Source organism: Oryza glaberrima, chromosome 5 (genome assembly GCF_000147395.1).
Source record: "Oryza glaberrima chromosome 5, OglaRS2, whole genome shotgun sequence".
In the NCBI taxonomy this organism is placed as follows: domain Eukaryota; kingdom Viridiplantae; phylum Streptophyta; class Magnoliopsida; order Poales; family Poaceae; genus Oryza; species Oryza glaberrima.
Genome location: NC_068330.1, coordinates 4,861,732 through 4,922,299, shown reverse-complemented (window position 1 = coordinate 4,922,299; position 60,568 = coordinate 4,861,732). Strand labels below are relative to the sequence as shown.

The window sequence follows — 60,568 nt, the reverse complement described above, 5'->3', positions numbered from 1 at the left end:
GAGTGTTGTCGTAATTAACCTACTGGTCAATTTTGGGGGAAAAAAAGAGAAAGAAACGAAAACAAGTGACATTTTCTGCACGAGAAAAATGTGAAATAAGGTGTGGCTATAGCTAATTATGGTATGACTACCCTGCAGCTAAACTATTACTTACTCCGTTTCAATATAAGTTATGAGTTATATCTAGACTTGATGTAAAAATACAAATTCTTTTCGGATGGATGTACTACTATGTACTACTCCCGTGTCAAAATAGTCATCATTATAGATTGTTTATAATATACGAAGGTTTGAAAAAGAAAGATTAAAGTGTCCGTTATTAAGTTATTAAATGATGCATGGTTAAGAGGGAGAGGATGGGTTAGGGCGATAAATAAATAAATATGAGGTAATTAATGGGACAAGTATAGTAATACAGAGTGACAACTATTTTTTTAAAACAAATTTTAAATCTAAAAAGATAATTTTTTAAGTATGGAGGAAGTAAATGTTAGTGTGTTCCCATATTGTGGCTCGAAGTACTACTCGTAAAGAGCTAATGAACTCTTCTATAATATTTGCAAGGTGACAGAAAATCTAGACAACGGTATTCCGTTGGAACGGAATATCCTTCTATGAGACAGTACCTGATATACCTGTGATACCTGTTACTCGGTACCTATGATACCTAGAACTTGATATCTGTGATACTCGTGCAAGAGAATAATTAATATATCTATCCCGTTGCAACATGATCCCATTTTATAGCAGCCCTCAGGTGATAAATACCACTATTTTTTTATCACATGAAAGATATATATGTATGTAAACCACTACAAATGTACACCATACTCACACACCCGAAAACACCCACTATTAACACATGTTAAAAAGACAGACAAACGGCGCATCCTTATTCTCACTAAGATCCTATTAAAAGTGCACCCTATGCATGAGTAATATTAGTGGAGACTAAAATTCGAACTCTAATGAATAAAGTCAATGACATAACTTTACCACCATGCACACCGGTGCTTCTCTAATACCGCTCATTTATTCCCGTCCAATTCCTATTAAGCCGCAACTTGGAATCATTGGCAAGTTTGAAGACATGTTAAGCCAAAATATAAAAATCTATCTGGAACAATCATATCAAGCATATGCTTTAATTGGATCCTCGCGTAGAATCTACTCTCGAGTTTGGACACAAGACGTACAACCTTCCCTAATTGAACCCTACACTTATTTGGAGCTATATATATTCAATTCCCATGGCTTGTGTTTGCATCTTTAGTATTCCCTTGGGCATGCCCATTGGATACCAAATTCCAAAGAACCCTAGAATGGGAGAACCGGTTTATTTGACTTGCAAGAATCTCCGTTCCTTGATACCATTGTGTCGTATATATTAGTTTCATTGACAAAACCAAGAAGGGGAAAAAACAATGGACGCCAAATTTGTTGGAGCTATGCTGTTCATAGTTTCACTAGGAAGGAGAATATGCACATCTTCTGTGTATTTTCCGAAGTATATACTCCAATTCATAGAAATTTAGACTTCCTTTAAAATTTTTGTCTCCAACCAAAAAGACAGTTTATGAAATTAACATAGTTTTTTTTCTGCAAAGAGAATAAAAATATATACCCCTGACACGTTGACAAGATCGAATCCATGTTTGGTTTGTATCAAGAAAAAGAATTAGCAACTTGTAGTTTTTAGTTAATCAATTAAGTTCATGATATGTCTCTGGCTGTGTTTATAAGCTATCAATCACTCGAATAGAACTTATCAAGTCGGCAAGTTGATCCAGTCGACTGCCCTAGCCAGATTACATGTCAACCTATGACAGTTTGGATAAGTGAGCTTTTTCTAGATTCCCACTAAGACTTCTTTTTCAATAAAATTATTTTGTAGAAAAGCAGAGGAATTAGTTCCAAAGAAAAAAAAATTACGTGAGGCCTTAATTTGGATCGGAGGGTTTATAATGAAGGAATTTTAATCAACAGATCATAAACTTTTTGCATGTTTGAAAGAATTTTAGTCTAAGGTTTAACAATAAGTTAATTTGTTTGAATGTCCAAAATGCATCTTCTCTCTTTCTCTCTTAATTTATTTGAAAGAATTCTAGCACAAAAGGTTTATGATTTCAATGTTCAAAATGCATTTATCTGTACATCAAATTCTTTTGTCTTTTTCATGTACATCGAAACACCTGTTTCAAGCAATACTATGTCTTTTTTTTTGTGGCAAAACATCTATACCCATCTTTCAACGCTTATAACTAAGTTTAGTTTTCACTCAATTACAAAAGTGAGCGAAACCTGTCATTGGTGTGGTTGGCCTACTTGTAATAGAGAAGAACAATTAATATGACGTAGGGGCCATATCTAATATTGTTTTATAGATGGTATAGAGAAGTAACCTTCGTACTCAAATTGATGTGTATGACGTGCAAGAATACGTTCAATCAAATATCGAAAACTTAAATAATTACTTGATCATTAGAATTTAATATGAGAAAATGTTATTGGTAGGTTTATCATGAAAAAAACACTTCTATACGATTACATTTTTATAAATATATAGTTAGAAAAATTAATCATGAGGCTTTGCATGGGAGAGGTGTCGAAGACTAAAACGTGAGAACATAATTAAGTAAATATTGATATAGTTATAAGGCACTAAGAATACTCTTAAATTAAATATTACTAGCTAGCCAGTGCATACTACAACTTTACACACATTAATTTATAAAGCATGTCTTAATTAATTTTGATTTTTTACTCACCTTATAGTTTTCATAAATACTTTGTTTTCTGCGAAAAAAACTAATAATGCGCGAAACCGTCCGGGCACACAGATAGCTACTCTCAGCCTCCTCAAACAGTGCATGCATCCACCTTTTTCGGTGCCTGCATTTCGACGCGACCAAACAATTTGCGTAATGTGTACATCTGAATTTCTGATGCTTCGTCTCCTGTTCTCCTGTTTCAAAATACAGTAGTAGCATTAGATCAACTTGGCCTGGACTCCTGGTTTGCAAAACACCATTTTTAAATAGATGGCATTCGTCTTATTAAAAAACTACAAAAAGACACTATGTGTTTTTTATTTATTTTGTTATGAACTGTTTTAGTAATAAGTTGCTTTAAGCATGACTAATATTTTTTTATATTTACACTAAAATTTTAATAAGAGGAATGATCAGACGTCATATTAAAAATCAATAACGTCATATATTAAAAAATAGAGAGTATTATATATTTTTCTTAATGAACGGCGGAAACCCTCACAAAGATAATAGAGTTTAACAAGCTATCATTATTATTAGCATGATATGGTCATTATGTTGTACCAATTTTCTCATGGCCATTGGTCAACCGTACCGAATCCAACTTCCCTGTGATAGTTACTCATTTGATGTACGCCTCTGCTTCCTTGCTAGAAAGAAATGCTCCGTTTAGAACTCACCAAAACAAGTTCTACTTGTTGTTCATGGAAAAAGGGTTTACTTTTGTATTGTACTACAAAGAAATTAAGAGGACACCAAATAGTTCAACCTTTAGTAAAAAATGCACCGATAATACCATAATCAGTGAGAGGTTGTATACATTTTTGTAAATCATTTTATAAACTGGTCAGCTTAAACAGAGTAAATAGAAAATGATTGAAGTTTTTGAATCCAGTCCAAGGCAAGCTACATAATGATATCTCAGATTTATCTGGATAAAATATTTAACCGGTTATATATCTATGTACGTTTGGGTCCCTGAAATAAAACATTTGCAACAAAGATAGTAAATATGAAAGGGCCACTGGATACCACTAGGAACAAAACTATGCTGTTTTGAGGATTTTATTTTACTTGGTTCAAGTTTTAGTGAACTGTTACGTATGATGGGACCGATTATTCTAAGTTGTATTGACGATTAGGATGAAAATTAATTTTTTTTAGACTGAAAATTTAATTGCGAGTTGCAGAAGTATCGAGTATGACTTTCTCTTTTGAGAATTGAATTTCTACTGCCATCAATTAGAATGACGCTCCTAACGTATATTTTTCTAAGATCTAGTATGTTTTTTCTAGAATATTTATCTAGAAGGAGTGATGCAACCGTTTTGGTTTAATTTGCTATTTTAATTTCTCATGCTGTCCTGCTGCGGCTAAACGAAGCCGTTTCCGTGAGAATGCAAAGTTGGAGTACAATTATTCCATTTCGTAGACCAAGTAAAATACTACTGTAGATGTCAACTTTAAATTCTTGTTCGTTACATGTCTTCCTATGAATTGTTCCTGCTTGCAACAAACGCCATTACTTGGAGTATATGTGAGGGTTAGAAATTAATTAATCGGATCAAGTTGCGTTTTAAAAAAGAGTTACAGAGTTTCTTGTGTTAGTCGAGGTCTAGAAAGAAGCAAACCTTGCCTTGTTGAAGGTGTGCTCCTATTTGCTTGCTGATTGGAAGAAACATAAAAACGTCAGCGATGTTTCCCATCTCAAAAGTCAGATAAGTGACCTAATATTTACTATTTGTGGTGAAAGTGAAATGTTAGTTAAGTACTCGAGGAGAAAAAAAAATCAGAATTGTACTTGTGTCATGGTAGCCTTTTTATAGTGTAGAGAATTAATAAACATTTATAAGGCCTGTTCGACAGGCGGGCAGCTGCGGCTACGGCTACGGCTACGTTGCCGCTGTGTGCGCGCAACACTATTGGTACTAGCTGCGGTGCAACCACGGACACATCAGCTGAATATGCAATATATTTAATAGATAAGTTAGTGAAAAATAAATCGTTATAGTTTATTATTGCTCAAATTTCATATGTTTAAGAAAACAAAAATACACCATAAATCTAGAAATAAATCCGTGGCACATAATCTATAAGAACAGCTAATTCTTGCGACAATTAGCTATAATCTAGAATATGCATGACCATAATCTATTTCCAAGAGACCACAGTGCCATTTTCACATTTATTAATTGTCCATGGTCCTTTCTTGGGGTACAGCTTAAACCATAATCCACATAGTTTTGTGATAATTTCCTTTAAAAATAGTTTTTTTTACAAAAGCATACTCGGAAATATGAATATAATTTTTTTTCTTTTTCTTTTTTAAATTTAGGACTACTTTGGGTTACACAAGGAAATAATCATGTCAAGTTTCATTTTTAAAAAGTACTCCTCTGATTTATAATTCCTGACGTTTTGAATTAGTTTGAAATCAAATTTTATAACTTTGACTATCGATAACTTTAAAAATATTTATTCTAAAGCCACTAGAATGATATATATATATCTTACAAAGTAATATAATGAAAGTTAATATATATATATATATATTTATTATATATTATAATAAAAAAATATAGTGGAAAATATATTTTAAAAACTATATCATTGCTTAAAACATCAATAATTATGAAACTAGGTAGAGACTTTGTTTCATTCGTCAAGGCCTTGAAAGAAGCAAACCTTGCCTTGTTCAAGGTTTATTTGATTCCTGATTGGAAGATGCATTAAAAAATCAGCGATGTTTCAGGCAACTGAAATCTAGATACGCCATAGTGAAAGCGAGATGTTAATTAAGTATACTTAAAAAAAAGCAGAATCGTACTCGTGGTGCGAAAAATAGTGTATTTTTCATTCTTTGTTGATATTTCATAAACAGTGTGTAAAAAATAAAATCATATTTATTGTTGTGCCCAAATTTCATCTATTTAAGAGAACAAAATCTATTTTTATATGTGACACGAGGAAAAACAAACACGTAAACATACATTTCAGCACACATGCCTGAATATACATAATAGCTCTCCAAAAGAAAAACATAGTGGCTTATTCTTTCAGCCATTATTAATTAACTGCCTATATATATAATCTAGATCTGCATGACCGATGGACCATATGTACTCTATTCCAAGAAGACCATTGTTCCACTTTCGCATTATTAATTAACCGTCCATATTTCGTCAACTATCTTAACTCAAAATTCTTAATGTCCTCAAGTAGGAACCGTATTATATGACATTACACAATAATGTCACGGTGTGACATTCTTTCAATCCACACCATCCATTCTAAATCAACGGTCATAGATTATTTGGCATGTAATTAATCAAACTAATTAGTGGATTGTGTAGTTATAAATTGTCCCTAGATCAAATATTGCATTTTCAAGAGGCAAACATCGTTGTTGACTGGTGGAAGAATCCGCAAGTTACTAGCACATGATGATAATTAGGTTTCACTTGTTAGATGGAGCGATTAGAACATTATCCTGGAGGAAGTGAATCATGTGCATCAATTTTGTGCTGCCATCCTCCGTTAGAACAGCGCAATTCTGAATATACAAGCCGATGGGTTAATGTTTAATGAAGATGAGGAGACTGCTTTAGTGCTAACAAAAAAAATTCCTTCCCACCTATTAAGTACACACCTACACAATCTGTTAATTAGTTTGATTAGTTAGATAGCAATTAATCTGTGGCCGTTGATTTAGAATGGATGGAGCGGATTAAGGAATATCACGCTGTGACATTACTCTATAATGTCAGAGGATACAGTTCCCCTCAAGTAGGCACGGTCCTCTTTCAGGTACAACTTAAACCGCAGTCTACATCACAATTACCTCCAAAAATAATTTTCACAAAAAAATATACTCGAGACCATTAATACTATAAAATGATATTTTTATTGCCACAAAATCATTTCTCTCTTTTGTTTGAATTTAGAAGTACTGGAGAATTGGTCATCAGAGCAAAACAACCAACTTTTGATTCCCCCACATGTCTGGCGATAAGCGTGCTCATGTATCAAATTTCCTTGTGATACTTTGACCCGGAAGGAAGCAAACAAAATCTTTTTTCTGAACGAAAGAAAGAAAAGCAAACAAAATCATGAACACCACATTTTAATAGAAGTAACAGAAGAGATCTAAAACCATGGGTCTCTTTCTCTAAACAAAGCAGCTGCAGAAAAACGCCGGCGCCTCTCACTACCAACCAACCGTCCAACCATTCAGTTTTATTATTGCAGATGCAAAGACCAGCTTTTGCAATTGCAGTTGTCATCTTGACACAAAATGGGCAGCAGCCTCATGTTGCTTCCCATGTTGCTTCCTTTTCCTCCCCTTTTATTTTATGTATAAAAAAAATCCTCTTCCTCCTTGATGTTTCTTCTGTCACAATCACAGATTCATAGGGTCAAAGCTCTGGACACATGACATGTAGGAGGAAGGAGAATTTGCATGGCTTGTTGTCTCTGCTTTTTTTTTTTCTGAAGGAAGATGGCATGTTTCTGCTGTCACAGTCTAGATGTTCCATGGTCCATAACAATGGGCCGGCTTCACCAGGTTAGGGAATCCAGAAGAGTTTGGTATGCGTGTGAAGAACTCTTTGGAATTTGGATATTCTAGATGTGTTGCGGTGATATATTTTAAATTCTCCATAACTTTTTCAATATACTTTTAAAAATGATTTCTGCCGTAACTTGTTATTTTGATCTGAACCTTTTAACTACGAAAGACTATGTTGCTACACCGGCTTAAAACCGTTCTTAGGCAAATCATTGTTCTCATGAATATTGGCACTCAGAATACTTGGGTTTATTCAAGAAATTAGTTTCTTTTTTAAAATTTAAGTATATGATTATTTTAAAAAAATCGTATGTTTTGCGGTAAAGAAATTCATATTAAGTATAAAGTTTGAATACTGCTTGATCAGCTACAAGACAGCAGCAAGTAATTCTTTTTACACGATGCAATGGTCAGCCTCTGCTTGATCCCACCTGGACATACATTCCCAATTGGAAGAGTAGCTAAGATACAAAAACCACAGAAGAGGAGCTAATTTGTCACTTTGCCATGCTAATCATATTCAGTGTCTTCTCTTCTACTTCTACATTCCAGGGGTGAAAAACCAGATACTGTCAATGATCAAGGTTCAGGTCAATAATGATGGGAAAGCGGATCAAGGACCGTGGTCAAACCGTGCAAATTTCTAGTCTTGTGCAACAGAACGGAACATTCGTTTTAGTTTCAGAAACAGAACATTTGTTCATTTCTTTTCAGCTTTCTACCCTATCTACTTCAGAGGATCAACGGGAAGAGGTGGTGTTTTCTAGAGAATCACAACAGGTTTTCGACTGACAAAAGTGATCATTTGAAAAAAATACCATAGCAAATGTTCAAGATTACCATATAGCCGAAAACAAGCCGAAAAGAACCTTGATACTTACAGTACTTTCTAGTGTTGCAATAGTTTTATTTGTTGACATAATCATAAAAAAAAGTGATGCTTTCTATCACTAATGTAAGCACTGAACATAACAGATTAACATATAAAGTCATGCAAGAACTGGACCTTCAGAAGAAATGCTAAAATATGAATGCATGCTCTTGATGATCAGCTATTTTTTTTTTCTGAGATACTATAAAGGTTATTCCTGCTCTGTTGAAAAAAAAAAATCTATTACATCATCAGTCCATCATAGTCGGAAACTACGTAGCAGAATTTTCCAAATATGAAATTTTCTGCAGAATAAATGAATATATAAAATAACTGTAAGCACCGGAGAAGCTCGAAAACTCAAGAGGCACAATCCAGATGCATGGATGGAACACAATCAGGAGAAATCAAACCTCAAACTTACACGACAGGTTTGCTGACATGAAGCTCTGCCCTGAAGGTAAGCATCAGGCACAATATTTATCCAAAGAGGATTTTTTTGGCAACATTCAGAAGTCAAGTGATTTTACTTTTCCTAGTTTCTACATTACCATTACCAGGGTAATACTAATACTAATAAACTTCTTGAGACACATAATACGAATATATGATCAAGACGATACATTTGACTGTCCACAATTTAAACAGCATCAAAAGTCACCCAATCATCAGCATGCATTGCTTCTTATAGAGGATCTCAGTAGCAGCATTCAGAACTCGAGCCTCGACATTGTCACTGCAAAGAATAAATTAAAACAAAACAGCCCTTCAGTAGCATGATTATAGTACAGGAATCAAAGTTTTTTCGATTGGGTCAATTATGGAGATATTATGTTCAAATCAAGGAACTGAAGCTATCTACATTTACAAACATGACAAAATAAAAAGGAAAATGAAGCATCAACGCAAGGTCCCAATGCCCCATATCTTTAGAGGATACACAACAGAGCTGAGTATCTTTGCACCAAGAGAGAATAGATTTTCAACAACAAATGAAACACAGAAGGAAGCAAAGAGGAAGGAAAAAAGGAAAAAGAAAAGGGATGGACAAAAACATAGGGAACTACTCAAGACATGATTTGTGTGACCAAAATTCGAACCAGACTTGCGCTTCAGCTCTTTCCATGCTATTGACTCATCGATCATCGCGATACTGCCAATTTAGCCATGGACATGATACTGCTTGAGATAGCATTAAGACTATCCAGACACCAGATAGATGCAGAAGTTGGGGAACAATATTTTGTTTTGAGGAACATTTCATAGCTTGTGTTTTAATATCCTAATGGTGAGTTTGGTTTGATCTTTCGGGCTGCCTTAAACCAAATGGTTTAGGAGGCAAATCAGGTGAGGATAGGTATTAGGTAACAAACATGCCAAGTCATGTGACAAGGGGTACATCAGCAAATCGATAGAACTGGTAACAGTCAACTTCGCATTTGGTTAAAAACTGGAGGATTGAGGAACTAGACATCATTGATCAATGAATCATAAGTTCTACAAGATGGGAGTAGACCATATAACAAAGCAATGCTCTAACTTCCAAGGATCCAAAGCCGCCTCTTTATGTGTACTTAGATAATCCCAAAGGTTCACAAGTGCATATGATGAATATTCATAGTGCTGACCGATCTAAGCTTTGGAAAGGACTGAAGAAACAAGATTTCAGCCGACTGGACCCTAGCTTTAGGGAGGAAGGCAGTTGAGGGCTACCTCATTGCAGTTAAATGAAAACTTTTTTTTAATAAAAAGAACAATTGCAGTTAAGGAATGATTACAGTTGTATGATATTGCAGTTCAAGCAGCTGTGCAATTAATTTTTATAAGAAATCTCCTCCCAGACCAAGTCACTTGATAATCGTTGCCACTGCATCACAGTTCAGCTTACCGAGAAGATGGTAATTTGACATGCAATTAGTGTGAACGGTTCATTACTGTGGATTGCATGCGAAACTCTTAATGGAAAAAACAGTGTATATACGCACGTCATCATGACCCACCTTCACCATCTTGAAGAAAAGCCAAATGCCCAAAAGCAACCTACATGGCAATAAACCATATAGATTTAGCACTATTGGATAATAAGAACACACAACAGTTTGATTCACATCGTAAAGCATACCACTAAGATGGCTTAATTTCTTTTGCTCCTCGTTCTTTCAAAATGCTGTAAAATATTTTCATTTTTAATCCCTGCCAAAATCTGTCTCAACACAACATAACATCGTGTTACTCAACCAGTCACCACTTCTGTTATCACCAAAGTCTTCCTCAAAGATGTTCCTTGCTGAGAAGGCTCTTTTAGTTGTTGGTGTTGCTACTGGCAAAACCAATAACAATTCAATGAGTCGATAAACCAGTGGAAATGCTACATGCGTTTCAGTTTGGACCATCTTCAGGGCCAGAGTTGCAAGATCATTGCAGCTTGAAAAATCAGCAGTATTTCTGACATGGATAATGAACATGTGAAGTTGTTCTCTGAGAATTTCACGATCAGTCATTGAGAAATCAGCAGAGTAAATATCAGCAAGACTGAGAAGCATGTCCACATCAAATTGGGAGAAAGAGCCATCTGGATCAAAGCAAGCAAAACATCTCAATAGATCCATAAAAGTCTTACTGAACCTATTGTTCATATCAGAAGTTACCAAATCAATCAAAGCAATGAAAGTCTCAACGTAATACTGCTGATGACAAGTAACAACTAGCCCCCTATGCCTCGAGCGTCCCCTAACTGGTATGCTATCATCCATACTTGGCACCGGAATAGACTTCAGAATACAAAATCTCTTGACTTCTTCTAAAAGGTCAACCCACTGATTCTCCTTTAAGTCTTGCAAAATATTTTTCACAGAAGTGATCAACTCCAATGGGTTCACAATGTATTTACCTTTACGTTCCAGCAGACATGACAAATCATCAGTCCAGATCAATACACGTATCATTAGATGCAAGACAAACACAAATTCAAAGCTCTCCATTTGTTCTATCATATCTGATGGTATACTTCCTGGTTCAGGATAAATACCCTTGTCGCACATAGTCACTAGTGTATCCAACACTACATCCCACATTGTAAGTAGATTGAGTAAAGTTGTACTGTACGAGCCCCAACGTGTATGAGCAGGACCTGAAAGGTCATTCTCTGGGTGCATTCCAATTTTAGGTAGAGCATCACCTCTGACTATTTTTTCCCTAATCTTTCCATATAGCTCTTGAAGCATTGCATCCTTGGTTCTGCAAGAATCACCCACTGCCCTAACAATCTTATCGACATAATAGAGGAAATCACCAACAACTTTATTGCTCCGTGCAATGGATACAACCGCCAACTGGAACCGGTTGGCAAAACAGTGGATATAATAAGCGTGTGGATTTTCCTTCAGAATTATTGACTTCAGCTCATCAAATTCTTCTCGCATATTTGAGGCTACATTGTATCCTTGCCCTCTTAGTTTAGAAATAGATAGACCAAGACGAGCAAACAAACCATCCAAAGCTAACTTCATCAAAGGTCCTGTATCACCAGTAGTATACTCCACTCCAAGTAATCTTTCAATAACCTGCCCTTGGCGGTTAACAAACCTCACAATAACAGACATTCTATCCAGCATCAGTGTATCGTGAGGCGTATCGATAAGTACCGAGAAATAACCATCTCCAATCTCATCAACAATGACCTGTGTGGTCATTTCTGCACATGATTTTACGAAAATAGCTTGCATCTCTGGAGAAGTCATTTCATTGAAAACAACAGCATGTTCCTTAAATGCATGGTCAACAGACTCAGAAAAACTTCTTAACCAGTCAAGCATCTCCAGAAAATTTCCTTTATTTCCAAGAATGGCTTCAGGTCCACAAAAGGCAATACCCAACTTCAGATGAAGTCTTGCAACATCCAAAATAGCATTCATGCAAGGTCTCTCAGGAGTTGCGATTCGTCTTGATGTTTTGAAATCCTCACAACGCCGCCTTGCATTATTGTGAATACTGTTAACTCCACCAACATGCCCGGCAAAGGATTCTGATGCTTTCTTCCAGTTTTGGAAACCAGATGTCGAGAAGACATCACTCCCAGATTTACCAACCCCAGGCTTCTTAAAGAGATAACAGTAAAAACAATAGGCTGCATCTTTCTCCACACTGTATTCCAACCAATCAAACCTCTTGAACCACGCTTCGATAAAACTCCTTGAACCATCTCCCTGCTGCTTCCTAGGAAATTTGTGACCGGCTGGTTGACATGGACCCATAAGCAGATATTTTGTTCTCACCTGATCTATGATTCCCACATCATATTCCTCAATAGGCCTACGGAGGCCTGGATCAGCAACAACATCATCCAGATTAAGAACAATACCTACACGAGGTTTCTTTGCTACCTCTGCTTTAGGATTCTCATCTTCTGCTACATCCCCTTTGGTCCCAGAAGTTTTTTTTATAGGTTTAAAGTACCTTTCCATTCCTAGCAAAATAATTTTGATACTTTTAGTCAGATTAACATAAAATGAACAATACAAATATCATAGGGAAACAAAGGAATGCAAGAAGCAAATTACTTAACGAGTTGATGGGGTGGTAACTTAATTAAAATTCAGGGACCACTGACGTTAACAACCAATTCATCTAAAAACCGTACTTGTATAATTTAGCAAAATGAAGAAAAAAAATCATATATAAACAAAAAGGACTAATAGTTGTACTAGAAAGTAACTCACTTCAGAACATATGAATATCTTTTTTTAATCTATGGAACAGATGAAACTATAAAAGTATTAACATAAAGTATCAGAGTTTCCATAAACACAGCACTATAAACAGCATTCTACAATACAATAAACATCAGATCCCCTAGCTTCAGGACCATTATGACGTTGATCTGCTAATGACATATCCAATCAATTACGGGAAACATTAGACTCACATTTTCTAGAAAATAAATATATAACTATTCGTATTAATCTGCTTCCAAATGAGATATGTTTTCACACAAGATGTTTATTCTTCAATAAAGGACTATTTATTATAATACCCCAATGATACAATAAAAATGTCACCAAGCAGTATAGGTCTGAATGTATTGATGTGCCTGCGAGAGAGTAATTAATTCGGTATGATTTGCGCACTCATTCTGCAGATGGGGAAGAACTAACCTGCTTAATCTGATCCTTCGAAATCAAGAAATGGCTTGGATCATCTGAAACCCACCCAGCGGATTTGGAAGCAACTCCAGGGGATCTGCACAACCACAATCACAAACGACCAAATCCATCATCTTCCATGGCAAGTTAACAGAGACACCCGATTGGGACCATTGATTAAAAAGAAAGAAAGAAAGAAAGAGAGAAAGAAAAGAAAGCCATTTTTACAACTGAACTGACCTCCTCCTCTTGTGCCTCTGCTAGTGATCGCCGGCGATGAATGCGTCGGTGGACGGCAGCGCAGCAGTGAGCAGTTAGGGTTCTTGGCATTGGGACTTTCAATAGCGCGGGAGCGGCGCCCTTTCCCCTCCCCAATGCGCGCTAGAATTTCCCGCCTCGAGAAGAGAGAGAAGTGGAGAAGAAGCCGAGGAGACGGCTCACCAATGGGCTATTGGGCCGACAATATTCTGGGCTTCTTTTTGGGCCGAGAATATTTTGGGCTTAAGGGCCCAATTCGTTCTTTGTTTCGGCCCGCTTTTAGTCCGCAGCTTACACTTGTTTCGTCTCATCTCTCGTGTCCCCTCACTTCGCTGCAAAACCCTACCGTCGCCGCCGCCCCCGCAGCTATGACGTCATCGCCGGCGGCGAGGCGCCGGCCGCCGGGTCCGCTGGCGCTGGGGCTGGAGTCGTCGGCGAACAAGATCGGCATCGGCGTCGTCTCCCTCACGGGGGAGATCCTCTCCAACCCGCGTCACACCTACGTCACCCCGCCGGGGCACGGCTTCCTGCCGCGGGAGACGGCGCACCACCACCTCGCCCACCTCCTCCCGCTCCTCCGCGCGGCGCTGGGCGAGGCCGGGGTGACCCCCGCCGACCTCGCCTGCGTGTGCTACACCAAGGGGCCCGGGATGGGCGCGCCGCTCCAGGTCGCCGCCGCCGCGGCGCGCGCGCTCTCGCTGCTCTGGGGGAAGCCGCTCGTCGGCGTGAACCACTGCGTCGCGCACGTCGAGATGGGCCGCGCGGTCACCGGCGCCGTCGACCCCGTCGTGCTCTACGTCTCCGGGGGGAACACGCAGGTCATCGCGTACAGCGAAGGGAGGTACAGGATCTTCGGCGAGACCATCGACATCGCGGTGGGGAACTGCCTCGATCGCTTTGCCAGGGTGCTTGAGCTGTCCAATGATCCTAGCCCTGGGTATAACATCGAGCAGGTAATGTGTTCGATCAAATGCCGACTTGATATTTCCTACCTCCCGTCTGATGTTGCTATGGCTGTAGCTGCCTGTCAGTATGTGCAACTTTACTTTGATTTAATTTCTGCCATTTTGATTAAATCAATGCACCACTTTCATGGATATGCCATTGAAGTGCTGTTGAATTGGTGATTGAAATGGCCTAAATTGTGGTGACTAGTGTGGATAAAGTAGGAACAGGATGATTAGATAGTAGGAATTGTTATGGAGGATTTCTGCTCTCTGTGAGGTGTTCATCGATCCTAGGTCCAGGCTACCATTGAGAAGTTGACCTATTCATTGGAATGGTTAAACTTTTCAACTCTAAGTTGCTAATAGGTTGCACCCATATGAGCCCAGTGTATAGGATGGAATGATGGGGTATGTTTGGTTGAATGGATTGTACAGCCTTTTTTTTTTGGCACATCCAACCTTGTAACATGTGTCCAGAGTGATCATGTTGCAGCATTTCCCGTTGTTTTACAGTCTATGCAATCACTTGTGCTTCTTCTCCTTTACACAAAGTAGCTCATGCGGGCCATCAGACATTGTCTTAGTACTTTCAAGGTAACTAAAAAACCAACCGAAATGTAATCCTTTTTGACTAAAAGCAAAAATAGGCATGTTTTCAATTTACAGTTAGGATTACTATATTCATGATTGTTTAGCACTTGAAGCTCTAAAACTGGTATGGGATCATATATGGCTTCATCCTGAGATGGTGCAAGCTAAGCTGCCTTTTTAGATGCACTTTGTCTGGTCAACTATATGAAGTTGTCACAAATGTGCATAGATGTTGTTTGGTTGCCGTTGCCTGTATGAGCTAATTTATGTGAGTGAGAAGGAGCACAAGTTATTAAATACGTGTCAATAACTTGTGCACAATAGGAGAATGTAGCCATACGTCATGATACTACATAAAAGAAATGGACTGTATGAAGCCTGCATAGTTCACATGTTCTTATGGCCTGTACAATATTTTCAACCAGAAACATTGTACACTTAGCCTGCGTTCTATACTACATTTTCCCAACTTCTGCTCCCTCGTTTTCCACGCGCACACTTCCCAAACTGCTAAATGGTGTGCTTTTTACAAAATCCATGTTGATCCATTTTCAAGTTTTTAGCTAATACTTAATTAATCATGCGCTAATCTGTCACTTTGTTTTGCGTGCCGGGGGAAGGGTTCCCAAGTCCCCCCAATCGAACACAGCTAGGCTGTGTTTAGGAGTAGTTGGGAACTTCTCTTCCCCGCACGAAAACGATTAACATGGTTTTTTTTAAAACAACTTTACAATAGATTTTTTTTCGCAAAAAAGCACAGTTTAGCAGTTCGGGAATCGTGCACGTGGAAAACGAAGAAGTAGAAGATGAGAAAGTGTAGTATTGAACACAGCCCAATCTATCTTGCCCCTACTACAAGCACCACAAATCGATAATTCTCTGGTACCTGTTCTAGCTGAGCTCAATGTGTTCTGCTAACTGGTGTATAGCTTCCTTTAATAGTGTTCAGAAGGATAATTGATATTAGTGTGGATAATATTTGGTGTTTGGATTGATTCAATATTATCCATCTTTCTAATGACTACCCCCTCCGGTTCCATAATTCTTGACGTTTTGGACATTGACACGGCATCCAAAATATATCTTCGACTATGTTTTTCTATTATATTATATACAATAAATATATTTTTGTTTTTATTATAGTACTTTGTAAGACAAGATATGTTGTTCTAGTGTCTTTAAACTAAAGATTTTAAAAGTATTGATAGTCAAAGTTAAAAAAGTTTGACCTCGACCTTGTCCAAAACGTCAAGAAGTATAGAACTAGAGGGAATAAGTGGTTTCTTGATATAACATTGATTGGAGAGATCTTACATTTAAGCTTTGTTCTTTTCTCATTATATTGGTTGTCCTGGTATTCTATCAACACTCACGTCTACATCCATTTGCCTGTCCTAGATTTACATGATGTCCCCTAAATTTATGCAGACCATTAGAATAAAAGTTATGTTCCATGGAACATCATTTTTTTAAAAGAAAAAATTAGTATGTATAAAATTTAATCATTACTAGATATTAGGCTGACATAATCATGGTATGTTTGGTAATAATGAAGCCTGCTTTAGCTTATTTGGAGTGTTCACTATTAAGATGGTATGAAAAGCCCATGTAGCTCCTTATTTGTTTGGCCCAAGCTTCAACTTCAACTTGGGGCTATAGGTTACTTCAACCTGAAGCTTGCCCAAACAGTTGGGAGCTTTATGGACTATTCCTTCTTGTTCACTGCTGCTGCTACTCCCTTTCCTGGCATGTATACTGCTGCTGCTACTCCCTTTCCTGGCCTGTATAATCTTTGACAATTCAGGCCAACCTTCTCTAAAGGCATGTTGCAGCTGTCTGTGTGCAGACATCTCAGATACTCTTGACCATTATTGAGACTTAGAGGCAGAATTATGTATTTATTATTTTTCTCCACATGAGTTGTAAAGGATAATCGTGATGAAATTGTCTGTGTTCTGCCTGTGCCTTCAATAGTTGAATTTTGTATGAAAATCAGTTCTATTTTTGTAAAGAATTCTTGTCACAAATTTGCATTTTACAAATATCCACTCATGCCATTTTATTTAGCAAAGTAAGCACAAATAACATGCATGCAGTAGCTCCATTCTATTTCTAAATAACTTTAAAGTGTTAGAATGCTTGGTAACGTTAAGCCTTATTCAGTATACTCGGTAACGTTATGGCCATCAGCCTCAAAGAAAAATCTTGATCAAGTTGTGTCGGTCTATATTTCATTCATTGCCTCTTCTATTGCTTGTGTGATGTGCAGAAGTACATTGATAAACTGTACTGTACTCTGTATTAACTTATAAGTCACCTTTCTTGTTTTAGCAGTTTAACATATTTAGAAAATGAAGCTTCCCATTTGTGTCAAACCTGTTCTACTAGCTCCTTTTACATTTTTTTAAGAAAAAAATTATCTTTACCATTGCGATTTTCTACCACGTACCCAATCCTTTTCCCTGATTCATGCTTATCCAATGTATTATATGTCTTTCCTTGTTCAGCTTGCGAAGAAGGGAGAGAAGTTCATTGATCTCCCTTATGTTGTAAAGGGTATGGACGTGTCATTTAGTGGCATACTGAGCTTCATTGAAGCTACAGCAATTGAGAAGCTTAAAAATAATGAGTGCACGCCTGCAGATCTATGCTACTCATTGCAGGTACATGTGTGTCGCAACTAACATAAATAGTAACGTTGTTGTAATTCTAGTTAATATTCTTGTCCTGGAATATGTTCTAGTTAAGTATACAGATGAATATGCTATTCTAATTAAGATTCATAATGGCCAATTGTCCAGGAAACTCTCTTTGCTATGCTTGTTGAAATCACTGAGCGTGCCATGGCACATTGTGATTCGAAGGATGTTCTTATTGTTGGTGGTGTTGGGTGCAATGAACGTTTGCAAGAGATGATGAGGATAATGTGTTCAGAAAGAGGGGGTAGGCTGTTCGCAACCGATGATCGATACTGTATTGACAACGGGGCAATGATTGCATACACTGGTTTACTGGCATACGCACATGGCATGACCACTCCCCTAGAGGAGTCCACTTTTACTCAAAGATTCCGAACGGACGAAGTTCATGCAATCTGGAGGGAGAAGGAGATGCCAGTGTTAACTAACATCCGTGCCCATGCAATGGCTGAAGTATCCAAAGATGAAGCTTCCGTTCCGACTCCAATTGCTGTAGATTCATGAGGTACAATTGATGTTTCCTAATATGTTTTGCTGTTTTCATTTTCTTATGATAGTTAATGTAGTTAGTATTAACTGTTTAGGACTAATAATTTTGGGACAAACGAAATGACATTTAATTTTCTTGTGGTGAATTCAATTGCTGTTTTACATGGGTTTATTTGACATGAACATGATGCCACTGGTTTTTGGCAAACATTGTGATGGCACTTGTGATATTTTTACTGGGAAATAAATTGAAAGGCTTACCCTGGAATAGGTTTGGAATAGGTTTGCAAGTACAGGAAGGAATGCCTGCAATAGTTTTTGTGAGTCCAGAAGGCTGTTTGACACGAAACCCATTTACCTATTTTCCCCCCTCATTTGGGCCTTGTTGCAAAAACAGAAGGAAAGAAAAAGCGTGGCAATTTCTAATTACTAACATATGCTATTTATTCAGTTAATACTTACTATGCATTTTCTCCCATGTACCAGGTAATTCTTGTTCTTTTCCTTCCTATCCAAGGAAATAGAATACTTGGAAAGGAAGCCAGAGTCCAGAGACATGTACTTCGGTTGATGATACGAAAGCCTTTGTGGCGGCACATGGGAAGTTTCTTGTACTCTTGTACTGCTGTGTGGGGTTAACCTGGTGAAAGATTTGGATCATCGGCAACCTCGTAACACTTATGTATTTCATGTTGTATCTCTCAATAGATGAACCATGATTAAACAAACCACACCGTCTATTTGGTCAGTTAAGCCCTACTCCCTTTTATGTGATCCATTCATTTGATGTAAAAGCGATTCCTGCTGCTAATTTCACTCCCATGCTGTACCTCTTAGGGTGTGTTTAGTTCACGCTAAAATTGAAAGTTTGGTTGAAATTGGAACGATGTGACGGAAAAGTTGGAAGTTCGTGTCTGTAGGAAAGTTTTATGTGATGGAAAAGTTGGAAGTTTGAAGAAAAAGTTTGGGACTAAACTCGACCTTATAACATCATGAACAGTATCTACTATCTGTATATGATTCCCAATCATTGAGGTTGGGGATTTTTTTTTTTTTCAAAAACCGAGTCCAACAGAATCGCTAGCGATTCTTCGTTCTTCACTAATGCGGAGAAAAAGGTGATTTCTAGTTTGCAGGGGGCTCATTTTTTTACTTTTTTAATTTCAATTTTTGGCCATCACCAAGAGATGGAGATACTAATTATTTTTTACACCTAAAATTCTATTTAGGTTTCCTAAAAACTAAAATTTAGCTTGCTATTGGTGATGCTCTTAACTTAGCTTCGTTTTGGATGGATGGATGGATGGATATATCAAAGGAAAAAGTACACCCAAGGTCCCTTAACTTGTCATCGAGATACAAAATCGTCTCCCAATCGCAAAACCAGATACCGGACATCCCTTAACTATCAAAACCATTCACTTTAGGTCCCTCGGTGGTTTTGACCCTGATTTTGTCCGACGTGGTGGCCGAGTCAGCGTGGGACCCACGTGGGCCCCACATGCCAGAGTGCCACATCATCTATCCCTTCCTCTTCTCTCGGTTTTCTCCTGGGCAAGCTGACCGACGTGTTGGGGAGGAAGTCGACGGGGCGAGACGGGAGAGGAGGAAGATCGGCGGCGGTGGCCGGCGACCGGCGATGCGGCGGTGGCGGCCACGCAGGAGCAGGTGGGTCGGTGGAGCGGGCAAGTGACGACCATCATCTTCGAGCAGTTCCCGCCGGACGTCGACGCAAGCATCACCATGTTCCGCATCGACTCCGACGTCGTCTCGCTCAACGGGAGGGAGGCGCTGCACGCGGACGCCGAGGCGGGGCGCGACGGTCGAGTCCACGCTGTCATCCACTGCTCCGCGTCAACCTCCACCACGGGCGGCGGCGCGGCGCACTCTGACGTGTCCCGAGCGTACGGCGCGTCCAACGCCATGACGTCGCGTGCCTCCAACCTCACCGGCGTGGAGATCTACTCGCTGGTGGAGATGAAGTGGAAGGAGAGGAGCGGCACGGCGAAGATGGCGAAGCGGCGCGGCGGTTGGGAAAACGACACGACGAGGATGGCGGTGGGCGAGCAGGAGCGGCAGGCCTTGCAGGTGCTTGGTGAGGGTGCTCGTCGGCATCCCGGTCTTGATCCAGATCTCCGTCTGCGAGGCAGCGAGGACGTTGTCCAGGAGGACTGCCGTCGGCGGCAGCGGCACCGCCGCGACGCTAGGTCTAGCGGGCTGCCTCGCCTCGCCGCCACCGCCAAGCCGACGAGCTCACCGCCTCCCCGCGCCTCCGCCGGCTGCGCGTGTGGCTCCAGCTCCGCTACCGCGGTCGCCCGCCGCCGTCTTGCTCCTCCTCGTCGGCGAGCATGGAGAGGAGGCCACCGCCGCCGCCGCCTTCCTCCCCACCCGTCGGCCGGCGCCGCCGTCCTGCCCGTTGCCCTAGAGAGAAGAAGAGAGAGAGAGAGAAGAGGAAGGGAGAGACGAGGGGAAAGAAAGAGGAGGCTGACCTGGACAGGCTGACATATGGGGCCCACGTGGGTCCCACGCTGACTCAGCAGCCACATAGGATAAAACCGGGATCAAAACCGCAGAGGGACCTGTTGTGACCGGTTTTGTTTAGTTAAGGGATCCCGCATATCTGGTTTTGCTGATCGAGGATGTTTTTTTATCCTGATGACAAGTTGAGGGACCTTTGGTGTACTTTTTCCTATATCAAACTATCAATTCTGGCCCATCCTAGGATCTTATGAGGCCCATCCCAATAAGGCCTTAATTTTTTCTTTTCCCAATGTACATACAAGCAGCCATGCAAATCGCATTGAATGAAAACCACTTTGGGCATGTAGGGATGTACGGTATGTATGTACACGGTGCGAACGCGTTAACAGGGGAGCGCGTTAACAGGAGAGCGTCTAGTATTTTAATACTTTATTTTGATTTTCGTGGGAGGTGACGTGGGCGCTTACCGTGCAGCAGCTTGTAGGGGAAGCCAATCAAAGCCAGCTAGGAAGTAGGACCTCTGCCAGATGGGGCCCACCAGCTGTCCGGGGATAGCTTGGTTTGCAAGGAAGCTCCCGTGCCCATATAGCGGAAGAAAGCACTATTCTCTTCTTGTGCCACACCCTTCAAAAAGTGCTCTCTCTCAAATTTAACTCCCTCCCCAATTTCTTCTCCATCTCTTTAGATCTCTCCCCTCTTCGATCAAATTAAGCCTCTCAGTCTCATCAGATCGAGCTCAACCAAGGTTGGTTTATTGGTTTGGTTATTAGTTGGCCATCGATGATTAGTTTCAGTTCCCCTTCTCTCCTGCTGCTTGCTGTGATTAATTAATTTGCTTCATCCACGTCTTGATCGATGTGTAATGTCCGTGCTGCCATAGTGCCATGCCATGTCTCTTGTATGTGTGTGTGTGTTTGAATCGCATTTTGAATTTCATTTGCGCGCCTTTTAATCCCTCCCAGATCTTGCTGATAAGAAGCGGTTTTTCCTTTCGTTCTTTTTTTATTTTTTTTCCTGATTGTTGCACGCTCCCTCCGTAAAAAAACAAAGAATTGAGGATACGACACAATCTAGTTTTGTGTCCAGATTCGTTATGTTAGGTTGTATCTCTTCCTTAATTTAGGTATTTCTTAGATAGAGGGAGTAGATTGTACTCTCTGTCAAAAAAGCCAAGTTAGGAGGGGATGCGATCCCTTCTAATATAACGAATTTAGACAGTTTTGTGACCCTTTTGGGTTTTTTTTTGACGGAGGTAGTAGTAGTTTATAAAGTTTAAGGTCCTTATTTTTTTTCTTATACTTGCTTATAAGTTAAAATTTAAATTTTTGACTTTAAATTTGGGATTAATTTTAGGGTGTTTTCATCGAAGTTTGTTTTCCAGTCTTTACTTTTAGATCGCTAAAAACACGTATAGAAAATTTTCATTTATAAATTATTTTTCGTTTGTATATATGCCATTTCTGGGTCCGTAATTCTTCGATAAATAAATGTTGCTTTCTTGCGAAGCAATAAATCTTTTGTACTGTAACGCACGCTAGCGGCCAGTTCGGAATTTAGGCAGTGAACAGGTCCATTAGTCACGAATTTTTAGCATATGTTTAAGTTTGTTAACTGAATTCGAACCATTTTTACACTCCATAACATTATAAATTTTAATTTCGATTTAGTACCATAGAGGTGATTGTCAGAGAGAGAGAGAGATACATGAGATGGAGCGCATCTGCGCATGCACCTGAGCCATAGGGATGCAGGTGGGCCAGGGTTCAAAATTAAACTTTGATTTGGCCCTCTCTTTTGGGGCACGAAGATAATTTGAAATTTGAACAAACTTTGGTCAATTTTTTTTCTAAAAAGATTGCTAAACATTTACAAAAGATGAAAGATTCTGAAATTTTCATTCCAAAATTTTCAACCCTTAAGTGGGCCAGTCCACTATACCTGATGACCTGCTGACGGTTTCCCTTAACTCGTGAGTTGCACGAACTAATTGAATTCCGCCCTCTCTGGTGTATTTAAATGGATCCAAGCAATAATCAACCTGATTTATCATTTCACATTTTTACTACTAACTAATACACGATCCACGTATATGAATGGGCGCAGGGTCGATCCAAGCAAGAATGAGCAGCGACGGCGCCTCTGGAAGCATTGGAATGAAGCACGACGACGGCGATCACCGGCCGATCACCGGAGCGTCGTCGCGGCGGTGCCCCAGCTGCGGCCACGACCCTGACTGCAACAAGCCGGTAGGTGCACGCATGCATTGCTACAATCAATTAACCAACATGAGACTTGTGATTGTTTGTTCTTGATTACTGCAATAATGGATTCGATCGACCTCTCTTCGATCTGATGTTAGTTAATTAGTTAATTACTGCATCAAATGCATTTTGCAGTTCGACATGGTTGGGATGCCTGCCGGCGTCAGGTTCGATCCGACGGACCAGGAGCTGATTGAGCACCTGGAGGCCAAGGTGAAGGATGGCGGCTCAACATCACACCCGCTCATCGATGAGTTCATACACACCATTCAAGGAGAAGATGGCATCTGCTACACACATCCTGAGAACCTGCCCGGTTTGTGAAATCTCGATCACATATATCATTTTGGTGTGCTGCGTGTTTAATTTTGTTTCCTTAAGATGGCAAAGTCAACTTGAATTTGACTTTATAATGGAAGCTGCATGGTAGCCTGGTTGGATAGCTGTAAAAATGTTATGTCGGCATGGAGTAATCCAAATGTAAATTTACTTGCTAGATATATGTGTTTAGATCACAGCTATATGGAGTATGTCGGTATGGTAGGAGAAGTCAAAAGAAAGTTGATTAGTTCGATTCAGTGTACTTCATAACTTAGCTAGCAAGAGAAACTTTTGGATATTATGTTAACTATTAATGAGCTGTATTGTGAATGTCGGTTTGTGATTTAGTCGGTTAGCATTAGGCTCTAAATATGAATGTAAAGGTAACCTTATCGACCAGATTAATTAAAAGATAGTACTATATTTTCCAGCTCCAGTGTTATTTGCATGTGTGAATTCTCTCCTAGGATATAGCCAACCAGCATAGTGATACAACATTTATACATTGTCGAATTGAAACCCTTTTCCTAACTATTTAGATTGCATGCATTTACTAAACAAGGCACGCCAACTTATGTTGATAAATTTCCCTTTCAAGATTGTTGTGCATAGAGATACCAACTGCCTATATAGGCCTTGGCTGTGCATAGAGATACCAACTGCCTATATATGCAAGATTGTTGTCCCTGAATATTTTTAGTTTTTGTTTTTAATCACCTATCTCTCATCATGGTGGGAATTTGGTCCTTCTAAAAATTTCCAAATTGTTAGTAAGGCTTCACTCTTTAATTTCCTGATCAGATGAACTGCCACTCATCATTCTAATACATGAATCTCGACGTACTCCAAACAGAGCAAATATAGTAGCTGGCGTTGACACCACCAAATTTACAAAATCATGACTATAGTTAATGCGGCCATGTAAACATGTCGTTTCAGACTTGTTTCAAGCCCAACTTCAAAAACTTTGCACAGCATTGGATTGGATATATGAAGAGAACACATATGTATATAATATATATTAACATTGAAAAGTATATCATCATGAAAAGTGTTCTTTTTTCATGAAGATGTAGATAAAGATAAAGATTAAGTTTTTTTTACGTAAAACGAGGTGGTATTAACGTATGATTGATTGAGTTTTAATTATTATAAACTTAAAAAATAGATTAATATGATATTTTAGAGCAACTTTCATTTAGAAAGTTTTCGTACAAAATACACCATTTAGCAGTTTGAAAAGCATGCCACGAAAATCTTAATCTTCATCCAACTCTTATTGGAGAAAAGAACGGGTGGTCTAGCTATAATTCGCAGGGTTTTCCGAATGTTCTAGCTACAATTGAAACTAGTGATCAAAACTACATATCGAAGGCTTTGTCGATGTCTAAAACAATAGTATATTATGTTTTTGTGACTGGAGTACTGGAGTAACTTGTATCTGTGATCACCAAAAACAGGTGTGACAAGGGATGGCCTGAGCAAGCACTTCTTCCACCGGTCAGCCAAGGCCTACCCCACTGGCACAAGGAAGCGGAGGAAGGTCCTGGCTGATCAGCAGCCTGACGACCATCCACAGGCCAGCAAGGGCAGAAATGTCGCGGCGGCGGAGACACGGTGGCACAAGACCGGCAAGACGCGGGAGATCACGGTGCGCGGCCAGCCCAAGGGCTGCAAGAAGATCCTGGTGCTCTACACCAGCTTCGGCAAGAAGCGCAAGGCGGAGAAGACCAGCTGGGTGATGCACCAGTACCACCTCGGCGAGCTGGACGACGAGAAGGAAGGGGAGCTCATCCTCTCCAAGGTCTTCTACCAGACGCAGACGCGGAGCGCCGCCGCAGCAGAGGCACCGGTAAGCTCGGGTGCTGCCATGGAGGTGCAGGGACAGCAGCAGCAAGTGCTGAAGCTGCAGGCTGATGATGGTCACTTCAGCTCAGCTCCTACCAAGAAGAGACTGCATCAGGTAACTTAGCTACTGTTTTATCTGTCAAGAGTTGAATTTGGCTGTGTTTAGTTCACACTGAAGTTTGAAAGTTTGGTTGAAATTGGAACGATGTGACTGAAAAGTTGTGTGTGTATGAAAGATTTGATGTGATGGAAAGTTGGAAGTTTGGAAAAAAAAACTTTGGAACTAAACAGGGCCTTTGTTGTATTCATTAGTTTAGTTGAAGCTGGTACCTCTCCAATACTAGTCTTAGTCCACAAATTAATGCTGAAAATCTTTGTACATCCCCAAGAACTGTAAAATTATTCTCATGAATTAACTTCATCACACATGATACTGCAGGATGTTGTAGCACAAGTGAAAGTTGATCGGGGTCACCACTGCATGCCAGCACAACGCCAAGTCAACTTCAATTTGAAAGTAACTCCTGTGCCCACCACCAGTTCATTCCCTGTCGTTGTCGACAAACAGTTGTATTCTCCTGTGGCGCTATTCCGAAGTGAACATCTTCATGTAGGTAATTCAGTTCATATGTTTCCTCGTTTACTGAAATTGAACATCTTTGTATTTGAAACTAACTCCTCAATTCCTGGCCTAATGGCCTTTGGTCCCTAAAAAAAACCTACTCCTGAAAAGATTTCTTTGCTGATACTAAAGTAAATAATGTGTTAAATTGCTGTTACATTGCCATTCCTTGCATATATATTACTATAAATGAAATGCTTTGAGATCAGATTTCCTTCCGATAGTTCAATTGCTGTTAACTTCTGTTTCCAAGTTCTTCACCTATATATCTTGGAAAGTTACCTGAACTTTTTAGGCAGCTTCTAGTTAGAAACTTGAGTACATCAATGCTCTGTTTACTTTGTTTTTGTCGTGCTCTGTTTCCATTGAAATGATGTTGTTTTACCTTTTAGGCCTTGTTTAGTTCCAAACTTTTTTCTTCAAACTTCCAACTTTTCCGTCACATCAAACTTTCCTACACACACAAACTTTTAACTTTTCCGTCACATCATTCTAATTTCTTCAAACTTCTAATTTTGGCGTGGAACTAAACACAGCCTTAATCAGTTCAACATTACGACACTTCCATTTTACAAATTAAACCTTTTGACTTGTTTACATTCTACAGGGAAGAACTTCAATTCATCAGCCCCAAAAAGCAGATTGGCCTCACCAGCGCTGGCCTCCTGACAACCAAGATCAACATGGATAACTTCCTGGATTCACAGTAGATGAACTTAACTGGTAAATGGTTCTAGTGTTGATTTTGAAACGTACAACAGAAACTGGCTGTAATATCTTCGGCTACTGCTAGAGTGCTAGTGCTAGTAACCTATCTACTTCTGTTCTTAGCCCGTAGGGCAGTATTGTTTCTTATTGAGAATGACTGTCTATATACATGTACAAAATCTCTTATATTATGAAATGGAGGTAATATGTAGTTTTTCTGTTTATGTTCGTAGGATACTAACATCAATAAAATCAGACATGATAGATTTCTTCATCCACTTCCTGCATCTGCTCCCTGTTTCTCAATCTCTGAACTCTCCTTTTCTGACTTTTTTTGTAAAAATATCACTTTGTTGACGAAAAATCCACGCTCGGCCGATAGTGCCGGATCTATGTTGGCGCGAACTAAGTCGACGAACACAACGGCCTGGGATATCTGTTTAGCTCCAGTGCAGGTCCAAAGGTTGATGAGATACGAACATGCTAGTTAGTTTGATCTTGAAACTGACAAGATATAAAAATAGCAGATCAATGAGCCAATCGGCTAACAATTTGATGAAGTAATTTCAACCGATGCCGATACTAGCCGATGTGATAGGGTTTTGAGCAATCGGCTGTATGTCCAATGCAGAATCTAACGCTTGAGTAAATAATCATATAAAAGCAATCAACTGTTGTTAATCAACATAATTCAACAATATAATCTAGTGGAAACCAATCGGCTAATAATGATATGATAGAATAAACACTAATCCGAAGGTTAAAGCATACATCGGCTGGAGGATCTATGTCATTAAATCCAAATGATTAGTCAAACAGTAAAACCTTTATTGTCGTCGGCTAAATCCAACTTGTATGCAATCCTTATAAGTCTATGCAATGTCTAGATACCTCATCGGCTGAAACTCTGATGAAACCCTTATTGGTAATCTAGAAGCAGGCCAGAGATTATGGTTCTAAGCACGACTTAGTAGATCAAACTTAACTGATGCAGCACTAAGTATGAAAAGAAACATAATATTTAGACAATCAAGCATTTGACTGATTTTCAGGGTGGTAGATATCTTAGCCAATATAATTTGGTAAAGCAATTTAGCCGATACCGGCACAAACCCTAAAATGAATCTTAGCCGATACAAGTAAATTGAACTACCAAACTAGATTAACTAAGATATATGATAAATAGGTAGGTGAATATATCAACCGAATCAGAGCAATCCAAGAGGTCGAATGTACTGATGCAACCTTGAATGACGCCGATGAAGCCAATACAATTGCTAGGGCCGGCAGAACGTAGGACTTACCCCTTCACTGGAGATCGAAAGCCGACGCAGCCCCGCGTCAGGTGCTAAGTTCCACCGGATGATAAGTAAAAACCTCGGTAAAAAGGGTGGCAATGCGCTGAGAATAGTCGTATTGATCGTTGAGATAGTTTATATGACCCCGGGGTGTACATATTTATACCCATGGGCAGATACTAGTCCTTGTTGGACAAGAAAGAAACATTCCTAAAGATAAAAGGAAAACATAAAGTCCTTATCGTACACTAAACACACTTTCCTAAATATAAAAGGAAACTAATAAACTCTTCCTAATTAATAGATAAAATGCCACGCCGCATCCTCCTTAAACTCGGTCTCTTCTGGATAAACTTCCTTTAATTAATTGATTTCCTTAACCAAATATAGCAATAATCCAACTATTGGTGGCTTGATAATTCTTATCGGCCAATTCCAGGACTCTGAAGCCAATACTGACTTTAGGACGATGATGACTTCGGGGCTTACCAAATTTCACTGTTAACACACTTGTACACCATTGAGAATTCTGAGCTTGATCAACCTAGTCATCTTTAACTTGATTTTCGAAATTATTCTGACGAATCGGCCCCAATCTTTCATGGACTAATCTCCTGGGTTCTAGCCGATTCCCATATGATTGAAAACTTTACCCTATCCAGATTGATTATAACAACTTGACCCACTGCATCCAGGGCAATTACTGATTGATGGCAACCTCATCCCTTCATTCCAACAAAACCTAAAGAAGTCGCAATTCCAATGAGGATCAACCTTGTCACCTAGACAATATTCTTCTTCTTGATAATAATCATCAACTTGATAGTGTCTATCATCTTGGTAATGTCTAAAATTCTGATAATTTCTCTGGACTTGCTTGTCATGCCTCTTCTGGTACTTGTTGATCAATCTGCTGCTATCAACCTTTGCATGCACCATATTTACAGGAAAAGGATGTCCATCAATCTTTATCGGCATCTTGCTGTCATCAAACTTAATCATTCCTTGCTCAATGGCCGATTGAATCTGCTGTCTGAACACCTTGCACTCATTAGTATGATGAGATCCTGTATTGTGCCACTTACAAAACTTCCTCTTCTTTAGCTCTTCAGCCAATGGCAGAACATGACCTATTGGAAATTGAATTTGCTTTTCTTACAACAATAAGTCAAATATCTTATCGGCTTTATTAATGTCAAAGTCGTATTTCTCCTCCTTGTTTGTATCCTTCACCCATTGACACATAGTTGTCTTCTTGACCTTAGACCACTCAGCCAAGCTGATTTCAGGGTCTTGATCATCATCTGAGTCTGAAACACAACTATAGATATAATTGACTTTCTTGAACTTTTTAACCTTCTGAGCAAGGTGTGCTAAACTCTCAAAATCTTAAGATGAAAATTTCTCCCTTATTGGCCCAATCAATCCCTGGAAAGCTAAATCAACCAGTTGTAAATTAATTAATTTAAACTGAAACATCTATTCCTTGTATCTCTAAATCTATGAATATAATCTGGAACCGATTCATCAACCCTCTGCCTGATTGCAGTCAAGTCTGATAACTTCATTTCTTGAACACTACTGAAGAAGTATTTATGGAATTGTTTCTCTAGATTAGCCCAACATCTGATAGAATTTTATGGTAAAGAAGAAAACCAAGTGAAAGCCAATCCAAACAATGATAGAGGGAAAAACCTAACTCTCAGAGTCTCGATAGCCGATGCTTCACCAAATTGTGCCAAAAATCGGCTAATATGCTCATATGTAGTCACATTATCTTGCTCTGAAAACTTTAAGAAGTTTGGAATCTTGTATCGGTTTGGCAATGGTAGTCTGTCAAAATATTCTGGATATGGATGCTGATACATGATCCCACTGTCTTTAGGTTTAATTCCAAACTGTTCCCTTACCGCATCTGCTATCATATCGGCCAAGGGTTGTTGTTGAACTCCTCCCTGATGTTGTTGCTCATACTGATTGTATATCGGTTGTGGTGGAGCTTGAACAAAAGGAAGTGTATCCTGCCGATACTGCAATGGTGATAAAGGTTGGAACTGATTGTTGAAATTGAACCCTGTAATTTGTTGATATTGGAAAGCATTAGGGTCCATGTTGCAGTACTATGGGCTGATCGTCTAAGATCCAATCGGCTGGTGTGAAGATGGCTGAGTCTGTGGAGGAGGAACTAATGGCGGCTGGGTTGTAATCAGCTAGGTAGCTGATGGCTGTGTAGTCCTAGAAGGTTGTGTTATCTTGAATGATTGAGCCAGTTGCTCTGGTGTCATGATGCTTGGTCCTAAAGTCCTTGATGCCGGTGGTTGCTTTTGTTACAATGATCCTGATGTTGATATGAGGTTTCCTTGAGGCTGACCACCCCCAATATTAGTTTTGATTTCTCTATACTTGGGAAAAACACCTCCTGGAAAAGAGATTGGTCCTCCTGTCTTTTCCTCAGCAATTGATCCATCAACCACTGACTTGATCAAATTTGACAATGTATTGACCAAAACTCCGGATTTTTTGATTAATGTGTGATATATAGCTGAATCAACATGATCTTGGAAAGTCACCGGATTAAATTTACCATCCTTGGCGTCGTCATCCTCTTGATTTCCCTCAGTCTTGACATTCTTTGTCCCAGATCCTTCTCCTTCTTGCCTGGCATTTGGAAATTTGTCTTCTGAATTGCCTTTCCTTGCTGGGTTACAAAAAAGGTCTTGAGGTATTTCTCTTTCAACTGTTGCATCACTTGTTCCAGCTCTGCCTTTTGCTCATAAGTTAGATTTTCAACCGTAGCAGGGATGATGTTTTCTTCAACAACATCAATTATTGAAGGCGACGGCATGATTGAACAATGAAACTCTATCCCACAGGGTGTGCCAAAAGCGTGTTGATGTGAAAACACACCAGCCTAGGAGATCTGCTTAACTCTAGAGCAGGTCCAAGGCTAGCCTTCAGTGTGTCAAGGGCATGCCAGCTGATTTGATCCCGCAATCAGCTAGGAAGACAAAAATAGAGTTAGTCAGCCGATAGCCAATCGGCCGATAGCGTATCATTGGTGGTCTCAGCCGATGGAGTTAGACCAAATCGGCTATGGATTGGATATATCAAAGAATATTAAACCCTAAATATGCCTCATCAGCTGTAATACTGTCTATTAGGATTAATAAAGAAGTTTAAGACAATATCATGAGAATAGCCAATGCAATAGTATTTAGAGTAAGAAAGATAAATAAAGATAATGTACTAGCTAATACTCTAGTACAAACTTAAACAGATAGATCAATCTATACAGATATATCGAACTGTGATCGGTTAGTAGTTTAGGTAACCCAGCCGATACCGATCTAGCTTGATATAACTATATAGGGTGATATGTCTATATAAGTGGCAAATATACATAAAACTTAGCAAAGAAGTATTCATATTAGGTAAGATCGGCTGAAACCCCGATACTACCCCTATTAGCAATCAAGAAGCAAGCTATAGATTATGGTTCTAAACACGACTTAGTAGGTCGAATGTATTGATGCAGCACTAAGTATGAAAAGAAACACAATATCTAGACAATCAAGCCATTGATTGATTTCAGGGTGGTAGATGTCTAAACTAATCTAATCTAACAAGACGATTTAGCCGATACCGGTAGAAACCCTAAAGCGAGAAGCAACCGATAGAGCTAAATCAATATGCTAAGACTAGATTAATAGAAACATATGAAAACAATGGTCATGAAACAAGGACTAAGATATCTAAAACAACATAATAGCCCCGATAGCACAAGCCATCGAGACGGGTTACCTCTTGCGAAGCGAACTCGTCAAAAAGTAAAAAGCGAAAAGGGTGGCAATGTGCCGAAGTTGTATTGGATTGTCTCTCTTATTACAATGCTAGGAGGTTCATATTTATACCCCGAGTGCACATTAGTCCATTATGGAGACGACTCAAACCTTTCTAAAGGTAAAATACAAACAAGACCATATACGGCGCTCCTTTGCTGAATCTAACACAAATTGACATAACTAACCTAATTAATAGATACAATTACCTCAATTGAGCTCTATCTCTAATTGGCAATGATGGTTACTCCAATTTAGGCCCATGCTGAGCCCAAGTCATACCGTATCGGCTGTATCGGCCATCGGCTCTATCAACCTCGATCAACTTGCACTCTATTTTCAGCCGATGCACAGTCCGACTCCAAATCCAACTCGATTCTACACAAATCCGCTTTGATCTTCTTCCTTCTTCTCCGAAGCTGATGCAAATTCCGTTATTAACAAATCCCTTCGGCACAGGCGGTCGGGTGTTCCAACCAGGGGGCGTCACTCTGGCATCCCACAAGTCATCCAGATCTACGATTTTCGACCAAAGCGCCTTCGGCAAGTCAGCAAGGGGCGATGGCTGGCTTAAGCTTTCCCAAGGCCTATGGGGCGATGGTTTGGCCGCAAGCTGATCTAGTAGCTACGACGGCCTAGCTCTTCACAGCCGATCCCCAAGTCCAGCCGAATGCAATGGCCCAATCGTATGCGCAAGCAATGATTTTGCCATTCGCAGCGTCGTATCCAAGCCTTTCTCCATCTTTCCAGCAAGGAGCAGCGATGTGAGCTGTCAGCGAAAAGAAGTTGCCATTGAGCCGGGGGCTAAGAAATCACCCCATTCCCCCTAGTTCAAGTACTCGCCCATCGCAAGATACTCGGGCGAAACAGACCCAAGCGAGTTCTTTTCAATCTACGAATCGGCCATTGAGGCAGCTCGCGGCGATGAAAAAACTCGAAGGTAATACATCTTGCTCTAGACGAGATTGCCTGCTTATGGTATTTTAATTTGTCGCCTAGTAGCATTTCCTTTAATTCAACTAGTTAGGGTTTTATTTTACTAGGGTAAGCAAGGTGATGTAAATGCAGCAATGATAAGGCTATAATAGAGATTATTAGGAAATGCTAAATAAAACTGTGATAATGCGGGAATTTAAATAAAGCGGTAATGAAGTAATTTAAAGTACAATAATTTTATAAACTGGGATTCAATATGCTCAAGGATGATGCGACTTGCCTTGCTCAGAGAGAACGGTCTTTCGAACCTTCGGTGACGAACATGAACCACGCTTCGGGAACCTCCAGAACGACATGAGCTATGCGAAGCACACAAACAAAGCTAAAACCCTATAAAGAAGCAATAACAATACATAAAAGAAAAGCACAATGTTCTTTAGGTTATAACAAAAATGAAGAGACTTGAATGGGTCGATTCGAAGTTCGTATAACCTAAGATATGGTCATCCAAAGTTTAATGCTGCTATATAGAGATTTATGAATTATTGTAATTAATTTTGCAACTATAAAGCATGTGTAAGCGCTAGCCCGGAAAGGAAAGAAAGGCTGCGCTATTGACATGTGGACCCCACATGTCAACCTAAGGGACTACGATGAATCGAGTGCATAGAGACGGTCCACGGGTCAATAGAAGTGGACCCCGTGTGTCAACCGAGGCGAGTGGCCGACAAACGACCCCCACTAGACACCACGCGGGCTACACATGGGAAAACTACACGGCTACCGAGCGGGCACACTAACACGGGCATCACACGCGCACACGAACAACTGCCGACATCGACACACGGGTACCGGGGTTGACAACCGCACAACGGGCACGGGGACGGCACCGAAAGGATGAGGACGGGCAGCGAAGGAGGGATCCTCACCAAAATGAGACGAGGCGCGGAACGACGACGACGAACGAGTGCGGCGAAGATGACTCGGGATAGACCGGCGGCGACGAACGAACGACACAACGACGAGGAGGTGACTTTGGCGGCGACCCTAGGATGAAGGCGAGACAAAGCCGACACAGTACTTGACAACGCGTAGGCGAGGACGAAGACACGACAGGCATGGCACACTTAACGAAACGGGAACGATGGCCAGGGACGGTTTGACGAAGGGAAGGCTGACGACGAGAGCGACCGGAAACGACGAGAGGATGACAACGGCAATGAACACCGGCGGGGTTCGGCCGAAGGGAGGCGACCGAAGGTGGTGGTGGTTCGGCCGACCAGCGCACGGGCGTGGAGGAAGGGCGACTGGAAGAACTCCGCCGAGAAGAATGGACCAGGTGGCACGGCGGACTCAGGACCAAACCGAGGGCAGTCTGGGGTGGAGGGCGACGCTGTGATGCCGGAGGAGGCTGCGACGTTAGGTGGCACTCCAATGGGGCAGCAGGGGCTTGCGGAGTGGGTGTCGACGAGATAGAGCGAGAGGTGGCACGGTCGACGGCGTTCCGGTGAAATTCGGGCGACGCTGCAGCCTGGCCGAGGAAGAGGATGGTGCCACAGTGCCGGGAGAGGCGGCGATGACGACAGCCGGCTCATGGGCGAGGCGGCACGACCGGCTGGAGGCAGCCGGTGCCGGGGAGGGAGAGGAAGGAGGCAGGGAGGAACGGTGCAGCCACGGGGAGACTCCGGAGGAGGCAAAAACGAGAGAACGCAAGGAGGGGTCTCCATTTTATAGGTGAGGGGAGGGAGCCAGCCATGGGAGAGGCGGGGAACGGCGGCGAGATTTGGGGCCGGCGGCCATGGAAGGTGGCCGGAATTGGTGCGGCCGTTCCGGGTGCAATAGGGCGCGGTTGATGCGGGAAATTAGGAGGCATTGAAGAGGAAGGAATGGGGATTAATTCCCCCCAATTAATTTGGAAAGAAGGGAATTTATTTGGGCGAATTTGTGGGAGGAATGGCGCTAGGGGGTTTCATGGGAGAGAGAGCAGAGGAGGCCGGCAGCTGGAGGTTGGGGACGAGCGACACGTGGGCCCCACTTGCCAGCGCGCGGCAGCGTGTGCAGCGCACGTGCGGGCGAGGGGGAGAGCGGCTTGGCTTGGGCCGGGAGGCGGCCCAGGTGGGAGGGGTGGGGCGACCTGGGCCGGGCGTCTGGGAAGGAATAAGTCCATTTTACCTCCCTCATCTCTTGCACTTTATCAAATAACATCCCTCAACTACAAAACCAGGTATAGCGACTCCCTCATCTCCGAAAACCGGTGCAAATCGACTCCCAAGGTAGTATTGAGTCCGATTTTAGTATATGTGGCATCCACGTGGCATCTAGGTGCCATTCACAGTAAAATAAATTAGGTGGGATCCACATAGGGCCCATCTATCACCCCTCCCCTCTCTTTCATCTCCTCCTCTCTCACAGCCACAGCATTACTCCTTCCATCTACTCGAGTGGCGGCAGCCGGGGACGAGCTCGCCGGGAGGCCGCGGCTGGCCGGGCACGGGGGAGAAGCTCGGCGGGAGGCCACGGCTGGCTGGGCGTGGCGGAGGAGCTCGCCGGGAGGCCGCGGCCGACCGGGCGCAGGGGAGGAGCTCGTCCGGAGGTTGGGGGAGGAGCTCGCCGAGAGGTCGCGGCCGGCCGGGCGCGGGGGAGGAGCTCGCCACGACCGCCGGGAGGTCACGGTCGGTCGAACGCGGTGGAGGAGCTCGCCGGGATACCACGACCGGAGGAGCGTGTGAGAGGAGCTCACCGGGAGGTCGAGGCCGCCCGGACGCGGGGGAGGAGCTCGTTGCAAGGTCGCGGCCGCCCGGACGTGCGGAAGGAGCTCGCTGGGAGGTTGCAGCCGGCCGGGCGCCGGGGAGGAGCTCGCCGGGAGGTCACGGCCGGCCAGTCGCGGGGGAGGAACTCGCCGGGTGGTCGCGGTCGGCCGGACGCGGTAGATCTTGTACTCCCTGAACGCCGTCGCCGTCCCGCTCGCCATGAGGTGACAGTGGTGCTGCCGGTGGTGCCGCCTTCTCCCGTCGGCCGCCAACGCTCGCTGCCTGCCACCCGCATCTGGGGAGAGAGAGGGGAGAAGGAGGATCCGCCTGGATGTCGCTCTCTTCGACTTCCCCTCGCCGTGGACCGCCGACGTCACCATGCCGCTCGGCGTCAAGGCGGCACAGCTCTCCATCTAGACCATCGAGGACCCCGTGTTGACTCCCATGGGATTCCTGCCTCGTCGTTGCTCGCCACCGTGCGGCCTCCCAGCCTGTTGCGTGCACTCCAGCTGCGGCGGGATGAGGAACCTGGCCGCCAGCCCATCGCCACCAGCTCGAGTTCGGCATCCTAAGGAGCTTGGCGTCGAGCAAGAACGACGATGACGAGGAGGAAAAGGTCACCCTATCGCCACGCTGCACCAGCAGCCAGCTGGCTGACATGGGGGGTCCCATCTGATGACTCAGCTATTCAATGGGGTCAAAGATGCCACGTGGGATAAAACCGCCTCCGAAACCATCCGGGAAGTCGATTTGGAACGGTTTTGGGAGTTGGGGGATAGGTTATTCCCGGTTTTACGGTTGGGGGATGCGATTCAACCAAGCGCAAGAGATGAGGGAGGTAATATGGACTTATTCCGTCTGGGAAAGAGAGGGGAGGAAAAAGAGAGGGAGGTAAGAGACTTCGGCCGTGGGCCGAGGGAGAAGGGGGGGCGTGGGGGGGCTTTGGGCCAAACTTGTCCTAATGAAGGAGAGGGATTATTTTTAGTTTTTCATTTTAATAAACTATTACAGTTGTTTTTGTTGCTTCATAAATATTTTTGGTGCTCTGAAAATTCAAGTAAAATTTGAGGGCTCCTTTTAGACCAAGGATAATTTAATAAAAATACTCCGGGCCACATTCAAATTTTTCTGGTACGTATTTAATGTTTGCCAATTTCTTTTCGAATTTTAATTAATTATATTATTCTTTTAGAGAATGATTTTTAACTCGAGATGAATTTATCATGACATGACAGTTGGCCCTTTCGAAGGCTAGCCCAGGCCCTCTGGCTGGCTATGGTGCCCGGACAGATCAATCGTTGGCAAGAGTTGGTATCTGTAGGGAGTTCGGTCCTCACATAAAAGCGAAAAAAGTTATTTGGGAAAATGGAGGAAAGCGTGAATAGAGATCGCTAAAAGGAAAGAATGAATGGAGACGAGAAAGGGGCTTTTAAAGGAAAAAACCTAGGTAGTCGTTTTGACCTCCACGCCCACGATGCCTCGAAAAGCGGGGTGGTAGTGGGAAATTAAGGCGGCGTGCGAGCGTGGCCTAACTCCTGCAACTAACCCGTAGAATGATATAAAAGACATGCGATGTGACAGAGCATTGTCGTGACCGTTGATTCCTGATAAGGTGGGCCCAGGGGCTTGACATTGGAGTTTCCTTGAAGAGAAGCCCTAGGTCCGGCTTTATTTATTTCTCTAGCCCGACCCAGGGCTAGGGGCTACTGTCGGTGAAATGGGAACCTAGGTACCCATTCACTCGGCAAAGCAATTACAAGAAAAAAAAATGGCATGCTTAAACCATCCTTAAAAATAGAAAGCTGCCCCCGGGGTGATGTTGATAAGGGCCCACATGTCTCCGTTTATGGGATAAGAATGTAACTGTAACAACCCTCCCTCTAGAACCGCGTAACTAACCCATATGATGGACGGGTTAACTTACACATACCACCTCACTTACACTTCGTCCTCGCTTCGTGTAAAAGGGTTAACCCATCGTTGCTAGACTAGCAAGGGTTTGATGAGCTGTGAATGTAGCTGTAACAACCTTCCCTCCAGAACCACGTAGCCAGCCCATCCGACGGGTGGGCCCACTTACACTTTCGTTATCGCTTCGTGTAAAAGGGTTAAGGAATTGATATGGTTAAAGGAAATATGCCTTATAAGTTGGTTCTACCCTTGCTAGACTAGCAAGGTGCACTACACCACGCCCCAAATTCGCTAACTACAAATCTGTTGGTAAAGACCCCATATGTTATTATATTATGTGTCAGGAAAAGTTTTACTGACTGTCAGGCCAACAGACAAGGTCTGTCAGGCCAACTGCTGCCAGCAAATATATTTGCCGACAGAAAGATTGTGGATGTTGTTTTATCTTTGCTAACAGATAATATTTACCAACAGACAGCCTTTGCCGACGGTTGTATTTTTCTCCGGCAAATGTCACTTTTTCCGACAGAAAATTTGTCAGCACATCTTATATTGGGAAAAAAAAAAGTTCTGCGCATGGAGTTTCTATTAATTCAATATGCTATCACACAGTGATCAATAGTTTCCTTGATCACGTTCCAGCAATACATGATCTTGCCATTCAATGAGAAATGCCTTGTACATGGAATTGGGAAGAGCAACTATACAATTTTGTAGCAATACATAATCTTTGCCATTTCCACATTACGAGAAATACAATTATCTACTCTAATAAACGTCAACATAGCAAAGCAATATATCTAGGCCTGTTCAAAATCGCCAAGGCACACCCCAAAATGCATGTAACCACCAAGGTAAGTGCAAGATCAACAAAGATCAGACCTGCAAAATGATCGACTTACATTATCAGATAATAATATTGAATGCCGTGAATACTGGATGAAAAGCAATATATGCTATCAAAGACTGTCATTAGCTACTAACTGAAAGGTATGCCAAAGCCACATCGGTTGGCATAAAAAGCCAAAGCCAACATTTGAATTTTGAAACTTAATTTTGAAGTTGATTTTAAGATATTTTCAACGTAGTTTTTTTTTTCAGCATTGCCTTTTAAGTCACTAACAACACATATATAAAATTTTTAGACACAAATTATTTTCCAGTCGCTAATAAACCGTTACGGCTTATAATAAGCCTTTGGGCAACCAATGAGACCCCTGATATTTATTAAGGAACACACTGTCTACTTCAGAGAACTAATATTTTCTCCTGTGCCCAAAACAGAAAGAGAGAGATGCGGAGTAAATAAGTTGTAGAAGGGGCAAAAGTATTAACACTAACTGAGACCAAATCAAAGCTCAATGAGTACTACAAATACTGAAGACCAGCTTGGCAGCTACATTCAGAATAAAAGCAAAAGCGGGCTAGAAGTTTCACGCCATACATTTCCATTCTAGTATTGCATCCACTAATTAAGCAGCAGTATGAATAAAAGATTAAAAAAAGTAGATGGTGGATAAAACCATAAGCACATGACTGAAATCATCATATATGTTTCCTACTACTGCATCATCTAATTAGTGTTGATATGTTCTTTATTGGACTATTTCTCACTTATTACCTCACTCAAACAGTCCTTTTGCATTAATATATATTCAGTGTCATGCACTTCCTCTATGTTTCAAGATAAATGGTACTCCAAAGTTCCAAACTAAACTGAACTTTCACCAACTAAACTTTTATATAGTCAGCTTAAGGCATGTTTTTGGAGATTAAAAAGTTATACACAAAAAATTGCTCTAAAATTTGTAGTAACAGGACAAATTGCCCTAGTTGTTCAAATAATCAATAAATCTGTAAATTGGATATAACTAATTAAGATCCTTACAACCAGTCAAACTACCATGATAAGGGAGATAGGCTATATGATGTCCTGTACAAACAAGCAAAGTCATGCAAGGGCACCTGTATACTTTTCCCTTTTCCTCGCTTAAGGCAATAATCCAAGATCTTGATTTCTGAAGAAGAAAAACAAAAGGTAATGTTATTCCACTTAACATGAAATTTGTTTTTTTTAAAAAAAACAGAACTTTTTTAATACAATGAGCATGCAATAGTGAGCACACAAAATGCAGTGCAAACTGCCAAAGTGAAGCATGATAAATACCAAATGCAGTGCAAAATGGGAATCAATGATTGGCATATGAATTACGGAATCAATGATTGGCATATGAATTACTAATGTATCATGTGTAGTCACTAAGAGCATCACCAAGAGAATGACAAAAATCAGAACCTATCATCTGTCCATGGATAAAAAAAATCAGAACCTTGTTATTGAGGAAAAAAATCTGGACAAAATTAAATTCTGATATCTGAAAATTCACACGTATTGGATGGTGCCATTGTTCCTATACGGATTCAGACAAATGTTCCTATATGGATTAAACAAGAACACATTGTTCAGAGAATTTGATCTAAAGCCCCAATCAGCTCAATAGTTTCATTTTTGAACCTGAAGATCCCAGACTCAGACTTTTAGCGATTTAAATAAAGCAAATTACCTAAGCAAGCTACAAATGGAATATTTGACAGAAGCTCTCAAGACAGGATACAATTTATATACTCCTCTGTAGCTGTCGCAGATAGAAATTTGTATGTAACTTGACTAATCCAACCTACCCAAATGCATTTGTACAGAAAGCCTTTAGCAAAAAATTCAGAGCATAGCAAAATCAGGATGTAATTCTGGCCAACAAATTTCACTCAAGCCCCAGATATGGCAACAAAAATATTCAGAGCATAAAATTCCATATTGTCATAGTGTCACTACACAGTGTCAAACTCAGAGCATATCAAACTCAGTACATAGTGTCAAACTAAAATTTCAGTACAACACCACTGAATATTCAGAACTACATTATGTACATACCCCTATGCAGACAACAAATACCAACCAGCCACATCTATAGATACCACCAAATTCACTAGTACATTCTCATTACTGAAAATACGTCAACATACTGTTTTATTTCTGAAAATGCAACCTCTCTCACTCCATACTATCTCTAACTCAATGTACAAAGGCTGTTGCTATATAGCTTGGCTATACAGAATTAGTTTGGGACGCTAAATGACATATTTCTAGACGACATACTGAAATCACTTTGCATAATTGCTTCCCCTGCACTTTGTAAGATAAGCATCATTGCAGTTTTACTCTAAATGAGGAAGTGAACACAAGAGATATATAGCAATAGATTGAAATGGAACTGCCAATGTTAATCACTGCTCGCAATCAGTCACAAGCCCATACATATTCTAGACTTTATGAGCCAGTGTGTACCACTAGCGATCACAACTACTGAAAGCTTAAACTGGAGTAATATCCAATCCACGTAGACCTCGGGTCTCACCAACTCAAACCAACATTATCGCCTAATTAAAACTAGGTGGAAGCGCGAGGGTAAGTAAGATCGGAATGAACCTTTCCAGAAGCTGCAGACAACGGCGACTCGGCGAGCGACCACAACATCACCGTGGCTCCTCCCCCTCTCCACTCCTCGAGTCCTCGGGCCAGATCGGGCAGGGAGAGGAAGATGGGGAGGCGAGGGGCAACGGTGGAGGTGCGCCTCGCCTCCTCGGCCTTCATCGTGCTGAGCTCAGCGGCGCCAGATCGAACAGCCCAAAGCCTGACCACCAACCGGAGAAAAGGGGGAGGGGGAGGAGGTGTGCCTCATCTCCTTGGCCTCTTCGCTGAGCTCGGCGGCGCAAAACCTAACCACCTGTTGACCAAATCCGGTCAGATCCGGTGAAAGAGGAGGGAGGGGAAGAAGACGATGGTAAGGAAGGTGGGGGGGCGCCACACCTCCTCGACCTCTTCGAGCTTGGGGGCAACCAGCGCCTTCGAGCTCGCGTCTGGAAAAGGATCACAGTGGCAGCGCTTCTCTGGAAGGGAGGAGTAGTTGGACGAGGAAGGCGATCGGGGAGAAGGCCGATGGGGAAGAGGAAGGTGAGGAGCGGCGGCGAGGAGCGCCTCGCCCTCCCCCGTCGCCGCCACGGGTGGCACCGGCTTGCGGTAGGCGGTGCGGAGGTGCGGCGTGCGGAAGGCAGGGTTGGCGCCATTGCCGGTGGTCGGACTCGGAGGCTCGTCGTCGTGGCGGCGGCGGCGGAGGTTGCTGGGGAGGCGACGGGAGGAGGGGAGATGCGGCGGAGGAGGATGCGGCGGTGAGGGAGACCGATGGAGAGAAGGCGGCGCGGTGGATTTTGGCGGAGATGGATGCGGCGCGCGTGGTGGAGGCGGCGGTGGTGGAAGGAGTGGGGAACACGCTAGCTAGGGTTAAATTCGCCTCCCTCTGTCCTAACCGTTGGATCAAGATCTGATGGATCGAACATAGCTGACAGATGGTCAATAAGTTTTGCTAACATATAATTTGCCTGTACTCTTATAATTGCTGACATATATTTTGACCTACACATATTTAGAATTGCTAACATATAATATGTCTCTTACATAGTATTGCTGACATATAGGTTGCCAAAAGCCTTTAACAACAAATAGATTATCAGTAATAGTTTATATTTGCAAACATATGTCTGTTGGTAATCCAGTGTCATGGTGTAGTGGTGGTACTAAACATGCACACACAGCTCACATGGGGCACACATGGCTCATCTGTCTATTGGTAATCCAGTGTCATGGTCCATGTAGCCACACTAGCAAATGTTTAGGAACACGCGCGCTCTGATACTATTTGTAATCATTCAAAGGACCCAAGGCACATAGGGCTCATCCGTCTGTTGGTAATCCAGTGTCATGGTCCATATAGCCATACTAGCAAATGTCTAGGAACACGCCCGCTCTGATACCCCATTTGTAATCATTCAAAGGACCATTTGTAATCATTCAAAGGACCCGACGTCCCCGTCGGGCCAACTTACCCATGTAGCTACACTAGCAAATGTCCAGGAACACGCCCGCTCTGATACCCCATTTGTAATCATTCAAAGGACCCGACGTCCCTGTCGGTCCAACTTACCCATGTAGGCACACTAGCAAATGTCTGATACCATTTCCCCGTCGGCCCAACTTACCATTTGTAATCATTCAAAGGACCCGACGTCCCCGTCGGCCCAATTTACCCATGTAGCCACATTAGCAAATGTCTGATACCATTTCCCCATCGGCCCAACTTACCCATGTAGCCCATCGGCCCAACTTACCCATGTAGCCACACTAGCAAATGTCCAAGAACACGCCTGCTCTGATACCCCATTTGTAATCATTCAAAGGACCCTAGCAAATGTCTAGGAACACGCCCGCTCTGATACTATTTCCCCGTCGGCCCAACTTACCCATGTAGCCACACTAGCAAATGTCCAGGAACACGCCTGCTCTGATACCATTTGTAATCATGGTCGGCTCTGATACCATTTGTAACAACCCTCCGTCAAGAACCGCGTAGCCAGCCCATCTGATGAGCGGGCCCACTTACACATACCACCCCACTTACACTTTTGTTCCCGCTTCGTGTAAAATGGTTAACCCGAAACTGATATGGTTGGAGGGAAGATGCCTTATAAGTTGGTTACACCCTTGCTAGACTAGCAAGGTGGTATTAAACATGCGCACACAGCTCACATCGGCCACACATGCCTCATCCTAAATGGGCCAGGATGTCACATTAACCTAAGGTCTGCCTCGGACTCAGTCTTGTCTTGGGTCCCAAACACACCTTAGTCCTTTTAGGTTCTACGCTACTCGGTAAGAGGAGTGTAGAAACATACAAGATCTGCATCTACTCGGTAAGGCCTTACTCTGGCTCACCTCAGCTCATCTAGGTTACATATTGCTCTGTGAAGAGGAGTGTTGAAACCTATAAAATCTATATCTTAAGAATGTAGACTAGGACCTACATCAGGCCCGGCCTTGTTCTTGGCCTCGGGCTCGCCCTAGTCCTTATAAGTCCTATATTCTTCAGAGAGAAGAGCGTAGAGGCCTATAAGGATAAACTAAGGTTTGCCTTGGGCCTAGCCTTGTCCTAGGCCCCAGGCTCACCTTAGTCCTTATAGGTCACACTTTCTATAAAGGGTGCATGGTGGAGACATATGAAGTTATACCAACAAGGTGGTGACTCGAGGTCTGCCTCGGTCCCAGCCTTGTCCTGGGACCCGTGCCCTCCTCAGTCCTTGTAGGTTTCATGTCCTTTTGCAAAGAAGAGCGTCGAAACATACAAAATAAATACATTATCTATTCATCCAAGGCATCTTCGAGAAGCTCGCCTAAGAACATGAGAACTATCATCACAAAAAGCGCGAGGGCGTGATCTTAGGACTGGCTAGGGAGATGGGCGTGTTCCTCGAGCTGTTGTGAAGCGGTCCTCTCCGCCATAAATGAAGTAGTATTATGGGGAGCCCCAGTCAGTCTGGAAGCTAAAAGGACGTGGTCCACGTGGACAAGACAACAACGTTGAGTCATTAGCGTTGGTGTCGCCTTGGACACGTGTCGACAATGCACCGCGCCACCTGATATAGCCAAACGGGTAGAAGTGAAGTCGTGACACTGTTTCAGGCAGTTTGGGTTCCGCTAGGCCCACCACTTGCCACGTGCTGGGTTAGCTGGCGCGACCTAGCTATCTCGGACAGAAGCCCGGGTACCCGGGGCAATGGAAGAGTCAAGTCTTAGTAGGTTTCTTGAAGACTGTGTTTGGGAATCAGCGACAAGATGGCTGATAAGACAAGACAAAAAGTAGATTTGTAATAATATGAGCCCCTCCTTGGACTATAAAAAGAATGGGACAAGCTAGATATGAAGAGTTGGACTCATTAGATCGATACGCTTCGCTTTGCAGCCTGAAAAGGTCATCTTTGTACTCAGCTGATCTAGGAAAGCCAACGAAACCAATATAGTAGTAGGGTATTACACCTCCGGGTGGCCTAAACCCGTATAATTCCTTTGTCTTTTGCTTGGTGTGGAGCTCGGGGGCCCCACAAATCTGATCTTACTTTGATCTCTTTCTCACGCCGTACACCACAAACCTCCTGGTCGAATCTTCACACTTGGAGAGGGGTCTCCACTCCCCGCTGTCAGAGGAATCGCTCCCTCGATAAGGGGATAGATGGATAAAAAAAGAAAATAAAAGTGACTAGATGAGAATTTAATTTGAAGATACCATTCATTAAATATATGGTTTCTATACGTAGTGTCTATATGACATGATAAGTATAGAAACTATTTGATAGTTTCTAAAGATGTTTATCAAACTCGACGTAAAAAAGGAGGAATCAAGAAAGAACTTATTCCCCGTGCCTAAGGGGCTGTGTCATAGCGGGCCGTGCGGCTAGCGGGCTCGTTCCGTGCTGGGCCGTGCCGCCCGTTTAGCCTGCTATATGTGGCCCCGTAGTAGAAAAGCCGAGAGCCCACCCGACCGTTGGACTTCCTCCCATCCGCAGCGACGCGCGCGGTGGTTGCCGGAGGCGAGGTCGGGCGGGCGGAGCGGCGGAGCGCTACCGGCGACGAGGTGAGGCGGTGGTGCGTTCGCGTCGCTTAACTCACCCGCTTTTTTTGTGGTCTCTAACCTCTCTTCCCCCACCCACGTTCGCTAGGTGTTCGAGAAAATGTCTACAGGACAAGTTCACCGCGGGCGGGAGGGAGCGGCCGTGGAGAGCCACGGGGAGGACTTGCTGAGCGTCCTACCGGATGAGATTCTGCTACACATCCGGTCTATGCTTCCGGCTGAAGCTGTCGCGCGCACGCGGTTTCTGTCTCGCCGCTGGGCGAAGCTTCCGCTGCACTCCACGCCCCCCGCCTCCTCCCTCCTTCAACAAGCCTGGCGCGGTGGCGGCGGGGCCAGGGGCGGCGGCGTCCTGGACCTCGAGGAAGGATGGCGCGACGTGCTCGCCGGCGTCGCCAAGCTCAAGAGTATCCATACTGATTCAGATTTCGGGGGCTTCTCGCCCGACGAATACATGCACATATACACGTAAGTTCCTAACCTGCTTGCTCGATTCTCCGCTTGGGTTCTCTCGGATTTGTGGGGGTTTTTGTTCGTTGGGGTTCCAATCTGATTTCATCTAGTTGTCTTCTCTTCTTGGGTTCTCTCGATTCCGGGGTTTTTGTTCTTTTGTTCGTTGGGTTCCAATCTGATTTGTCTTCTCCGCTTGGGTTCTCTCGGATTTGCGGGGGTTTCGTTCCTTTGTTCCTTGGGGTTCCAATCTGATTTGATCTGTTGCTTGGTCTTGGTGTGCGTCACGGCAGGTTGGTGTATTACATGTGCACGCAGAAGGGGCACAAAGACTACCCGAAAGAGCTGTACCACCTATGCAAGCAGGCATTGGATGATCACCTGGATTCCATCGTACGTGTGCTGTTCCTAATTTTGTTTTGATGTTTTTCTGCGGCCTGGCTGCTCGATTTCGCCGCTGCACGTTTAGGTTCTTAGTGCGGCGATAATTGTTGCAGAATAGGGTTCTACGTTTATTCTGGTTTGTCTGCGATTTTTTTTGGCGAGGAACCCCCTTGTCTCTAGCATATTGAATAGTGCATCCCAACTAACTGTGTCAAATGCTTTGTGAAAATCAAGCTAGAATTGGTTTCTTCTTCTTGAGAGCATTCACATTTCTGAGGCTAAAATGAAGTTTTCAGTGATGGATTTGTTTTTAATGATACCTGATTCATAGGATCAACCAAATTGGTTATCTCCGATTGCACTCTATTAGCATAAACTTTGCTGAGTAACTTGGTGAGGCTGTGAAAGAGTGAGATTGGTCTGAAATCAGCCTGAAAGACTTCTTCAAGATTTGGCACTAATTTGCTGAGGAATATTTTGTAGAATTCATTTGTGAAGCCATCTGGCAGTAATGTTTGGCTCTTTTTTTTTTTCTGCTCCTGCAATGTGTAGAATTCATTTATGAAGCCATCTGGCAGTAATGTTTGGTTCATTTCTTTTTTCTGTTCCTGCAATGTTGCAACCTGCAAGTTATTGGTCTTCCCTGTGTATATCCTCAACGAGTTCTTAGAGCTGCATACATATGCCTTATTGATGATAATTCTTTGCAATGAAGCAAGTTAGATTGATTCTCTACTTTCAGTGCGAGGCACATTTGTTGGGATCGATGATTGCATTTGATATTCCATCTTAAGAATGACAGGATGAGACCGTTCTTGTGCTTTTTTCCTAATCTATATCTCTGATCTTGTAGGTGTTACCCTCCTTGAATGAGAAGCATGGCAATTTTCTTCTTGCAGAGATGCTGCAAAGTTGGGAGAAACACAAGCTAATGGTAAGGTGGCTGAGGAGGTTCTTTGATTATCTTGATCGTGTTTCCATCACTTGGAAGTCTCTTCACTCGCTCGAACATATGGGCTGGATAGGATTCCGGGATATGGTAAGCGCCTGTTAGTTTTCGGAGAAGATCTTTACACGAGTGTTAACTTAGAAGCACTACAGACTTATTACTCAAGATTTGACACGTACCTTGTTGATTTTTCTGTTGTGATAGGTTTTTGATAAACTGAAAAGTACTCTGACCACTACTGTGATTGGCATGGTGGGCTTGCCCTCTTCTTCTTAATCTCGTGCATATTCTATAGAGCTAACTTGATCAGCACCCATTTCTTTTTATTTAACAGATAAATGATGAAAGAAATGGTTTGCTCATAGACCGTGCACTCCTGAAGAATGTTATTCATATGTGTAATGAATTCAGGGATAGTCAACTGAATTCCTACCCTGAATACATTCTCAAGGTATTTATGGAGTTCTGAAATTTACATTGCGGCTAAGTTTTTTGGTACCCTCTTACTAGTTATGTGCTTAATAGGCCGAGGAATGCTTACAAAAAGAGAAAGAGCAGGTTTACTCACATTCTACTACAGAACCGAAGGTATTTACGGTTTGTCTCAGTTATATGTTTGATGTTTCTTCGCAGCTTTTTTAATGATGCATGTAAAACATGCAACGACTTTTCTGTGCTTCTGACATTGTTACCCTTTCATCCTAAATGCTTTTTTTTTACAGTAAACGGCAAGAGAATTGCCGGTTATATTAGGAGGATAGAAAAGAGTTTTACATCAGATAGAATAGTTTCAGCGAATTCAAACAACTAGGTAAAGCCAACAAAGTGATGAACAAACCTAGAGTTGCAGGCTTCACACTTTGAGTTGATAGATAGGCGTGCAGAAGAAATTATAAACAAGGATAACTCCCGATGCAGAGTTTTGCTTTGTGATGAAAAGGTTGCATTGAACTAAGAAAACTCTGTGCTCTGCGAAGTTGCAAAGTGAAAAAAATCATTGACAATCAATTTACTGAGTATTTTTTGCTTTCTGACTGTAGACCAAGGATAAAAAGAGGATGTTTAGTACAAGTGATGAACTGCATCCAGTATCTGAAACTTTTCAGAAGATATGGAATTGTCTCATGTCATGCTCCACATGCTGTACTGCTGAAATATTCCAATCTCCTTGAAATTTTTACACCTGTGCAGGATACCAGTGATAAGGGTATGGCTCTGCTGAAAAATGGAACAGATACTGCCAAGAGTAGAAAGGTGATTAATCCTATGTCTTTGCTCTGTTCCTTGGCATGGCAATTTGCTCTGTTACTTCACATCGTGCTTTGCAAGTTTCCACATCCTTGGGATGACATTCTTAATTTATATTTAATTTGCTTGTCAAACCAGTCCCCCGCGGGTGCACAATGGCATCTAACATCTTAATTGTGCTGACTAGCTAGCCAATGAGTATTTATTTATGCTGCAAATTATAGTATCAAGAGAATAACTATTGCTAAATGCACGCATGCAATGAACGATATATTGTGTTTTGATTATTCTTGAATCTGGTTTTCGGATGGACTATTTGTTCCTAGATCTCACCCTGCTGTGAATCTTTATTATGTGGTCGATGTAGTCTGTAACGATTACCTATATAGTTGTTTTGGTAGTCATGCATAGTACAAACTGACAGCTTTACAGTCAATTGCTCTTACAAGGATTCAAAGTGATGAACAAACCTAGAGTTGCAGGCTTCACACTTTGAGTTGATAGATAGGCGTGCAGAAGAAATTATAAACAAGGATAACTCCCGATGCAGAGTTTTGCTTTGTGATGAAAAGGTTGCATTGAACTAAGAAAACTCTGTGCTCTGCGAAGTTGCAAAGTGAAAAAATCATTGGCAATCAATTTACTGAGTATTTTTTGCTTTCTGACTGTAGACCAAGGATAAAAAGAGGATGTTTAGTACAAGTGATGAACTGCATCCAGTATCTGAAACTTTTCAGAAGATATTGAATTGTCTCATGTCATGCTCCACATGCTGTACTGCTGAAATATTCCAATCTCCTTGAAATTTTTAATCTCCTTGAAATTTTTACACCTGTGCAGGATACCAGTGATAAGGGTATGGCTCTGGTGAAACATGGAACAGATACTGCCAAGAGTAGAAAGGTGATTAATCCTATGTCTTTGCTCTGTTCCTTGGCCTGGCAATTTGCTCTGTTACTTCACATCGTGCTTTGCAAGTTTCCACATCCTTGGGATGACATTCTTAATTTACATTTCATTTGCTTGTCAAACCAGTCCCCCGCGGGTGCACAATGGCATCTAACATCTTAATTGTGCTGACTAGCTAGCCAATGAGTATTTATTTATGCTGCAAATTATAGTATCAAGAGAATAACTATTGTTAAATGCACACATGCAATGAACGATATATTTTGTTTTGATTATTCTTGAATCTGGTTTTCGGATGGACTATTTGTTCCTGGATCTCACCCTGCTGTGAATCTTTATTATGTGGTCGATGTAGTCTGTAACGATTACCTGTATAGTTGTTTTGGTAGTCATGCATAGTACAAACTGACAGCTTTACAGTCAATTGCTATTACAAGGATTCACTAGTTAGCTGGTTTTCATGCTTTCTACTGCAATGTCTTTTCGTGTTATTTGTTCAAAAGTGAATGGTCTCGTTGCTTATCTTGCATCGCAAACACTGGAAATGCACTATGTACAACTTATGCTAATCAGCACTACTATTGCATGCTGCACATGTGCAGAATAAGAAGAATGAAGTAATGGTGGGATTCCCAATAAATCTAATCAGTGGTTCACGAGTTGTTGATGAGATTTTAGGACGTAATGTCTTGTTATTTGTTAACTTTTCATGGTTTTTCTTCCATGTGCCTAAATTTGTTATCCCTCACTGATTTCTGTTTTGACCTACTCTTAATAGGGGTTCCTGTCAAAGCTCCATTTACTGATAGCACGTTTGAGTTTGGCACTTCCAGCTGTAATCCTCCTGACTCATTCGGATATATACCAACCACCTCGAAATCATTTGCAGAACGTCTTATGGCTCCTGAAAACGTAAGTGATGGATCACTATAGTCACATTCCTTCATATATGCTTTTTTGTCTTTGTTACCTAACATCTCTAAGTTGAATAAACTTACTCAATTTTGCAGGAGGATCTTGTAGTGATGCTATCACTGGACCTAGCTGAAGAGCTAGAGACAATTGATGAGGTCTACCAGCAAATCTCAAGAAAAGGAGAGCGAGGTTCCAGCAAGTTGTGGAAGTTCATCGACCATGGAGTTAAGAAATGCACGCAGATCAGGCGGAGTATTACTTTGCTAGGAGGATCTCCACAAGAGATACCAAATTACTTGATCAGATAGCACAATCTATCTGAAGTTCCTTACTTTCCTGTGCACATGTGCAGTAAACCAAAGTTAGATTAAAGACTCTATCTGAAGATTGCAACAGTGATTTGGTCTATCTTGTTTGTGCCATAATTTGGTCAATATTTGGTTTCATTTGAGCTGTCCAAATTATGTTGAAGTAGCTTGGAAAATTAATTCAACTTGTGTGCAGGGATTTGTGATTTACTGAGGTGCACGAGTGGCTGGGGAGCTGTAGTGTTTTGATCCGTGTGATGACGCATATGCAGTCTCGATGTGGCTGTGCATAGTTTTGGGCTAATTAATTACTACTCCCTCCGTTTCACAATGTAAGTCATTCTAACATTTTTCACATTCATATTGATACTAATGAATCTAGACATATATATCTATTTAGATTCATTAACATTAATATGAATGTGAAAAATGCTAGAATGACTTCATTGTGAAATGGAGGAAGTAGCATACAAAAACAATGGAATACGTAGTTTTGCTGGTGGCATGCAAGAGCTGGATGGCTAGCGGCTTGGCGCATGCAGCGATGCGGTATCGGAGTAGCTATATTTATGGCGCCATATTTTTCACCAAAAAATAGTTGGTATGTTTTTACATTGTAATTCTCTAAATTACATATGTAATTTTATTGTATATAGTATGTTAGTCCCAAAATTATACATATAAGTGTCTAAATTACATATGTAATTTTAGTGTATTTATGATGTAAGTCTCAAAAATTACATATATAAGTATCTAAATTACATATGTAATTTTAATATGTTTAGAATGTAAGTCTTAAAATTACATATGTAAGTGTTTAAATTACATATGTAATTTTAATATATTTAGAATGTAATCACAGTAAAAAGAAGAGGAAGCTCACAAATCACGTCTGTTTAGAGAAAAGAAAGAAGCTAGCTAGCAAAGTAGAAAATAATTACTCACAAAATCACATGTCCCTTTGAGTATTAATAACAAAGTAATTAAGTGATAAGTCATCCTTGATATACACCTCGACAAAAATCAGCAATCAGCGTGGGAAGCTAAGCATGAAAAATCAAGGGAGATCCTAACGCCAGGAAAGTTTTTTCTTAAAAAACATGCGCCATAAATATAGCAATACCGTTGCTTTATCATTTTATTTCCGTTTTTGTTAAGATTTTATATTTTGTGTGGGACCGGTTGATTGACGTGTATGCCGGCCGGTATATATACGCTCGTGACGGCGAGAATTTAGAATATTTACTGTTAAATTCACATGCCTTAACATTTTTACCACTTAATCCGGGGTGGTCTAGCCCACGAACGTTCGAGATGAGCGGATTTCATGAACGGTTTTCATGGCATAACATATCTTCATACTTAATTACATGCCTAATTACGTGATTAATATTTGTTTCTTCTGTTAATAACCATATCTATGCCGCCACAATTTGTACTTACGAGATTTGTTTGATTGGATTCTATTTTTTGGGAAAAATATCCGGTGCTGCATGATCAACATTTTTTATTTATATTAAAGTTAATACACTAAATTATCTAATTGCAAATATAAATTCTATAGAAAGTTTATATACATAAAGTCTATATAGAAACTTTTTATATATAAAATGTATATATTGAAAGTTTATATATATAAAGTCTACATAAAAAATTTTATATATTGGGCTTCATATATATATAATTTATATATGTAGAAAGTCCCATAAAATAATTCATATTAAAAAGTTCCGTAAATAAAAGGACGTAACTACACAGCTAGTGGTAGCTACAACTCCATCTATAAGAGGCACCATCCACCTATACTTCAAATACAATTTCTCTTAAACTACTCATCATCCACCTATACTTCAAATACAATTTTCTCTTAAACTGCTCATCCGATCTACGATCCGATTACACCGTTGTGTTCGTAACAATTAAATCTTTACAATAAGATCTCACATGATTATATTTTGATAAAAAATCACAAATTACTTTTATGATATGTCTAAATTACTTTTAGATTTCACTAAGTTACTTCTTAGACATATAAAAGTAAATTCAGTAAAGCCTAAAAGTAATTTACATATATTATAGAAGTAACTTAGAACAAAATGAAGGTAACTTTGGCATGCCATTTGAAGTCAATCCATTGTAGAGATAAAAGCATGACTCTATCTAGAAATTAAATTAATCAACACAAATTATGAAATTAACTTAAAAAATAATAGAAGTCAATCCATTGTAGAGATAAAAGCATGACTCTGAACTCTTAAAATGATGGGTAGGATATGCATGATGATTTTTCGACAGGTGGATCAACTTCTCGAGAGGTGAGAAAGGGGTAGACCTCAGAAAACCATGACGACCAGTGGCGGGAAGCTATCCTTGGGAACACAATGGATGGTGGACAGAACTGTCGCTGTTTAATGAACTATGGAGATAAAATTTGATCAGTTTATGCTAGGTCTTAGGCTTGTGAAAAGAATTGCAAAATTGGCTTTATACAAATAAACCATTAGCCTCTCATTGAATATCTTCTATCATATGCATCGTTGTTGTGGTGGCTTGCTGAGTACGGTTGGTACTCACTCCTGCTATTTAAAAATTCCATCAGAAGCCGGTGATGAAGTCTCGGATGACCCATATGCTTACTACCAGGAGGGTGAAGAAGATGGCGGCGCTTAGTAGGTCTTAGTTACGGTCGTTGCCTGTGGTAATGGCGTCGCCGCTGCCTTGATTCCGCTGCTTATCTATTTCTGCTTTTGGGATGTATTCCAGACCGTTTAGTCCTATGTTCTAAGGCTATGCCTGCGGGCCTATGATGTAATAATTCGCGCTAGACAATCTTTGTATGCATACTTGATATTTCAGCAATGTAATCGTGAGTACCAGACTACTTGATCTAGAGAAATGGTACTATTAACACAAGTGATTCCTGTTATAAAAACGGGGGTCTACAGTATATTACCTGCAGACTTTACCTGATCTGATGTGTTGGAGAGCATCAGATGGCCCTCCAACATCTCCTCGTTGTTCTCAAGACCTTGTGCTCCATCATCTCTATGCTCGTCAATTTCCTTGGCACGAAATTCATTTGGCAAAACAAAAACTCTTATGTCTCTAGAGAAATCAAGCACAGCTACCTCGTCTTCTTTAGCCGATAATTCTAAATTTATCGGCTTTTGTTGTTTTCCAATAATACTATTCTTTGTCTTTTGCAAGCGTGTGAGTTTATGTTTCCTTAGCTCTGCAATTTCTACCTCGAGCTCCCGCTCTAGCTCACGCCGTTGGTCCTCGGATTAATCATCTAGTGTAACAGTGTTATTGTCGAGATCGAAAATGTGCTCTTGATCAATGTTGGCAGTTTTTGACATGTATTTCAGTTTGCCCCCAACCGAATTTACAGCATTTGAACTCTGTGTGTTCAACCATATACATAGTACTATTTGATGATATTTTAAAGATGACAAACTATGTGGGGGTACAAAATCATTAGGCTATAATCGCTACTAGCATATGAAGCCGAATTATTTCCACTAGATATTTTATATAAGTGACCTATAAGACTAAGATGTAACTTGTGACTGACCGATACTTGGCATGGCATGCAATGAATTAACATAATCAACTGAGTAATTAATATTACCATAGCCATACATGTTGTTCATCGGCAAAACTTGTTGTGTAGTTGTAGTTTCTGAAATAATCACCTATGAATTAAAAGGTGCGCGTACATATTGTATATTGCTAGCATTGTAAAAATTTAAAGCATGTGAATTTCTTTGCATAGGCTGTGACATATTATTTTCGTAATTGAAAGATCTCGTATAATTATTTGAATAATCACTAGCCAATGTGGTATATCCATTAAATGTAGGCCTAGCAATATTTATCTGAGAAGAAATAATTTGAAGGAACATGCAAAGTATTTGTAGATTGTACCTCGCAATTGGCGTAGTGAGGTAGCGGTGTAGCACTCCTGTATGCCTCCATGTATTTTTCAGCAAGTCTAGACCTTTTATTGTGCAATTCGTGTACCTAGCAAAAATCAGAGAAATTAATTTGCACTTACAGGTCGTGAATTGGTTGATCGCTAGCCAGTAGATATCCTCGTTGACCAGTGTATATAGTCCGCTGTTCCTAATCTGCTGCTCGCCTAGGCCCTGATCGAAATCAGTTCTCTGATTGACACCCGTCCGCGAGCTTGCTGATGATAGCCGCCGCTGCCGCCGAATGAATCGATTCGGCAGCACAGACCACCGATGGCGACAAAAATTGATCTACGGAGTAGATTAAATAAAATAGAGAAAATAGACACGGTTGATCGGCTGATTTCGGCCGAACAAATTACGGCTGAAACTATTCTCCAGTGGAGTTGTCAAAATATGTTGATCTTTTTTTAGTCAACAGAAAATCACCTAACGATTTATGGTGTAATCAACAGAGTCGTTAAAATCGATAGCACAAAAGCGGCTAGTGAAACCGATTTCAAGATTAATTCACTTTCGCAAAATCACACGACTAATTTACGAGCAAATCAGTAAAGAAGATAATATCGTATTTACTGACGACGAACGACTAGGGGATGCTAGGGTGTGACATCCTGGCTCACGGCTTAATAGGATTAATATAATACTTATGCCAATAAGTTTCAATTACTTTCTTGTAAGCCAATCTCTAAAGAACTATGAGGTTAAACGTGCTTGGTCTAGAGTAATTTCGGGATGGGTGACCGACCTAATTTTGGGATGGGTGAACTCTTCATGCTAAAAAAACAAAAAATTTCGGGATGGGTGACCGACTGAGATGTAAAGGCTTGAGGCTAAAAAAAAATTCTTCCTGTCTAAAGGCACACGAGGGAAATAATTTCGGGATGGGTGAGGGCAAAGGCTTGAGGCTAAAAAAAAATTCTTCCTGTCTAAAGGCACACGAGGGAAATAATTTCGGGATGGGTGACCTCTTCATGCTAAAAAAAAAATAATTTCAGGATGGATGACCTTTTCATGCTAAAAAACAAAATAATTTCGGGATGGGTGACCGACTGAGATATTCTTCCTGCCTAAAGGCACACGAGTGAGGGCAAAGGCATGAGGCTAACAAAAAAAAATAATTTCGGGATGGGTGAACGACTGAGATATTCTTCCTGCCTAAAGGCACACGAGTGAGGGAAAATGTCTAAGGCTAAAAAAAAAATTCTTCCTGCCTAAAGGCACACGAGTGAGGGCAAAGGCCTTAGGCTAAAAAAAATTCTTTCTGCCTAAAGGCACACGAGTGAGGGCAAAGGCCTGAGGCTAAAAAAACAAAATAATTTCGGGATGGGTGACCGACTAAGAAATTCTTCATGCCTAAAGGCACACAAGTGAGAGGGCAAAGGTCTGAGGCTAAAAAAAAACAAAATTTATGCCTAAAGGGACAAGAGTGAGGGCAAAGGTGTCACGTCCGGAATTTCTATCCAAAATTCCAAACGCTTACATGTGTGTAAACCCTCGTCTAGGAATCAGCCGAGGCACACAATAACAAATTGATAATAGAGTACAATTATTACTCTAATTAATAAGTGAATATAAAGTCATTACAGAGGTAGATAGTTCCTCTCAAACAATAAAAATCTAAGCAGCGGAAAATAAGATAAACGGCGCAGGCGTCTCCATCCCACAAGCAGCTTGACCAGGGCTACGCCTAATCCTCCACACCTTCAGCATTACTGTAGAACTCCTCCTCTGATGAATGATTGCAAGGTGAGTATATGATATACTCAACAAGCCACACAGCAAATATGCAAATGTAGGAGATAACAAAGGATGGCATAATATAGTCTCATTTGCATAAATGACATTTAATAAATACTTCAGAATTTAATAAATCAGTAAAGGATTTACTTAAACAATATTAATCCAACACTATACAACATACCCGTTGCATAGGCCCAACCATTCTGAACAACCATTCCCAGCTGCACAGCTATATCTCCAAATCAGGAATATACCATTCCATACCAGGAGCTAAACAAGTTATTACCAATTACAGCATCATTTATTATGGTGAGAGGTGTGAGACTAATCACGAAAGACATTGTTAGACCCGCCCATAACCGCGGGCACGGCTATTCGAATAGTTTTACTCTGGCTAGAGGTGTACCACTGTACCCACAAGATATAACCTCAACATCATGTCAACCATGCGTCGCGATACTTAACAAGTACCCGAATAGAGATTGTGACAATACTCTTCGCATAACACAATTCAAAGCAGTGCACCGATCCTGGATCATAATCACCCCCTTATAAACAAGGCAAGGACTCCCCAGCGACCTCCGTGGGCTTATCTCCGCCACTTCACAGTCTGGTGCTCTACAATGGACCACACTATACAAAAGGTAAAGCCGTTGCTCACGCTGGCTTGTGGTTGGCACGGTTAATGTTTCACAACCGAAAATCGTGAACCGGTCCTTAATTGTCATGAGCACGACCATCAAAACCATGTGCTCACAACCCACCATTATCAGGTTGTAGTTAGCAAATTAATTAATCATCCTACCATGATTAACCATCATGAGCTACCATTAATCCATCATTTAGTAATAGTGAATCATTAGTTATCCCATTCATATGAGCTAATGTCTCTAAGCATGGCTAAGCATCCTAATTAGCTAAAACCATATAATGTTCTAGCTAATCCAATTATTAACCAGGTGACAAAGTATAGGTAATCAATATCAAAGGGCTATAACAAAGGCAATAGGTTATTCCCACCCAATGACATTCAAAAATAAATGCAATAGTTGAATAGAAACAATAGCTTTAAACGGGATCAACATGCTCAAAGGGTTGTTTGGGATCTGTGTGACTTGCCTTGCTGGCCTTGGAACTCTTCAAAATCTTCTCCTGCGAAATCGGACTCTCCGGGAACGTCGGAATCTAAGCATAAAAGAGCAAAATCACCAAAATAGCACATAAACAATCATAATCAGTACATGTGGATATTTTTAACATGAGATCTCAATTTTAGAAAAATTTAGAGACTTGAACCAACTAAATCCGAGGTAAGATGAATTAGTTATGAATTTTTAAAGATTAAATCGGATTAAATCATTTATTTAGATTTTAATTGAATTATGACGCAATAAAGAAATATTTTTGAAAAGGAAAAGAGATTTATTGCGTCAGCGGCTCGGGTTTACGGTGGACCGGGTGCACGGGAACGGTCTACGGATCGAACGGCTAGGATCTAATCTAGACAAACGGACGACCGAGATCGATCTAATCCACCACGGGTCTACGGCTGACGTGACGCTGACGTCGACGATGACGTCATCACCGGAGGCGGCTCGGCACGTCATGCTCGCCGGCGAACGACGGCGCGGCGGCGCAAACGGAGGGCACCTACGCGTAGAGGGCGACGCGAACTCGCCGAGGGCTTGGACGACGGTGGACGGCAACGGACGGCGACGGCGGCGAGGTCGAAGCGGCGAGGACGCACGGGTCGACGACGACGGTGATGCTCCGGCGGTCTTCGGCGGATACGGAGGACGGGACGAGGACGGCGACGACTTGGCGAACCCTACGGCGGCCTTCCCGAGCGACAACGACGACCGGAGCGGTGGCGGCGCACGGCTGGACTTGCGGCGGCGACGGCGGCGCACGGCTTGACGTGGAGGCGGTGCTACAAGCGGCGGCAAGCTAAGGCGAGGATGGCAACGAAGAGAGGAGGTCTCGGGGGTCCTTATATAGGGGCTAGGGGGCGGCGATGGAGGCCCACGGCGGCGAGATGGAAGGTTTAGGGTTAGTGGAGAGAAAACGAATCCGAATCAAGCTCGAATCCAACGATTTCCAAACGAAATTAGCCGGAGATTCCAAAAGAGAAAAGGAAGAGGAGATCCCGAGGATCATTTCACCTCTATTGATTTGATCGGAGATGGAAAGACGTGGGTGAATTTGGAAGGAGGCGGCGGCGGCTTGCGCGCGGCTAGGGCGCAGCTGCGGCGCGAGGTAGACGACGGCCCTGACAGGTGGGCCCCACTTGTCAGCGGGAGAGAGGCGGCTCGGCTCGGCGGGCTGGCTAGGCCAGGCGCAAGCAGGCTGAGGAGAGAGAGAGACTTGGGCCGATTTTCGGCCCAAAGCCAAAAGGGAGATTTTAAAACCTTTTTCTATTTAAATTATTCATGAAATGATATTTCATTGATTAAAAATACTTTCTTGGCTCAAATAAATCCCAGAAAAATCTAGGAACTATAGAATCAAGTGAAGTATTTAATAAAATTTTATCTGGCCCACTTTTATATTGGAATTTATTATTTAAAATTAGATCTTTTCTTCTAGGCTTTTAAAATCATTTCTAATAATTCCATTTAAACAACAATTTATAAATTTAGGATTTTCAGGGTGTGACAAAAGGCCTGAGGCTAAAAAAAATAAAATTTATTATTTTTTATTATACTCATCCGTGACGAGCTATAATTTAGACCCGTTAGAGATGAGAGTCATCCGTGACGAGCTATAATTTAGACCCGTTGAAGCTATAATTTAGGCCCGTTAGAGATGAGAGTTATCCGTGACGGGCTATAATTTAGACCTATTAGAGATGAGAGTTATCTCTGACGGGCTATAGTTTAGGCCCGTTAGAGATGAGAGTCATCCGTAACGGGCTTTTGTGTTGGCCCGATTGAGAGGTGTGTCATCCGTGACGGCCGGATGTCCGATTGAGATATTTTTTCACATCACTAACCTTTGCTTAGTGATGGGGGCCTGTCCGAAAGAGATGATGCTTTAAGCCCGTTAGAAATAACCGATCCTGTTCTAGTGGTTATACGTATGTTACAATTTAATTACTCTATGATTGTCTTATATTTGGACATTCCAAATATTTAGGAGAAAATTTATCAATCAATGTATAGCTAGACACCTGTACAATGAACCAAAATATTAGCACAAGAAAGATCTTGGCAGGAACTCTTGCAGTTAGTTCTCGCCGACAAATTATCTACATCCAAGATCTTCATTTCTCCACGTGAACTTTTTTTTTTTAATTGTGCAATCAGTCCATAGGAATCTAATGTTTAAGTTTAGTTTCAATGTCGTCTAATGAAACTCCTGATGTCTGATTTTGTTGATTCGTCCAACTGAGAGCAGAAAAAAAAAATCACAATCCAGTCATTCAAAATAAGAAGCAAATACTCTCAAGGGGACTACGAGCGTAAAAGAATCAGACAGGTGCTACTCGCACTCGCAGGTAGTCAATTTCAGCGGTATATTCTGCAGTCAACACTACCATTTACCAGCTAATTATGTTCATCGACTGGGAATCTGGGATGCTATCCATGTTGAGCTTGGTTATTTTGTTATTTGTGCTCTAATATTTGATCTGATTTTTTTTCAATACTAAGACCATAATATTTGGGGTTATGTACCACCTGCCAAGACTATAATTGTGGTTTTGTGTAATTCACGGTTTGTATCAAACTTACTCCTTGCTCCAACCCAATTTTCTGAAACACGTACGAGAGGGAAAAACTGACTGCGTTGGAAAGAAAAGAACTTTGAAGTTCTGAATAACCATAAACCGCATGCTATTGGTGACTGCAAACATATCGTCTTTCATGAAGATGACATAAAGTAACGGCATAGACTGGATGTTGCAAGTCCATACTACTATATTCATGTCCGTAAAGCAAACATTGCATACTAATGAAAAAGGGTTCTCAGCTGTTTTGGCCTTGCAGAGGCGGTTCTGAAGAATTCTGAATCTCCATATACATTTTGGCAGTGCGGTAAATAAATTCTTGGAGAGAAGAGATAAATTTTCGGCAACGGTAGACAAACAACAAAAAATTATCCCGAAATCAATATTCAGAAGACATCAGAAAAACATGCAGTCTTTACAAATTGACCAGATGCATATTTGCACTACACCAATTTACATCAGCCCCGAACTGCAATCTGAACCACCCCAAGTTTGAGCCCTACAAATCTCATCTTTAGACCACCCCATGACCAAAACCTTTTGTGGATCCAAGAATCGAGTTACGGACCTTTGGCTGCTCAGATTAAAGCACAGTGAAAAAATGTATATATCTAAATTGGCAAGATATTAATTAGTACCATCCGACATCTGAGAAAATTTGCTTTGAACATTTGAAAAGCTTAGTTGCGATTCCACCTATGAGTTCTGATGAAAATACTATAACTCATATACTATATCATTAACCCGTCCGATCACATTAGCAACCGATTAGTGAAAAGATTGGACTTTTCTTTTACATGAGCTCTGAACTAGAGGAGGGAAGCTTCCTGCACCAAAAGGGGAAGGGGAAGGCTAATTGGCTAAATGGCTGTCGAATGATTTTCGATTCATGTTTCAATTTGACCAAAAAAATTTGACCACCAAGAGAAGAGAATGACAGTTGATGAAAACATAGGACACTTCAAAATAATTTCTCTGCCAGACAGAGAATGGAAGCACAAAGTGGAATCATATAGAGGTGACAAGAGAAAGACAGATGATGAAAACATATGACACTTCAAAATAATTTCTCTGCCAGACAGAGAATGGAAGCACAAAGTGAATCATACAGAGGTGAATTGATTTGTTCACTACAAAA

At 41.5% G+C, this 60,568-nt stretch overlaps 5 protein-coding genes and 1 long non-coding RNA gene across 7 annotated transcripts in view; 3 read left to right on the top strand and 3 right to left on the bottom strand.

Annotated features, from left to right (window-relative positions):
- Window positions 1-8,351: 8,351 nt before the first annotated feature.
- On the bottom strand, window positions 8,352-13,723 carry LOC127773012 (uncharacterized). Its single transcript, XM_052299024.1, has 5 exons — window positions 13,591-13,723; window positions 13,363-13,447; window positions 10,332-12,674; window positions 10,210-10,249; window positions 8,352-8,945 (listed from the first exon to the last, which is right to left on the bottom strand). The coding sequence occupies exon 3, from the start codon at window positions 12,670-12,672 to the stop codon at window positions 10,396-10,398; it is 2,277 nt and encodes a 758-aa protein (XP_052154984.1). The 5' UTR covers window positions 12,673-12,674; window positions 13,363-13,447; window positions 13,591-13,723; the 3' UTR covers window positions 8,352-8,945; window positions 10,210-10,249; window positions 10,332-10,395.
- Window positions 13,724-13,925: 202 nt separating this feature from the next.
- On the top strand, window positions 13,926-19,145 carry LOC127774830 (uncharacterized). The gene is made up of 4 exons (XM_052301120.1): window positions 13,926-14,561; window positions 17,654-17,809; window positions 17,948-18,350; window positions 18,821-19,145. The coding sequence occupies exons 1-3, from the start codon at window positions 13,977-13,979 to the stop codon at window positions 18,347-18,349; spliced, it is 1,143 nt and encodes a 380-aa protein (XP_052157080.1). The 5' UTR covers window positions 13,926-13,976; the 3' UTR covers window position 18,350; window positions 18,821-19,145.
- A 2,294-nt stretch (window positions 19,146-21,439) lies between these two features.
- On the top strand, window positions 21,440-26,849 carry LOC127772841 (NAC domain-containing protein 75-like). 2 transcript variants are annotated; one of them, XM_052298824.1, is made up of 6 exons: window positions 21,440-21,560; window positions 22,919-23,061; window positions 23,212-23,392; window positions 24,858-25,360; window positions 25,685-25,855; window positions 26,475-26,849. In XM_052298824.1, the coding sequence occupies exons 2-6, from the start codon at window positions 22,936-22,938 to the stop codon at window positions 26,556-26,558; spliced, it is 1,065 nt and encodes a 354-aa protein (XP_052154784.1). In that variant the 5' UTR covers window positions 21,440-21,560; window positions 22,919-22,935; the 3' UTR covers window positions 26,559-26,849. The 2 variants fall into 2 exon arrangements, with proteins under 2 accessions (XP_052154784.1, XP_052154785.1); XM_052298825.1 differs by having other exon boundaries at window positions 25,685-25,859.
- Window positions 26,850-37,706: 10,857 nt separating this feature from the next.
- On the bottom strand, window positions 37,707-40,881 carry LOC127772645 (uncharacterized). Its single transcript, XR_008017433.1, has 3 exons — window positions 40,797-40,881; window positions 39,275-39,327; window positions 37,707-38,191 (listed from the first exon to the last, which is right to left on the bottom strand). It is a non-coding gene; the product is annotated as an uncharacterized LOC127772645 (long non-coding RNA).
- Window positions 40,882-44,744: 3,863 nt separating this feature from the next.
- Window positions 44,745-50,615, top strand: LOC127772880 (putative cullin-like protein 2). The gene is made up of 12 exons (XM_052298866.1): window positions 44,745-44,829; window positions 44,915-45,291; window positions 45,567-45,666; window positions 46,511-46,696; window positions 46,811-46,858; window positions 46,941-47,057; window positions 47,132-47,194; window positions 48,695-48,757; window positions 49,366-49,444; window positions 49,542-49,675; window positions 49,774-50,318; window positions 50,423-50,615. The coding sequence occupies exons 2-11, from the start codon at window positions 44,927-44,929 to the stop codon at window positions 49,984-49,986; spliced, it is 1,368 nt and encodes a 455-aa protein (XP_052154826.1). The 5' UTR covers window positions 44,745-44,829; window positions 44,915-44,926; the 3' UTR covers window positions 49,987-50,318; window positions 50,423-50,615.
- A 9,717-nt stretch (window positions 50,616-60,332) lies between these two features.
- The window catches only part of LOC127774565 (uncharacterized), a 934-nt gene continuing 698 nt past the window's right edge, over window positions 60,333-60,568 (bottom strand). Inside the window, exon 1 of the mRNA XM_052300829.1 lies at window positions 60,333-60,568. This exon is cut by the window's right edge and continues 698 nt beyond it. The gene's annotated coding sequence lies outside the window, so the exon portion shown is untranslated.

Excerpts from the sequence above, each read along its gene's own strand:
- LOC127773012 (XM_052299024.1), bottom strand. The coding sequence starts at position 12,672 with ATGGAAAGGTACTTTAAACCTATAAAAAAAACTTCTGGGACCAAAGGG.
- LOC127772880 (XM_052298866.1), top strand. The coding sequence starts at position 44,927 with ATGTCTACAGGACAAGTTCACCGCGGGCGGGAGGGAGCGGCCGTGGAG. Across the intron at positions 45,292-45,566 it reads GAATACATGCACATATACAC|GTTGGTGTATTACATGTGCA; the intron begins GTAAGTTCCTAA and ends GCGTCACGGCAG. Across the intron at positions 47,195-48,694 it reads ATTCTACTACAGAACCGAAG|GATACCAGTGATAAGGGTAT; the intron begins GTATTTACGGTT and ends ACACCTGTGCAG.
- LOC127774830 (XM_052301120.1), top strand. The coding sequence starts at position 13,977 with ATGACGTCATCGCCGGCGGCGAGGCGCCGGCCGCCGGGTCCGCTGGCG. Across the intron at positions 14,562-17,653 it reads CTGGGTATAACATCGAGCAG|CTTGCGAAGAAGGGAGAGAA; the intron begins GTAATGTGTTCG and ends TTCCTTGTTCAG. Across the intron at positions 17,810-17,947 it reads ATCTATGCTACTCATTGCAG|GAAACTCTCTTTGCTATGCT; the intron begins GTACATGTGTGT and ends CCAATTGTCCAG.
- LOC127772841 (XM_052298824.1), top strand. The coding sequence starts at position 22,936 with ATGAGCAGCGACGGCGCCTCTGGAAGCATTGGAATGAAGCACGACGAC. Across the intron at positions 23,393-24,857 it reads ACATCCTGAGAACCTGCCCG|GTGTGACAAGGGATGGCCTG; the intron begins GTTTGTGAAATC and ends CACCAAAAACAG. Across the intron at positions 25,856-26,474 it reads TCCGAAGTGAACATCTTCAT|GGAAGAACTTCAATTCATCA; the intron begins GTAGGTAATTCA and ends TACATTCTACAG.